Source organism: Hordeum vulgare, chromosome 1H (genome assembly GCF_904849725.1).
Source record: "Hordeum vulgare subsp. vulgare chromosome 1H, MorexV3_pseudomolecules_assembly, whole genome shotgun sequence".
Classification (NCBI taxonomy): domain Eukaryota; kingdom Viridiplantae; phylum Streptophyta; class Magnoliopsida; order Poales; family Poaceae; genus Hordeum; species Hordeum vulgare.
Window position 1 is genome coordinate 155,404,134 of NC_058518.1, and position 72,089 is coordinate 155,476,222.

Consider the following 72,089-nt stretch of genomic DNA (forward strand, 5'->3'; position numbering starts at 1 on the left):
ATCAAAGTCGACTCTACCAAAACGATACCCACGATCTCATCGAAAGACAGGGACAACTTCGCCTCTATCATGATTGCTATAGTTCCAATCATAAGTGCATATGCTCCAAGTACGAAAAGTGTGTTAGCGTATGCCTCTCCTCATTGCATATGATAAGTATCAATTGTGTTATATGTCGGGGAACGTTTCATGGGATATAAAAAATGTCTTACGCACACGCAAGACCTATCCATGGTGATGATCACCTACGAAAGGGGAGAGTGAATCTACATACCCTTGTAGATCTCTAAGCGGAAGCGCATATAACACGATTGATGTAGTGGAACATTTTCGTGATCAAAATCGCAGCCCGTCCCGCGATCTCATCACGATACGTCCCGCGATCCCATCACGATCCATCGTGATCTAGTACCGAATGGACAACACCTCTGCGTTCAGCACACGTACAACTCGATGAAGATCACCGCCTTCTTGATCTAGCAAGAGGGGCGGAGAGCTAGACGAGTTCTCCAGCACCACGGCGTGGTGGTGGTGAACTAATCCAGCAGGGCTTTGCCATGCTTCTGCGGAACTAATCTAGAGGAGTAAACGATCTAGAGGGAGAGAGGGTTGTGCCTTTTCTTACTAGGGTTAAGGCTGCCTCTAATTCCTCTAGTATATATAGGAGGGACGGAGGGGAGGAGGCATCCTCAAGCCGTCAGGGTTTGCCTGAAATTGGAGGTGGAGGAGTCCTACTCCAATCCTGCTAGGAGTAGGATTCCTTCTCTCCACTTGGAAACCCTTTCCACCATTTCCACCTTTGGGTTTTCCCCACCCTAACAGCATGGGACTTAGTGGGTGGTTCGGCCAGCCCACTAGGGGCTAGTTTTACTCCTCTCACATCCCTTGAGGTCCTTTGGGTTGATACACCCCTCCTGATGGCCCCCGGTACCCTCCCGACACTCCCGGTACACCACCGAAGTACCTGAAACTTTTCCGGTGGCCAAAACATGACTTCCTATATATCAATCTTTACCTCTGGACCATTACATGGATCCTCGTGACGTCCAGGATCTCACCCGGCACTCCGAAGAACCTTCAGTCACCAACAAACATAACTCAATACTACCGAAACGTCACCGAACATTAAGTGTGCATACCCTGCGGGTTCGAGAACTATGTAGACATGACCTGAGACACTCTCTGGTCAATATCCAATAGCGGGACCTGGATGCCCATATTGGATCCTACATATTCTACGAAGATCTTTATCGGTTGAACCTCTATGTCAAGGATTCAGTTAATCATGTACGTTGTTCTCTTTGTCCATCAGTATGTTACTTGCCCGAGATTCGATCGTCGGTATCTCCATACCTAGTTCAATCTCGTTACCAGCAAGTCTCTTTATTTGTTCCCTAATACAAGATCTTGTAACTAACTCCTTTATCACATTGCTTGCTTTGTGATGTTGTATTACCGAGTGGGCCCCGAGATACCTCTCCGCCGCACGATGACAAATCCCATTCTTGATTCACGCAACCCAATAGACACCTTCGGAGATACCTGTAGAGCACCTTTATAGTCACCCAGTTACGTAGTGACGTTTCATACACACAAGGTATTCCTCCAGTGTCTGGGAGTTGCATGATCTCAATGTCATAGGAACACATACATTGACATGCAGAAAACAACATCAATAAACTGACATGATCATATGCTACGTTCATAGTCTGGGTCTTGTCCATCACATCATTCTCCTAATGATGTCATATCGTTATCAAGTGACAACACTTGTCTATGGCTAGGAAACCTTGACCATCTTTGATCAACGAGCCAGTCAACTAGAGGCTTACTAGGGACAATGTTTTTTCTATGTATCCACACATGCATTTGTGTTTCCATTCAATACAATTCTAGCATGGATAATAAACGATTATCATGAACAAGGAAATATAATAATAACCAATTTATTATTGCCTCTAGGGCATATTTGCAACATTATATTCAATTACCTAGGGACAAATCTTTCTCTTGTGTTATAAAAAGCTTTCTACTAAACAATTAATTTTTATTATCTTGCAAATTATGCATAGTTTTATTCAAGTTAAGTACTCCTAGTTTTATTCTTGCAAACTTATCCTTACACCTACAAAATAGTTTCATAGTTGTTCTAGGTAAAGCAAATGTTTAGTATGCGTAGAGTTGTAGGGGTGGTTGATAGAATTTGAAGGGAATATTAATTCTACTTTTACCTCCTCGTTGGGTTCGACACTCCACTCAAGGAAAAAGCTTATAGGTAGAATATTACCTATTGCGGTTTTAATATGGCCAGCAATATTGTTAATTAGTAGTAGCGCTGGACGACAACAAGCGCTACGGATAAATTATACCAGTAGCGTGCTCCACCATACCGAGCTCTACTAATATTGAAGGCACACCATACACCTAGGGGCTAGCTACCGTAGCAGCGCTGGCCCATGACCAGCGCTACTCCTAATCGTATGAGCAGTAATGCTTGCCAATGGAGAGTGTTTCTACTGTGGCTAGCCCACACACACCACTCCCTTGCCCAACTTAGGAGTAGCGCTTGTCCCCAACACGCGCTACTGCTAAGTCATACCATAATCTCTTCTTCCCCACGCCCCTCTCACTCTATCCTCACTCTCTACCTCTTCACTCTTGGTCGCACTCCCTACGCCCACACTCGTCGGCCAGACCCCGCACGTGCGACCGCCCTCCCACGTGCGGCCACCCTCCCCTCATGGTCGCCCTCTCCCACATCACGACCCTTCTCCTAGTGGCCTCCCTATCCTACATCCCGACCCTCCCCACACAGCCGCCCTCCACCACATCCCGACCCTCTCGGCGCGCTTCCCCATCCCGACCGTCTACCATCGCCGTAGGTAGCCTCCCGTCTGCCACAGATAGCCCCGAATAGATTTGCTTGTAGAATGTAGTTTTTTTCTCGTAGAATGTAGTTTTTTTGTATCGATTTGCTTATAGATGAGAAATTTTAAGGTATTGAATATCCTAGGACTTCCGTAATAAATTTGTAGTAAAAATATTAGGTCTAGAATTTTTTAGTAAAAAAATATGTCTAGAACGTTTTAGTAAAAAAAATCAGGTCTATTTGGACATGTGTGTATGTTATTGTAGGGAACACCTCCGAGTGGCCTACGTTTTAACGGAATGTTGATTCATTTCCATTCCTGCAAATTTCAGGCGCTTGATGTGTCTTATTTTTAGAAAAGGTCATGCCAAATTTTTAGAAAGTTGGAAATATCGAGCGCATTTGATTTGGCAAAATATAGTCCATTTAGAGGTTTTCATTATGATTTTAACATTTTCATTATCATTTTCCACTTGGATGAGTAATGCCTATAAGGTTGACTTTTAGTATGTCGGAGCTCCTTGTGTGACTTTCAGTATGTTCTTAAAGGAGGCACACCGACTTTTGTCATGGGTGTCGCTTCCTCTTCTTTTATTCTTGCGATATATACCTTAGAACAATACACAAGAATAAAAGAAGAGCTGTGACCATCACCGATAGTCAAAATATTAGTGTGAGGGAGAGAAAAAGAGGAGGTAGTGACTAGCACCAACGGTCGAAATACCATAGGAAGAATCCCGACTTGTCATGGTGGCCGCTTCCTCCTTCGTTCCCGTGTGCCAGAGATTTTGGTAATGCACGTGTGAACGAAGGGAGGAGCGGTTATCATCAATGGTCAAAATAATAGTGTGAGAGAGTGTCCACCAACATACACCATCATATTAGTGTGAGAGAGTGTGCACCATATACACCATGAGATATGAGAGTTTTTCAAGGAAGCCTTGACATACTGAAACTCAACTCATGCTGATTTTTCATATACATCAATAGTTGTTGTTGATTTTTAGTCTTTGAATCATGAACACGAGAAATGTCGTCTGACTGCAGGGGATCCCTGAGTGTGATCATTGCGGTGAAGATCGGGGTTTGTGTGACCGCCAGCCTCACCCCTGAAACGACACGTTCTTCACCATCAAGCTTGACAAGAGTTGCATGCTTTTACGGTACGCAACGATGGCCACTATTTTTGCTTCTTTGCTTTGTGTTTCTTTACTTCAACTTGCAATTTCTGTTTTTTACAATCCGACTACTGCATCCCCTGCCATGCAAGACCGTATGTCTTGAAGAAGCTCGGTTTCCAAGAAATGGAGAATATGGAGAGGAGGAGAGATCACCTATGTACTAAACATGGTTTCACATTTGTAGTTACACTATACAATGCAATTAATCACTCGCATTTTGATTGCTCAATTTGGGAAGGTCTAGGCAAGGCATATGGATTTCAGGAGGATATGGAAATAACCTTCGATATCCGTCCTGAAGATGATATTGAAGGTAATATCGACATTTGGGTGGATGTCGATATGCTTCCACTTTTACCTCAATGTGAGTTTGACAACCATATTTGTTAAGTGATTTTCATTATTTATTTAAAACTAGTTGGTGTTTATCCCTAATTAACTTGTTTATTTTTAATTGATAGCTTATTTCCTGTCTTTGAATGAAACACACAAGATAGTAGACATGACACACTACAATTATATATCACATCTAACTTCAGAGGAGAAGGATTTTCTTGTCACCTTTGTTAATGGTTGCTTATCTACTAGGGATGACACGAATTATGGAGGTAGCCCAAATTAAACATTATACATGCCACTAGTGCATAGGTCGAGAGCTGGTGACAGTCGCGCAAATATCTTGGTAAGAGTTACTAACTACACTACTATTACGTAAAGTACTCCCTCCCTTCCTTTATATATGGTGTATTTATTTTCTAAAAAGTCAAATGAGTGCATGTTTGACATCACTTTTAGGAAAATATATTTATATTCACAATACAAAATTTATATCATTGGATACATCATGAAAAGTAGTTTCATATTTTATCTATTAGGTATTGTAGATATTGTTATTTTATTCTATAATCTTCCTCAAACATTGAAATGGCTGACTTGCACGGAAATCAATACACCGTATATAATGGAATGGAGGGAGTACATTGATAATTATGCTACTATTATGTAAATTGCATTGCTAACTACGCTAATATTATGTTCTTTAACAGAAAGTGCCAAATGATGTTTTGCCTTCATTGATGCATGGTGAAGGTGAGATGGTAATTAGAAGCCGTCCGTGTGTCCTTTTTTTTAAATACTCGACTGAGCGCAAAGCACAAGGAAAACTTCAAATTGAAACATGGAGAGAAATAAAGAAGGATTGCAAGCCACAAGTTGGAGTCCGTTGGATCTCTTTACTTCATCATGGAAACTTAGGTGTTTTTCTTTTTTTATAATTTTACCTAGGAGAGAGGACTAGGTCCTATGACAAATATTAAATTGGCATGATTGATTACAATGATGATTATCATGGTGTTTTTTTGTTTTATGACATTTTAACTTGGTATGATTAAGATGATAATGAGTTATTAGATGATTAAGAGGATGATGAGTTCTTATATGATAAAGAGGATGATGAGTTGTTAGATGATTAAGAGGACGACAACATATATGATATAAATTAGAATAAAGTGGATGGATGCAAGTGGCCAAGTTGAATTAGAGGAAAATATGATGTTGTAATTCGTAACATCATATTTTCTCTCTAACCCAACTTGATCACTTGCACCCATCCACTTTTATCTAAATGTTGTTCTTGAAAAATTATCATTATTGTTGTATATTAATATGTATAACCATGTGAAAATACAAAATAAATATAAAAAATAAATATACGGGATTAGTAGTGGCGCTGGTTAAAAACAGTGCTATTGGTGAAGTCACATATCATTAGCGTGTATAGGCTCACAACGCTACTGATATGTTACTTTACCAGTATCACTCATCATGAAACATGCTACCGCTAAAAAATTGCTATAGAGTCATAGTAGTAGCACGCTTGCCAGCACTACTGGTAGCTAAATGTCCCTCGCTACTAGTAGGGTTTTCCTAGTAGTGCTCTTACTTATCAAAAAGGCTACAAATGATCCCATATACTTGTGGGTTACAATAGGCGCTTGGCCTACTCTCTTTGGTCCATGTCCTCGTCATCATTGCCACCTGCTTTAGTGTGAGGCCATTGCAACTATGATGGTCCAGTAGAGAACGATCCACCCACAATAGGATGTCAGAAAGAAAACAGGGAATCATGTTACCATTGAGCAAGTGGATATTGTTGTTGGCCTCATGGAGGTCCGCACAAATCCCTCCAACCTACTAACGTAGCTGATGAAACTCTACCTTAGGCACATAATCACTACTATGACCATCGTCTTGTTTAGGGTCATACTGGGGTGTATTTCCCCACTCGTCCCAATTGTGAGCACAACCCTTGTCTATGACATCCCACTCAGGTGCTGGCTCAGGCTGAACATCATTCCCGACACATTGTGCGTGCATGTACTCGCTTAGCTCCTCAATAGAGAGGGTCCACATCTGATTTGAGGGAACAAAAAAGCTTGTAGAAGGGGCAAGTGAATGGGCACTATGTTGGAGCCACACATGGGGCACTCGTAAGCATAGTCCCCAAGCTTCTTGTCGGCCCCAACAAACTCATAGGTAGTAATAACCTTACAATTGGGTTCAATGGGTCCGGGAACATGCCCGACTTCCTTTGTTTCGGTTAAAGTGCTCAGCGAGGTGAGTCACAAAGGTGACCAATAAGAAATTAAGAATATTTCCAGACGGTTGATTGTGTTGCCACCGGAAGTGAAGCATAAGAAAAGCTCCGAAGTTCGGCTTGGGAGTTGAGTTAGGGTGGAGAGTTATGGGAATAACAGACATGCCATTTCTAGACATGCCCCCAATATGCTGCATACAAAAGATTGTGTTCCCTACGAAAGTCATGAAATAGCTAATCGCGGGGTTTGGATGCTCAATACCTTCTCACCATCAAACTCGTGCTCGTCCTTGACACAAATGAGGTTCCATAAGCTGGACGCCTCGGCGGCAGACATTCACATGTTGTTGAGAAACCCATGGTTCATGAACCCAAAGTAGTTTCACTACTCCTCGACCGTCATCGTACATGACACTCCTCCGAGTGTAAAGAATAACCTTGGTTGTGCCCTTTAGTCATCGGGGGTATCCTCGAATATGGCAGGGAAATCGATGGTGATGTATCGGTACATCGGATAATGGAAGTTGCTAAAAACTCGCAGCCAGACAGGGTTGGTCATCCAAGAGAAGTTCACGTGAAGCCCTTGCTCGTGCAAAAAACATTGTATTTCCACTTGGTGGATGATACGTCTCCAACGTATCTATAATTTTTGATGGTTCCATGCTATTATCTTGTCAAACTTTGGATGTTTTGTATGCATGTTATATCTTTTTTGGGACTAACTTATTAACTCAGTGCCTAGTGCCAGTTCCTGTTTTTTTCCGTGTTTTTGACCTTTTTCAGAGGATAATATCCAACGGAGTCCAAATGGAATAAAACCTCCGAAAATATTTTTTCCGGAATAGAAGATACGCAGGAAGCTTGAGAACCAAGGCAAAGGCTCCTGGGGGAGGCCACAAGCCCCCTAGCCGCGGCCTGGGGGGCGCCTAGGAGGCTTGTGGGCCCCCCTGGGGCTCCTTTGCCCTACTTCTTCCGCTTATAAATCCCCAAAAAATCTGAAACCACGGGAGAGAGCCACAAAAATACTTTTCCACCGTCGCAAGCTTCTATCTCCGCAAGATCCCATCCGGGGCATGTTCTCGTGCCCTGCCGGAGGGGGGATTCGGACACACAGGGCTTCTTCATCATCACCATTGCCTCTCTGATGATGCGTGAGTAGTTCACCACACACCTTCGGGTCCATAGCTAGTATCTAGATGTCTTCTTCTCTCTCTTGGATCTTCAATACAAAGTTCTCCATGATCTTCATGGAGATCTATCCGATGTAATCCTCTTTTGTGGTGTGTTTGTCGAGATCCGATGAATTGTGGATTTATGATCAGATTATCTATGAATCTTATTTGAGTTTCTTCTGATCTCTTATATGCATGATTTCATATCCTTGTAATTCTCTTCGAGTTGTGGGTTTTGTTTGGCCAACTTGATCTATAATTCTTGCAATGGGAGAAGTGCCTGGTTTTGGGTTCATATCGTGCGGTGACCTCACCGAGTGACAGAAGGGGTAGCGAGGCACGCATCATGTTGTTGCCATCAAGGGTAAAACGATGGGGTTTATATCTACTGCATGAATTTATCCCTCTACATCATGTCATCTTGCTTAAGGCGTTACTCTGTTTGTTATGAACTCAATACACTAGATGCATGCTCGATAGTGGTCACACCGCGATCTGAATCGCCGCGAGTACGACTCCATCAACCGCGTTCTAGCAACGCTTCCGCTTAGCGATCTTCAAAGGTATGAAGATGCACTCACCCCTCTCTCGTTGCTGGTCTCTCCATAGGAAGATATGAATATGCGTAGGATTTTTTTTGAATTTATGCTACGTTACCCAACAATGATTACCTTGCTAGTTTGCTTGAAGTATTATTGTTTTCATGTTAATAGCAAACTATTGTTTTGAATCTTACGGATCTGAACATTCATGTCACATGAAATAAGTTGCAAAGGACAATTATGCTAGGTAGCATTCCACATCAAAAATTCAGTCTTTATCACTTCCCTACTCAAGGACGAGCAGGAGTTAAGCTTGGCGATGCTTGATACGTCTCCAACGTATCTACAGTTTTTGATGGTTTCATGCTATTATCTTGTCAAACTTTGGATGTTTTGCATGCCTTATATATATATATATATTTTGGGACTAACTTATTGACTCAGTGCCAAGTGCCAGTTCCTGTTTTTTCCATGTTTTTGACCACTTTCAGAGGAGATTTTGAAACGGGTCCAAATGGAAGAAAATCCCCGAAAAGATTTTTTTCGTAATGGAAGAAGATCGGGGAGCTTGGGAGCCAAGGCAAGGGAGCCTCAGGGGCCCCACAAGCCCCCACCCCACGGCCAGGGGGGAGGCCGTAGCCCACCGGCCTGTGGGCCCCCTTGGCGCCCTCTGACCTAGGGGTTGCACCTATATATTCCCTAAAAATCCCAAAAAATCAGGAGATCATCGAAGTTACTTTTTCGCCGCCGAAGGTTCTATTTCCGCAAGATCCCATCTGGGGCACGTTCTGGCGCCCTGCCGGAGGGGGGATTCGGACACGGAGGGCTTCTTCATCAACACCATGACCTCTCTGATGATGCGTGAGTAGGTCACCATAGACCTACGGGTCCATAGTTAGTATCTAGATGGCTTCTTCTCTCTCTTGGATCTTCAATACAAAGTTCTCCATGATCTTCATGGAGATCTATCCGATGTAATCTTCTTTTGCGGTGTGTTTGTCGAGATCTGATGAATTGTGGATTTATGATCAGATTATCTATGAATCTTATTTGAGTTACTTCTTATCTCTCTTATGCATGATTTCATATCCTTGTAATTCTCTTCGAGTTGTGGGTTTTGTCTGGCCAACTAGATCTATGATTCTTGCAATGGGAGAAGTGCTTGGTTTTGGGTTCATACCGTGCGGTGACCTCACCCAGTGATAGAAGGGGTAGCGAGACAAACATCGTGTTATTGCCATCAAGGGGTAGCGAGATACGCATCTCTCTTTGGTTTGATATTATCCCTCTACATCATGTCATCTTGCTTAAGGCGTTACTCTGTTCGTCATGAACTCAATACACTAGATGCATGCTGGATAGCGGTCGATGTGTGGAGTAATAGTAATAGATGTAGAAAGTATCGGTCTACTTGTCTCGGACGTGATGCCTATATGTATGATCATTGCCATAGATATTGTCATGACTTTGCGCGGTTCTATCAATTGCTCGAGAGTAATTCGTTCACCCACCGTAATATGTGCTATCATGAGAGAAGCCTCTAGTGAACACTATGGCCCCCGGGTCTACTTCACATCATATTTTCAGCCCTACACTTTTACTTCGTTGCACTTTCCGCCTTGAGATCTCACCTTGCAGTTAATCGTGAAGGGATTGACAACCCCTTTGTAGCGTTGGGTGCAAGTTTGCTGTTTTTGCGCAGGTACTTTGGAGACTTGGCTTGATACTCCTACTGGATTGATACCTTGGTTCTCAAACTGAGGGAAATACTTACTGCTACTATGCTGCATCACCCTTTCCTCTTCAAGGGAAAAGCAACGCAAGCTCAAGAGGTAGCAAGAAGAATTTCTCGCGCCGTTGCCGGGGAGCATCAAGTCAAGAATAGTCTTCCTCCAACGTGCCAATTTCTGGCACCGGGGATTATTCTAAGTGAAGCTTATCCAAGTAACTGTCGCAAACTCATCTCTTGCATTTACTTTTTTGCCTCTCGTTTTCCTCTCCCCCACTTCTGAAAAACAAAAATTACAAAAAATATTTGCCTTTTTCGTTTGCCCTTTTCTTTCGCTTGCTTTCTGTTCCCTTGTGTGCTTGTCTATTTGCTGAAGTCACCATGACTGAAAACACCAAACTTTGTGACTTCTCGAATACTAATAATAATGATTTTATTAGTACTCCGATTGCTCCCGCCACTAGTGCGGAATCATATGAAATCAATGCTGCTTTGGTGAATCTTGTTATGAAAGAGCAATTCTCCGGCCTTACTAGTGAAGATGCCGCATCCATCTTAGTACGTTCATTGAGTTATGCGAACTTGGTTTTCATGTTTGCCCAAAAATAGTATTGATTCTTGGAACAAGTGCAAAGATGCTTATATATCCAAGTATTTTCCACAGGCTAAGATTATCTCTTTTCATAATGATATCATGAATTTTAAGCAACTAGATCATGAACATGTTGCACAATCTTGGGAGAGAATGAAATTGATGATTAGAAATTGTCCCAATCATGGCTTGAGTCTTTGGATGATTATACAAATCTTCTATGCTGGTTTGAATTTTGCTTCTAGAAATATCCTTGACTCCGCCTCCGGTGGAACTTTCTTGGTAATCACATTAGGAGAAGCCACAAAAATCCTAGACAATATCATGACAAACTATTCTCAGTGGCACACTGAAAGGTCACCTACTAGTAAAAAAGTGCACGCTATAGAAGAAATTAACTCTTTGAGTGCTAAGATGGATGAGTTAATGAAATTGTTTGCTAGTAAAGGTGCTCCTTTAGATCCTAATGATATGCCCTTGTCTTCCTTGATTGAGAGTAGCAATGAGAGCTTGGATGTTAATTTTGTTGGTAGAAATAATTTTGGCCACAACAATGCTTTTAGAGGTAACTATATTCCTAGGCCTTTTCCTAGTAATCCCTCTAATAACTTTCGCAATTACTACAACAATGCTCATGAAAATTACAATAAATTACCCTCTGATCTAGAGATTAATATTAAGGAGTTTATCAACTCACAAAAGATTTTCAATGCATCCATATAAGAAAAACTGCTCAACATTGACGATTTGGCTAGGAGCATTGATAGAATGTCTCTTGATATTGATGCTTTGAAATTGAGAGGTGCTCCTCCCAAGATCAATATGGATGAAACTTTGAAAGCCTTGCGTGTTTCCATGAATGAGAGTAAAGAAAGAACCGCCCAAATTCGTGCTACACATGAATGGCTTAGAAAGGCGTGTTCTCGTGATGAGAATCACGAAGATCTTAAAGTGCTTGGTGTGACTCCCATTGAATACTTGTTTTCTAATGTCAATCCTAATGATGATGGGGCTGGATATGAATCCACTTTGGTTGAAAAACGCCCTAGTGATTCGGAGTCTATCTATCTTGATGCTAAAAGCATTGAAAGTGGAGTAGAGGATACCAAAACTTTGAGTAGTAATGAAACTATTACTTTGGATTTCAAGGAACTCAATTATGATAGTTGCTCTTTGATTGAATGCATTTCCTTGATGCAATCCATGCTAAACTCTCCACACGCTTATATCCAAAACTAGGCCTTTACCGATCATATCGTCGATGCTATGATGAAATATCGTGAAGGGAAACTTGAATTGGAAGTTTCTATTCCTAGAAAACTTCATGATGAGTGGGAACCTACTATCAAAATCAAGATAAAAAACTATGAATGCAATGCTTTGTGTGATTTGGGTGCTAGTGTTTCCGCGATTCCAAAGTCTTTATGTGATGTTCTAGGCTTCAATGAGATTGATGAGTGCTCTCTTAATTTGCATCTTGCGGATTCTACTGTTAAGAAACCCATGGGAAGGATCAATGATGTTCTTATAATTGCAAATAGGTACTATGTTCCCGTGGATTTCATTGTGCTTGATATTGATTGCAATCCAAAATGTCCTATCATTCTTGGTAGACCTTTCCTAAGGACTATTGGTGCTATCATCGATATGAAGGAAGGGAATATTAGATTTCAATTTCCATTAAAGAAGGGCATGGAAAATTTTCCTAGAAATAAAATATGATTGCCTTATGAATCCATGATGAGGGCTACTTATGGTTTGAGTACCAAAGACGATGATACGTGATTCTATCGCCTTATGCCTAGCTAAGGGCGTTAAACAATAGCGCTTGTTGGGAGGCAACCCAATGAATTTATCTTTGCCTTTTGCTTTCTGTTTTGATGCGTCCACACCATCACAATTCTGTTATGATTGTGTTTTTTATGTTTCTTTTTGTGTTTGTGCCAAGTAAATCCTTTATGACTAGTTTTGGTGATGGTTGTTTGATCATGCTGAAAAAGACATAAACTTTGCGCTCACGAAATTATTTTTCATTTTTATCCAGAAAGAGATTTTGAGTTGATTCTTTTTTGCCTCTGGTTGATATGCTAATTTCCCAAATTGTCGTAATTGTTCAGAATTTTTGAGATACGAGAAGTATACGAAGTATACAGATTGCTACAGACTGGTTGGTTTTTGACAGCTTCTGTTTTTGCTGTGTTGATTTCTTATTTTGATGAAACTATGGATAGTATCGGGGGTACTAGCCATGGAAAAGTGATAATACAGTAATATAACACCAATATAAATATAAATCAAGTTTGCTACAGTACCTAAAGAGGTGGTAGTTTGTTTTCTTGTGCTAATGATATCACGAGTTTCTGTTTAAGTTTTGTGTTGTGAAGTTTTCAAGTTTTGGGTGATGTTCTCATGGACAATGGGATGAAGAGTGGAAAGAGCTCAAGCTTGGGGATGCCCAAGGCATCCCAAGCCAAATTCAAGGACACCAAAAAGCCTAAGCTTGGGGATGCCCCGGGAAGGCATCCCCTCTTTCGTCTTCAATCCATCGGTAACATTACTTGGAGCTATATTTTTATTCACCACATGATATGTGTTTTGCTTGGAGCGTCGTGTATTATAGGAGTATTTTCTTTTTGTTGTGTCACAATCATCCTCGCTGCACACCTTTTGAGAGAGACATGCACTCATCGTGAATTTGCTAAAATACTCATTGAGCTTCGCTTATATCTTTTGAGTTAGGCAATTTAGCTCGCATGTACTTCACTTATATCTTTTGAGCTAGATAACTTTGCTCTAAGTGCTTCACTTAGATCTTTTAGAGCACGGCGGTGTCATATTTTGGAGAAATTAAAACTCTTGATCTTCACTTATATCTTTTTGAGAGTGCTCTATTTGAGTAACTTGGTAGTTGGCTTGTGTTATGAAAGTAGTCCTAAAGATGATAGGCATCCAAAGAGGATATAATGAAACTTCCATATTCATGTGCATTGATTAGAAAGAGAAGTTTGATTCCTCTCAATTAGTTTTGAGGCATGGATTTGGTAATATTAGAGTCATGTTAGTAGGGTGTTGTGAATCTAGAAATACTTGTGTTGAAGTTAGTGATTCCCGTAACATGCACGTATGGTGAACCGCTATGTTAAGAAGTCGGAGCATAATTGATTTATTGATTGTCATCCTTTGTGTTGCGGTCGGGATCGCACGATGGTTAACACCTACCAACCCTTCCCCTAGGAGTATGTGATTAGCACTTTGTTTCGATTACTAATAAAAACTTTCGCAATAAGTATGTGAGTTCTTCATGACTAATGTGAGTCCATGGTATAGATGCACTTTCACCTTCCACCATTGCTAGCCTCTCTAATGCCGCGCAACTTTCGCCGGTACACAAAACCACCATAGACCTTCCTCAAAAGAGCCACCATACCTACCTATCATGGCCTTTTCATAGCCATTCTGAGATATATTTCCATGCAACTCCCACCGTTCCGTCTCATGACTTGTGCCATCACTTCCATATTGCCATTGCATGATCGTAATATAGCTAGCGAGATGTTTCAACGTCATACACCAAGCTAGATCGTTGCACATCCCGGTACACTGTCGGAGGCATTTCCTATAGAGTCATCATCGTTCTAAGCATTGAGCTGTGAGTAAATAGAAGTGTGATGATCATCATTATTAGAGCATTGTCCCATGTGAGGAAATAAAAAAAAGAGGCCAAAGTTGCCCACAAAAAAAAGGTATGGAAAGAGGCCAAAGAGCCCAAAAAATGGGGAGAGAAAAAGAGAGAAGGGACAATGCTACTATCTTTTTCCACAGTTGTGCTTCATAATAGCACCACGTTCTTCATGATTGAGAGTATCTTCTTTTCTCACCACCATATATTCCAATGATGGGCTTCCTCAAAATTTCCCTAGGTCTTCTTGAGCAAGCAAGTTGGATGCACACCCACTAGTTCTCCTTTTGAGCTTTCACACACTTATAGCTCTAAGTGCATCTGTTGCATGGTAATCTCTACTCATTCACATTGATATCTATTGATGGCCATCTCCATAGACCTTTGATACGCCGAGTTGATGTGACCATCTCCTCCTTTTTGCCTCACAACCTCCACCATACTCTATTCCACCTATAATGCTATATCCATGGCTCACGCTCATGTAGTGCGTGAGAGTTGAAAAAGGTTTGAGAAAGTAAGAGTGTGAAAACTATTACTTGGCCAATACCGGGGTTGTGCATGATTTAAATTCGTTGTATGGGGATGATGGAGCATAGAGAGACTATATGATTTTGTAGAGATAACTTTCTTTGGCCTTGTTATTTCAAAAGTTCATGATTACCTTGCTAGTTTGCTTGAAGTATTATTGCTTTCATGTCAATAGCAAACTATTGTTTTGAATCTTACGGATCTGAACATTCATGTCACATGAAATAAGTTACAAAGGACAAATATGCTAGGTAGCATTCCACATCAAAAATTCATTCTTTATCACTTACCTACTCGAGGACGAGCAAGAGTTAAGCTTGGGGATGCTTGATACGTCTCCAACGTATCTATAATTTTTGATGGTTTGATGCTATTATCTTGTCAAACTTTGGATGTTTTGTATGCATTTTATATATTTTTTGGGACTAACTTATTAAGTCAGTGCCAAGTGCCAGTTCCTGTTTTGTCCGTGTTTTTGACCTTTTTCAGAGGAGAATATCAAACGGAGTACAAACGGAATAAAACCTCCGAAAAGATTTTTTCCGGAATAGAAGATACGTAGGAAGCTTGAGAACCGAGGCAAAGGCTCCCGGGGGAGGCCACAAGCCCCATAGCCACGGTTTGGGGGGGGGGCGCCTAGCGGGTTTGTGCCCCCCCCGTGGCTCCTTTGCCCTACTTTTTCCGCCTATAAATCCCCAAAAAATCTAAAACCACGAGAGAGAGCCACGAAAATACTTTTTCGCCGCCACAAGCTTCTGTCTCTGCAAGATCCTATCTGGGGCACGTTCTTGTGCCCCGTCGGAGGGGGGACTCGGACATGGAGGGCTTCTTCATCATCACCATTGCCTCTCCAATGATGCGTGAGTAGTTCACCACAGACCTTCGGGTCCATAGCTAGTAGCTAGATGGCTTCTTCTCTCTCTTGGATCTTCAATACAAAGTTCTCCATGATCTTCATGGAGATCTATCCGATGTAATCCTCTTTTGTGGTGTGTTTGTCGAGATCTGATGAATTGTGCATTTATGATCAGATTATCTATGAATCTTATTTGAGTTTCTTCTCATCTCTTATATGCATGATTTCATATCCTTGTAATTCTCTTCGAGTTGTGGGTTTTGTTTGGCCAACTTGATCTATAATTCTTGCAATGGGAGAAATGCTTGGTTTTGGGTTCATACCATGCGATGACCTCACCCAGTGACAGAAGGGGTAGCGAGGCATGCATCGTGTTGTTTCCATCAAGGGTAAAAAAGATGGGGTTTATATCTATTGCATGAATTTATCCCTCTACATCATGTCATCTTGCTTAAGGCGTTACTCTGTTTGTTATGAACTCAATACACTAGATGCATGCTCGATAGTGGTCGATGTGTGGAGTAATAGTAGTAGATGCAGAAAGTATCGGTCTACTTGTCTCGGACGTGATGCCTATATGTATGATCATTGCCTTAGATATCGTCATGACTTTGCGCGGTTCTATCAATTGCTCGACTGTAATTCGTTCACCCACCGTAATATTTTCTATCATGAGAGAAGCCTCTAGTGAATACTATGGCCCCCGGGTCTACTTCACATCATATTTTCAGCCCTACACTTTGACTTTATTGCACTTTCCGCCTTCAAATATCACCTTGCAGTTAACCGTGAAAGGATCGACAACCCCTTTGTAGCGTTGGGTGCAAGTTTGCTGTTTTTGCGCAGGTACATTGGAGACTTGGCTTGATACTCCTACTGGATTGATACCTTTGTTCTCAAACTGAGGGAAATACTTAATGCCACTGTGCTGCATCCCCCTTTCCTCTTCAAGGTAAAAACCAACGCAAGCTCAAGAGGTAGCAGTGGACACAATCTTTTGAATGCTCACCCGCACATAGTCCTCATTCAAATAAGTGTGGAGGCTCTCTCCTTCACTTCACAACCGCTTGGAGTGTGAGACAATGGATTTGTTCTACATCATAATCGCCGATGTCATCATGACCTACAAAAAAACTACATTTCACATGGGCAATAAGTTCTAATACAACCTAGGATCTATCTTCACCAATTACACTGAATCCTAACATTTAGATCGAATAGAAAAATTAAATTATTAGCATCTCATCTATCAAAATAATTAGAACAAAAGAAGCATGAAATCGCAAAAATAGACCGTGGGTCAGAGGAGAAACTCACCGATGATGAAGATGCACTAATCAAACGATTGAATCTGCGAAGAAATGAGGGGTTTGGAGGAATTTTGTTAGGATTCAAGAGAGGGAGGGAGAGAGAGAGAGAGAGAGAGGGAGTGAGAGGTGTTGGAGGCACAAGGAGGAAGAAGAATTTTCCCCCTCTTGTGTTCGCGTCATCAATAATGGATCTACATGCCATATGAGCGCCCATAGGAGCACTTTTATGGAACACTGTCATGTGTTCAAATTACACAATCTAGGATTTGAGTACGTGGGATGACCATCCATACAAGGGATGTTGCTCCTATGGAAGGCCATCGTTTGCTTTGGAGGGTCAAAGCATTTTGAGGAAGAGCTCCATATGAGCTCCCATATGAGTGTAAATGCTCATATGAAATGTCGTGATTTATGAGAAAGAGTGTTGAACCCAACGAGGAGCAGAAGGAGATGATTAGCAGTATTCAGCAAGGTATTCTGTGCAAGTGTTATGAGTAACAATGGTAGATAGTTTTGTAGCAACATAATTCGTAACAAGTGACAAGTAATAATAGTAACAAGTATGCAGCAAGATAGCCAAACCTTTTTTGTAGCAAAGGAGAGGCCAAAAAGTACTCCTATATGAGGCAAATGCCCCCGAGGACACATTGGAATTTCCATCTATTTATGTTCATCATGTTGAATTGATTCACGTTTGTTACATTGATAATTTGATATGCGGATGGACCGGTGCTCAAGCGATGTTCTTACTTGAACGAGCAACCCACTTATGATTACCCTCTCTTGCAAGCATCCGGAACTACGAAAGAAGAGTTAAGATATATGAGATGTGTGGCCGATTTGGGTCCAAATCGGCCCCTCATGAAGAAATGCATAAACTAGGGTTTATGCTTCTGATACTCTCGCAACCCATCATCTACTTGTTATCCACAATTCCTTGCCTTAGGCCCATAACATGCTGCAGCATCGTCTAGCCGATGTTCACACAACACCACTAAGAGAAGCAACACCATACACATCATGAAGATATCGAACGAATACCAACTTCACATGATTACTTATAACAAGACTTCAACCATGTCCTGAGAAACAATAGTCACTACTCACATCTCGTCAACATGTTCAAGATCATATGTATAATAATATTAATTAAGGATCTAAACATAATATCTTCCACCAAGTAAACCAACAAGCATCAACTACGAGATGTAATCAACACTACTAGTAACCATAGGTACCAATCCGAGGTTTTGAGAAAAAGATAAAATACAAAATATGAACTAGAGTTTGATATGAGATGGTGCCGGTGAATATGTTGATGAATATTGGTCCTTCCATGAAGGAGGAAGCGTTGGTTATGACCATGACTTCGCTTTCCCCCTCCCGGACGGAGGTTTCCCCGACAGAATCATTCTGCCGGAGAGCAGAAGGGCATCTGCCCAGGTTTCCACCTTGAGAAAGCGACACTTCATCCCGAAAGTATCCTTATGAATTTTCCTAGGTCAAAACACACCATATAGGAGAAGAGGGGGTTGGAAGACCTCGCGGGGCCCCACAAGGCAACATGGCTCGCCTAGGGGGTGGGCGCACCCTATGGTAGATTTTTGGCCAAATAATTCTTAAATATTCCATAATAATTCTCCGTAAAGTTTCAGGTCATTTGGACTCAAGTGGTTTTTCATCATTTTTCTTGGTTTTCAGGTCTAGAATTTGAGTTTCTAGTAATTTCCCTCTTTGTGATGTACCTTGCATATTCAAAGATAAAAGGCATAATAATTGTATCATAATGATAAATAATGGACACCAATATCGTAAATATCAATAAGAATTCAAGATGCAAAATGGACGTATCAACTCCCTTAAGCATACACCTCGTTTGTCCTTAATGAAAAGCCAAACTCGATAGTGATGACCACATAATTTGAGAGGGAGGTGTTGATAAAAATATAATATGGACATGAGAGCATCATGAATATTAACATCGCAACAAGTTTTTCATCATATAGCTTCTCATAATATTAACCTTGCAGCAATTTTTTCATCATATAGCTTCTCATAAAAAAGTAGCAATCTATTCATAATTGTTGAAGTAGGAAGCATAAACTTTATGGGCAAACAACAAACTATGTTCTTAACCATTGAGACAATCATAATTCATCATATTTCACAGGAGAGTCTATGTAAGAGCTTTTATATTAGCAAGTTCATATACTCAACTATCATTTAGTCTTCTATGAGTGCTGCCACTCATTGCATATTTTCAGAGCTAATCTTTTGACCGGACACATAGGAAGATAGGTGCTTCATTGTTTAGCCACCCAACTTATTTACCTTAAGGATAATGTCAACAATAATGGTTCATGATGTCCTACATTCAACTCTCTCTCTCTCTCTCTCTCTCTCTATATATATATATATATATATATATATATATATATATATGGATCTATCCCCAACACATGATTCTTGCCAACTTAGAGAGTCAAGAGGTTGGAGTAGGGATAAAATTTATTTACTCTTGCATGAAAGTAAACTGATGAAGATACAAGATAGGCCCTCGCTTTTAGATTGAATGTGCAAAATCTTAGTGCAAAGAAACATCACTTTATATTACCCTTATGATAACAAACTTTATTATGTACTCTTTTGCTTTTATTTCTTTGTCATCACAAGATTGTACAAAGCTTATTTCCATTGAAATAAAAGATCATACATGTTTAGGAGGAATTTTTATTGCTTTTTGCATCGATGACAACTTACTTGAAGAATCTTGCTCAATCAATAGGTAGATATGGTCGACTTTTATGGTAAGAATCTGGGTTTCATGGTTATGGATGCACAAGTAGTATCTCTACGTGGTGCAAAATTTTTTGGGTAGCAAAATATCTAAAGCACGCACCACATGTTAGAGGATCCATGACAAAATAACTTCTAGGTGAATGTAAACTATCATGATAATTATGCTTTCTTCCATGTCCAACATCAACATTTGCTCATTATATAATATTTGGTGAGGGATTACACTCATGAAAGATGTCCAAGATAGCGTATTGATATGTGGATCTTCTCTCCTCTATCACAATCTTCATATACTTTAACAATGACTAATGATATGTTTGTTTGTTCCCAATAACTTTTTCTACTAATTCTTTTTTGTGTGAAGTCATTTCTCTTCATGGTATGGACATGTGATCTTTTTTATTTCTTTTATTTCATTGCTATAATGATAGATGCATGAGATTGAAGCACGCAAACTCAACTAATCTTTATTATATAACTCTCACACTAGGTTACAAGGACATATAGATGTCAAAGCAAAAAAATCTAAGCAAAGCAAATCTGAAATTTTATTTATCTAAATCACGACATAACTAAGGATCAAACTAGGATAGATGGTAGTAATACAAGTGATGGTGATACAATACCGGTGCACCCCCCAAGCTTGGAATAAGCTAAGGGCGGTGCCCATTGTTGAGGGAACAATCCTGGCAATAGTACCAGGGGTACGAATATTGGGGCGGAGCTTAGCTACAACGTAACTGTAACACTCAGATGTGTGAGTTTAGGTCCCACTCAGGAGTGATAAAGACCCTACGTCTCGAGCCCAGAGGCTTAGTGTTGCTTATGGGGGGTGTGAATACACAGGGTGCTTAACCCTTGTCGAGGAGCTCGGGTGTGGCTTATATAGAGTGCGCCACGACCATCCGAGTGCCATTACTAGGGGATTAAATGAGAGTAACTAAAGGTGTTAGCGGAAACTGCTGTCTTAACTAGGGGCATTACATGTAACGTTCGTCTTGACAACACTTCATCTGAGATGTAAATCCCCTTAGCCGTTGCGGCTCTTTCGTCGTCAAGCCTTGCCCGGGTCCGAGTGCTGGTGCGCGTTGATACGTCCCCAACGTATCTATAATTTTTGATGGTTTCATGCTATTATCTTGTCAAACTTTGGATGTTTTGCATGTCTTTTATATATTTTTTGGGACTAACTTATTGACTCAGTGCCAAGTGTCAGTTCCTGTTTTTTCCATGTTTTTGACCCCTTCCAGAGGAGATTTTGAAACGGAGTCCAAACGGAAGAAAATCCCCAAAAAGATTCTTTTCATAACGGAAGAAAATCGAGGAGCTTGGGTGCCAAGGCAGGGGAGCCTCAGGGGCCCCACAAGCCCCCACCCCGCGGCCAGGGTGGAGGCCGCGACCCACACGCTTATGGCCCCCCTGGGCGCCCTCTGACCTAGGGGTTGCGCCTATATATTCCCTAAAAATCCCAAAAAATCAGGAGATCACCGAAATTACTTTTACGCCGCCGAAAGCTTCTGTCTCCGCAATATCCCATCTGGGGCACGTTCTGGTGCCCTGCCAGAGGGGGTATTCACACACAGAGGACTTCTTCATCAACACCATGACCTCTCCGATGATGGGTGAATAGTTCAGCATAGACCTACGTTTTCATAGTTAGTATCTAGATGGCTTCTTCTCTCTCTTGGATCTTCAATACAAAGTTCTCCATGATCTTCATGGAGATCTATCCGATGTAATCTTCTTTTGCGGTGTGTTTGTCGAGATCCGATGAATTGTAGATTTATGATCAGATTATCTATGAATCTTATTTGAGTTTCTTCTGATCTCTCTTATGCATGATTTCATATCCTTGCAATTCTCTTCGAGTTGTGGGTTTTGTCTGGCCAACGAGATCTATGATTCTTGCAATGGGAGAAGTGCTTGGTTTTGGGTTCATACCGTGTGGTGACCTCGCCCAGTGACACAAGGGGCAGCGAGGCACGCATCGTGTTGTTGCCATCAAGGGTAAAAAGATGGGGTTTTCATCATTGGTTTGAGACTACCCCTCTACATCATGTCATCTTGCTTAAGGCATTACTCTGTTCGTCATGAACTCAATACACTAGATGCATGCTGGATAGCGGTCGATGTGTGGAGTAATTGTAGTAGATGCAGAAAGTATCGGTCTACTTGTCTCGGACGTGATGCCTATATGTATGATCATTGCCTTAGATATCGTCTTGACTTTGCGCGGTTCTATCAATTGCTCGACAGTAATTTGTTTACCCACCATGATATTTGCTATTTTGAGAGAAGCCTCTAGTGAACACTATGGCCCCCGGGCCTACTCCACACAATATTTTCAGCCTTACACTTTTTACTTCGTTGCACTTTCCGCCTTCAGATCTCACTTTGCAAACAATCTTGAAGGTATTGACAACCCCTTTGAAGCATTGGGTGCAAGCTTGTTTGTGTTTGCGCAGGTACTCTAGACTTCACGAGACCCTCCTTCTGGATCGATACCTTGGTTCTCAAACTGAGGGAAATACTTACTGCTCCTGTGCTGCATCAACCTTTCCTCTTCGAGGGAAAAACTGACGCAAAACAAGAGAAGTAGCAAGAAGAATTCCTAGCGCCAAGGAAGGACTTTTGTTACCGTAGCAGAAGAATTTCTCGCGCCGTTGCCGGGGAGGAAGATCAAGTCAAGAACTCATCCAAGTAGGTGTCGCAAACTCATCTCTTGCATTTACTTTGTTTGCCAGTTGCCTCTTATTTTCCTCTCCACCACTTCACAATTTTCCTTTTTCGTTTGCCTTTTCGCCTGCTCTTTGTTTGCTTGTGTGCCCGCTTGCTTGCTTGTCGAAGTAACCATGAATGAAAACACCAAACTTTGTGACTTCTCGAATACTAATAATAATGATTTTATTAGTGCTCCGATTGCTCCCGCCACTAGTGCGGAGTCATACGAAATCAATGCTGCTTTGCTGAATCTTGTTATGAAAGAGCAATTTTCTGGCCTTCCTAGTGAAGATGCCGCATCCCATCTCAAGACCTTCATTGAGCTTTGCGATATGCAAAATAAGAAAGATGTGGATAATGACGTGATTAAATTGAAGCTTTTTCCTTTCTCGCTGCGAGATCGCGCAAAAACTTGGTTTTCTTGTTTGCCCAAAAATAGTATCGATCCTTGGGATAAGTGCAAAGATGCTTATATATCCAAGTATTTTCCGCTGGCTAATATCATCTCTCTCCGGAATGATATCATGAATTTCAAGAAACTTGATCATGAACATGTTGCACAAGATTGGGAGAGAATGAAATTAATGATTAGAAATTGTCCCGCTCATGGCTTGAGCCTTTGGATGATTATTCAAATCTTTTACGCTCGCTTGAATTTCGCTTCTATAAATATCTTGGACTCCGCCTCAGGTGGAACGTTCATGGAAATCACGTTAGGAGAAGACAAAAAGCTCTTAGACAACATCATGACGAACTACTCTTAGTGGCACACTGAAAGGTCACCTACTAGTAAGAAGGTACACGCTATAGAGGAAATTAACTCGTTGAGTGCTAGTAGAAGTGCTCCTTTGGATCCTAATGATATGCCTTTGTCTTCTTTGATTGAGAGTAGCAACGCTAGCTTGGACGTTAATTTTGTTGGTAGGAATAACTTTGACAACAACAATGCTTTTAGAGGAAATTATGTTCCTAGGCCTTTTCCTAGTAACTCCTCTAATAATTTTGGCAACTCCTACAACAATACTCATGGAAATTACAATAGATTACCCTCTGATCTAGAGAGTAATATCAAAGAGTTCATCAACTCTCATAAGATTTTCAATGCGTCCATAGAGGAAAAGCTACTCAAAATTGACGATTTGACTAAGAGCATTGATAGAATGTCTAGTGATGTTGATGCTTTGAAAGTTAGATGTGCTCCTCCCAAAATCAACATGGATGAAACTTTGAAAGCTATGCGTGTTTCCATGATTGAGAGCCAAGAAAGAACCGCCAAAATTTGTGCTATACATGAATGGCTTAAAAAGGCGTGTTCTCGTGATGAGAATCAAGAAGATCTTATCCCATTGAATCTTTGTTTTCTTGTGTCAAACCTAATGATTATGGGGCTGTATATGAATCCACTTTGGTTGAAAAGTGCCCCAATGATTCAGAGTCCATCTATCTTGATGCTAAAAGCAGTGAAAGTGGGGTAGAAGATGTTAAAACTTTGAGTAGTAATGAAATTACTACCGTGGATTTCAAGGAATTCAATTCTGATAGTTTCTCCTGGATCGAATGCATTTCTTTGATTCAATCCATGTTAAACTCTCCACACGCTTATGGACAAAACAAGGCCTTTACCGATCATATCGTCGAAGCTATGATAAAATCTCTTGATGAGAAACTTGAATTGGAAGTCTTTATCCCTAGAAATCTTCATGATGAGTGGGAACCTACCATCAAAATCAAAATCAAAAACTATGAGTGCAATGCTTTGTGTGATTTGGGTGCTAGTGTTTCTGCGATTCCAAAGTCTTTATGTGATGTTCTGGGTTTTAATGAGATTGAAGGGTGTTCTCTTAATTTGCATCTTGCTGATTCTACTATCAAGAAACTCATGGGAAGGATCAATGATGTTCTTATTGTTGCAAATAGGAACTATGTACCCGTGGATTTCATTGTGCTTGACATTGATTGCAATCCTACTTGCCCTATTATTCTTGGTAGACCTTTCCTAAGGACTATCGGTGCTATCATCGATATGAAGGAAGGGAATATTAGATTTCAATTTCCTTTGAGGAAGGGCATGGAACACTTTCCTAGAAAGAAAATAAGATTGCCTTATGAATCCATGACGAGGGCCACTTATGGTATGAGCACCAAACACGACGATACGTGATTCTATCGCTTTTATGCCTAACTAAGGGCGTTAAACAATAGCGTTTGTTGGGAGGGAACCCAATGAATTTATCTTTTTTCTTTCTGTTTTGTTGCGTCCACACCATCACAATTCTGTTGTGATTGTGTTTTTTGTGTTTCTTTTTGTGTTTGAGCCAAGCAAAACCTTTATGACTAGTCTTGGTAATGGTTGTTTGATCCTGCTGGAAAAAGACAGAACTTTTCGCTCACGAGATGATTTTTCATTTTTATTCAGAAAGAGATTTGAGTTGATTCTTTTTGCTTCTGGTTGATATGCTTTTTGGGCAGGCCATCGTAAGTTTTCAGATTTTTTGAGGTACCAGAAGTATACAAAGTATACAGATTGCTATAGATTGGTCTGTTTTTGACAGATTCTGTTTTTGTTGAGTTGGTTGCTTGTTTTGATGAAACTATGGTTAGTATCGGGGGGGGGGGGGGTACTAGCCATGGAAAAGTGAGAATACAGTAGTCCAACACCAATATAGATGGAATTCAAGTTTGCTACAGTACCAAAAGAAGTGGTAGTTTGTTTTCTTGTACTAATGTTATCACGAGTTTCTGTTTAAGTTTTGTGTTGTGAAGTTTCAAGTTTTGGGTGATGTTCTCATGGACCATGAGATAAGGAGTGGAAAGAGCTCAAGCTTGGGGATGCCCAAGGCATACCAAGCCAAATTCAAGGACACCCAAAAAGCCTAAGCTTGGGGATGCCCCGGGAAGGCATCCCCTCTTTCGTCTTCAATCCATCGGTAACATTACTTGGAGCTATATTTTTATTCACCACATGATAGTTGGGTTATCCTATGAAAGTTGTCCCAAATGTGATAGGTACCCAAAGAGGATGCAAAACCTCCATCTTCATGTGCATTGAGTAGAAAGAGAAGTTTCGATTCCTCTCAGTTAGTTTTGAGACGTGGATTCGGTAATATTGAGAGCTATGTTAGTAGGGTGTTGTGAATCTAGAGATGCTTGTGTTGTAGTTAGTGATTCCCGTAGCATGCATGTATGGTGAACCGCTATGTTAGGAAGTCGGAGCATAATTGATCTATTGATTGTCATCCTTTGTGTTGAGGTCGGGATCGCGCGATGGTTAACACCTACCAACCCTTCCCCTAGGAGCATGCATTTAGCACTATGTTTCGATTACTAATAAAAACTTTCGCAACAAGTATGTGAGTTCTTCATGACTAATGTGAGTCCATGGTATATATGCCCTTCCACCTTCCACCATTTCTAGCCTCTTTAGTGCCGCACAATTCTTGCCGGTACACAAACCCACCATATGCCTTCCTCAAAACAACCACCATACCTACCTACTATGGCATTTTCATAGCCATTCCGAGATATATTGCCATGCAACTCCCACCGTTCCGTCTCATGACTTGTGCCGCCACTCTCATATTGCCATTGCATGATCATAAGATAGCTAGCGAGATGTTTTCAACGTCATACGCCATGCTAGATCGTTGCACATCCCGGTATACTGCCGGAGGCATTTCCTTTAGAGTCATCATCATTTTGAGCTGTGAGTAAATAAAAGTGTGATGATCATTATTATTAGAGCATTGTCCCATGTGAGGAAATAAAAAAAAAGAGGACAAAGAGCCCAAAAATAAAAAAGGGAGTAAAAAGAGGCCTAAGAGCCCAAAATGAAAAAAGAAAGAAAAAGAGAGAAGGGACAATGCTACTATCTTTTTTCCACACTTGTGCTACATAAAAGCACCATGTTCTTCATGATTGAGAGCTTCTTGCTTCATCACCACCATATGCTAGTGGGAATCTTCATTATATAACTTGGCTTGTATATTCCAATGATGGGCTTCCTCAAAATTGCCCTAGGTCTTCGTGAGCAAGCAAGTTGGATGCACACCCACTAGTTTTCCATTGGAGATTTCACATACTTATAGCTCTAGTGCATCTCTTGTATGGCAATCCCTACTCATTCACATTGATATCTATTAATGGGCATCTCCATAGCCCTTTGATATGCGAGTCAATATGAGCATCTCCTCCTTTTATCTCACAACCACCACCACGCTCTATTCCACCTATAGTGCTATATCCATGGCTCACGCTCATGTATTGCGTGATAGTTATAAAAAGTTTGAGAAAGTAAGACTGCGAAAACAATTACTTGGACAATACCGGGGTTTTGCATGATTTACATTAGTTGTGTGAGGATGATGGAGCATAGCGAGAATATATGATTTTGTAGGGATAACTTTCCTTGGCCTTGTCATTTTGAAAGTTCATGATTGTTGGAAATATGCCCTAGAGGCAATAATAAAATGGTTATTATCATATTTCCTTGTTCATGATAATCGTCTATTCTTCATGCTATAATTGTATTAATAGGAAACAGTAATACATGTGTGAATAAATAGATCACAATGTGTCCCTAGCAAGCCTCTAGTTGGCTAGCTCGTTGATCAATAAATGATCATGGTTTCCTGATCATGGGCATTAGATGTCATTGATAACGGGATCACATCATTGGGAGAATGACGTGATGGACAAAATCTTAACCCTAAGCATAGCACTAGATCGTATTGTTCGTATGCTAAAGCTTTTCTAATGTCAAGTGTCTTTTCCTTCGACCGTGAGATTGTGCAACTCCCGGATACCGCAGGAGTGCTTTGGGTGTATCAAACGTCACAACGTAACTAGGTGACTATAAAGGTGCACTACGGGTACCTCTGAAAGTGTCTGTTGGGTTGGTACGAATCGAGATCGGGATTTGTCACTCCGCGTGACGGAGAGGTATCTCTGGGCCCACTCGGTAGAACATCATCATGAGCTAAATGTGACTAAGAAGTTAGTCACACGATGACGTGCTACGGGACGAGTAAAGAGACTTACCGGTAACGAGATTGAACAAGGTATAGGTATACCGACGATCGAATCTCGGGCAAGTTCTATACCGACAAACAAAGGGAATTGTATACGGGATTGATTGAATCCTTGACATCGTGGTTCATCCGATGAGATCATCGTGGAGCAAGTGGGAGCCACCATGGCTATCCAGACCCCGCTGATGGTTACTGGCCGGAGAGGTGTCTCGGTCATGTCTGCATGTCTCCCGAACCCGTAGGGTCTACACACTTAAGGTTCGATGACGCTAGGGTTATAGGGAATTGTTATACGAGGTTACCAAAAGTTGTTCGGAGTCCTGGATGATATCCCGGACGTCACGAGGAGCTCCGGAATGGTCCTGAGGTAAAGATTGATATATATGATGGATGGTTTTGGACACCGGAAATGTTTCGGGCGTCACCGGTAATGTACCGGGACCACCGGGACCACCGGTAATGGTCCCGAGGGTCCACCTGGAGGGGCCACCAGCCCCAAGAGGTAGCATGGGCCAAAATAGGGAGGGCAACCAGCCCAAATTGGGCTGGTGCGCCTCCCACAAGGAGGCCCAAGGCGCAGGAGGTGGAGAGGGGGGGGGCAACCCTAGGCGCTGGTGGGCCTAAGGCCCACCTAGGGGTGCGCCACCCCCTCCCCTGGCCCTGGCCGCCGCACCTCTCATCTGGGGGGAGGGCTTCCGCACCACCTAGGGTGGGAACCCAAGGGGTGGCACCCCTCTCCCCTCCTCCTATATATAGTGGGGGTTTTGGGGCTGTTTTGCACACAGTTTTCCCTCTCCCTCGGCGCAGCCCTGCCCCCCTTCTTCCTCCTCTCCCACGGTGCTTGGCAAAGCCCTGTCGGGAGACCTCGTCTCTCCATCGACACCACACCGTCGTGCTGCCGGATATCTTCCCCAACCTCTCCCTCCTCCTTGCTGGATCAAGGTGCGGGAGACGTCACCGGGTTGCACGTGTGTTGAACGCGGAGGTGCTGTGGTTCGGCACTAGATCGGAATCACACCACGATCTGAAATGCCGCGAGTACGACTCCATCAACCGCGTTCTAGCAACGCTTCCGCTTAGTGATCTTCAAAGGTATGAAGATGCACTCACCCCTCTCTCGTTGCTGGTCTCTCCATAGGAAGATCTGAATATGCGTAGGAAATTTTTTGAATTTGTGTTACGTTACCCAACAGTGGCATCCGAGCCAGGTTTTCTATGCGTAGATTCTATGCACGAGTAGAACACAAAAGGTTGTGGGAGATGATTGGTCAATTGCTTGCCGCTACTAGTCTTATTCTTTTCAGGTGGTATTGTGGGATGAAGCGTCCCGGACCGACATTACACGTATGCTTACGTGAGACTGGTTCCACCGACAGACATGCACACCGTGCATAAATGTGGCTGGCGGGTGTCTGTCTCTCCTACTCTAGTCGGATTGGATTTGATCAAAAGGGTCCTTATGAAGGGTAAATAGCTTTGGCATATCATCGTTGTGGCTGTCACGTAGGTAAGAAAGCGTTCTTGCTAGAAACCCAAATCAGCCACGTAAAACTTGCAACAACAATTTGAGGACGTTTAACTTGTTTTTGCAGGGTTTGACATGTGATGTGATATGGCCAAAGTTGTGATGTTGCATGTATGATGTATGAGATGATCATGTTATTGTAATAGGTTTCACGACTTGCATGTCGATGAGTATGACAACCGGCAGGAGCCATAGGAGTTGTCTTAATTTATTGTATGAGATGCAACGCCATGTGCTTACTACTTTTATTTCATTGCTAACGGTTAGCTATAGTAGTAGTGATAGTAGTAGTTTGCGTGACGACTTCACGGAGACACGATGATGGAGATCATGATGATGGAGATCATGGTGTCGTGCCGGTGACAATGATGATCATGCGATGCCTGAAGATGGAGATTGAAAGAGCAAAGATGATAATGGCCATATCATGTCACTATATGATTGCATTGTGATGTTTATCATGTTTTTCATCTTATTGCTTAGAATGACGGTAGCATAATAAGATGATCCCTCTTAAAATTTCGAGATCGTATTCCCCTAAGTGTGCACCGTTGCAAAGGATCGTTTTCTCGAAGCACCACATGATGATCGGGTGTGATAGATTCTAACGTTCGCATACAACGGGTGTAAGCCAGATTTACACACGCGAAACACCTAGGTTGACTCGACGAGCTTAGCATGTACAAACATGACCTCGAATACAAGAGACCGAAAGGTCGAACATGAGTCGTATGGTTGAATACGATCAGCATGAAGTTGCTCACCATGGTAACTAGTCCGTCTCACGTGATGATCGGACACGGGTTAGTCAACATGGATCATGTATCACTTAGATGACTAGAGGGATGTCGATTTAAGTGGGAGTTCATACTTAATTTGATTAAATGAATTTAATTGTCACGAACTTAGTCTAAAAGTTCTCTTTATAAATATTGTAGATGGCCAACGTCAACCTCAACTTCAACGCATTCCTAGAGAAAAACAAGCTGAAAGATGATGGTAGCAACTATGAGGACTGGGTTCGCAACTTGAAGCTCATCCTTGAAGTAGCTAAAAAGGCTTATGTCCTTGATGCGCTGCTAGGTGACCCTCCCGCTCCCGCAGCAGCCCAAGACATTCTAAACGTATGGCAAACGCGGAGTGATGACTACTCTCTGGTTAGGTGTGGCATGTTATACAGTTTGGAAACGGGGCTCCAAAGGCGTTTTGAGCAACACGGTGCATATGAGATGTTCCAAGAGCTGAAGCTAGTTTTTCAAGATCATGCCCGTGTCAAGAGATATGAAGGCTCCGACAAGTTCTTTAGCTGTAAGATGGAGGAGAACAGTTCTGTCAGTGAGCACATCCTCAAAATGTCTGGGTTACACGGTCGTCTGACTTCACTTGGAGTCGAACTTCCGGATGATGCTATAATTGATAGAATCCTCCAGTCTCTTCCCACCAAGCTACAAAGGTTTTGTGCTGAACTACAACATGCAAGGGATGGAGAAGACCATTCCCGAGTTGTACTCGATGCTCAAGTCTACAGAAGTAGAAATCAAGAAAGGGCATCAAGTGTTGATGGTCAACAAGACCACTAGTTTCAAGAAGGGCAAGGGTAAGAAGAACTTCAAGAAAGACGGCAAAGCCGTTGCCGCGCCCGGTAAGCCAGATGCCGGGAAGAAGAAATAGAATGGACCCAAGCCTGAGACTGAGTGCTTCTATTGCAAGGGAAAAGGTCACTGGAAGCGGAACTGCCCCAAATACTTAGCGGACATGAAGGCTGGCAACGTTAAAGGTATATGTGATATACATGTTATTGATGTGTACCTTACCAGCGCTCGTAGTAGCTCCTGGTTATTTGATACCGGTGTTGTTGCTCACATTTGCAACTCAAAGCAGGAACTGCGGAATAAGCGGATACTGGCCAAGGACGAGGTGACGATGCGCGTCGGGAATGGCTCCAAGGTCGATGTGATCATCGTCGGCACGCTACCTCTATATCTACCGTCGGGATTAGTTTTAAACCTTAATAATTGTTATTTAGTACCAGCTTTGAGGATGAATATTGTATCGAGGTCTTGCTTAATGCGAGACGGCTACTCATTTAAGTCAGAGAATAATGGTTGTTCTAGTTATATGAGTGATATGTTTTATGGTCATGCACCACTTGTGAATGGTTTATTCTTGATGAATCTCGATCGTGATGTTACACATATTCATAGTGTAAGTACCAAAAGATGTAAAGTCGATAATGATAGTCCCACATACTTGTGGCACTGCCGCCTTGGTCATATCGGTGTTAAGCGCATGAAGAAGCTCCATACTGATGGACTATTAGAGTCTCTTGACTTTGAATCATTTGACACATGCGAACCGTGCCTCATGGGCAAGATGACTAAGACTCCATTCTCAGGAATAATGGAGAGGGCAACCGACTTATTGGAAATGATACATACTGATGTGTGTGGTCCAATGAACGTTGAAGCTCGCGGTGGCTATCGTTATGTTCTCACTCTCACCGATGATTTGAGTAGGTATGGGTATATCTACTTGATGAAGCACAAATCTGAGACGTTTGAAAAGTTCAAGGAATTTCAGAGTGAGGTCGAGAATCAACGTGACAGAAAAATTAAGTGTCTACGATCTGATCGTGGAGGAGAATATTTGAGTCACGAGTTTGGCACACACCTAAGGAAGTGTGGAATCGTTTCACAACTGACGCCGCCTCGCACACCGCAACGCAACGGAGTGTCTGAACGTCGTAATCACACTTTATTAGATATGGTACGATCTATGATGTCTCTTAACAACTTATCGCTATCATTTTGGGGATACGCATTAGAAACTGCAGCATTCACTTTAAATAGTGCACCGTCTAAATCCGTTGAGACGACACGGTATGAACTATGGTTTGGCAAGAAGCCCAAGTTGTTGTTTCTTAAAGTTTGGTGCTGCGATGCTTATGTGAAGAAACTTCAACCAGAAAAGCTCGAACCCAAAGCGGAGAAATGCGTATTCATAGGATACCCTAAGGAAACTATTGGGTATACTTTCTATCTTAGATCCGAAGGTAAAACCTTTGTTGCCAAGAACGGATCCTTTCTAGAGAAAGAGTTTCTCTCGAAATAAGTAAGTGGGAGGAAGGTAGAACTTGATTAGGTAATTACACCCCCTCTCGAACAGGAAAGTAGCGCAACACGGGAAATTGTTCCTGTGGCGCCTGCACCAACTTAAGAGGAAGTTAATGATAATGATCATGAAGCTTCGGATCAAGTTACTACTGAACTGCGAAGGTCCACAAGGGCACGCTCCGCACCAGAGTGGTACGGCAACCCTGTGATGGAAATCATGTTGTTAGACAATGGTGAACCTTTGAACTATGAAGAAGCGATGGCGGGCCCAGATTCCAACAAATGGCTTGAAGCCATGAAATCCGAGATAGGATCCATGTATGAGAACAAAGTATGGACTTTGGTGGACTTGCCTGATGATCGGCGAGCCATAGAAAATAAATGGATCTTCAAGAAGAAGACTGATGCAAACGGTAATGTAACCGTTTATAAAGCTCGACTTGTCGCAAAGGGTTTTCGAAAAATTCAAGGAATTGACTACGAAGAGACTTTCTCTCCCGTAGTGAAGCTGAAATCAGTCCGAATCATGTTAGCAATTGCCGCCTTTTATGATTATGAAATTTGGCAAATGGACGTCAAAACAGCGTTCCTTAACGGGAACCTTAAGGAAGAGTTGTATATGATGCAACCAGAAGGTTTTGTCGACCCTAAGGGTGCTAACAAAGTGTACAAGCTCCAGCGCTCCATCTATGGGCTGGTGCAAGCATCTCGGAGTTGAAACATTCGCTTTAATGAGGTGATTAAAGAGTTTGGGTTCATACAGGTTTATGGAGAAGCCTGTCTGTACAAGAAAGTGAGTGGGAGCTCTGTAGCTTTCCTCATATTGTATGTGGATGACATATTATTGATGGGGAATAATATAGAGATGTTGGAGAGCATAAAGGCCTATTTTAACAAGAGTTTTTCAATGAAGGACCTTGGAGAAGCTGCATACATATTAGGCATCAAGATCTATAGAGATAGATCGAGGTGCCTCATAGGTCTTTCGCAAAGTACATACCTTGACAAGATATTGAAGAAGTTCAATATGGAAAACTCAAAGAAAGGGTTCTTGCCAGTTTTGCAAGGTATGAGATTGAGTAAGACCCAGTCACCAACCACGGCAGCAGAGAGAGAGAAGATGAGTACTGTCCCATACGCTTCAGCCGTAGGCTCTCTAATGTATGCCATGCTGTGTACCAGACCTGATATAAACCTTTCCATAAGTTTGGTAGGGAGGTACCAAAGTGATCCCGATATGGAACACTGGACAACGGTCAAGAATATACTTAAGTACCTAAAGAGGACTAAGGAGATGTTTCTAGTTTATGAAGGTGACGAAGAGCTCGTCGTAAAGGGTTACGTCGACGCTAGCTTCGACACAGATCCTGATGACTCTAAGTCACAGACCCGATACATATATGTTTTGAATGGTGGGGCAGTGAGCTGGTGCAGCAGCAACCAAGAAGTCGTGGCAGCATCTACATGTGAAGCGGAGTACAGAGCTGCTTCAGAAGTGTCTCATGAAGGAATTTGGATGAAGGAGCTCATCACCGACCTTGGAGTGGTTCCAAGCGCGTCGGGTCCAATGACGTTCTTCTGTGATACCACTGGGGCCATTGCCATAGCCTAGGAGCCCAGGTTTCATCGGAAGACCAAGCACATCAAACGTCACTACAACTCCATCCACGACCATGTCCAGAGTGGAGTAATAGAGATTTGTAAAGTACATACAAATCTGAATGTCGCAGACCCGTTGACTAAAACTCTTCCTCGAGCAAAACATGATCAATACCATAATGCTATGGGTGTTCGATACATCACAATGTAACTAGATTATTGACTCTAGTGCAAGTGGGAGACTGTTGGAAATATGCCCTAGAGGCAATAATAAAATGGTTATTATCATATTTCCGTGTTCATGATAATCGTCTATTGTTCATGCTATAATTGTATTAACAGGAAACAGTAATACATGTGTGAATAAATAGATCACAATGTGTCCCTAGCAAACTCTAGTTGGCTAGCTCGTTGATCAATAGATGATCATCGTTTCCTGATCATGGGAATTAGATGTCATTGATAACGGGATCACATCATTGGGAGAATGATGTGATGGACAAAACCTAACCCTAAGCATAGCACTAGATCGTATTGTTCGCATGCTAAAGCTTTTCTAATGTCAAGTGTATTTTCCTTCGACCGTGAGATTGTGCAACTCCCGGATACCGTAGGAGTGCTTTGGGTGTATCAAACGTCACAACGTAACTAGGTGACTATAAAGGTGCACTACGGGTACTCTGAAAGTGTCTGTTGGGTTGGTACGAATCGACATCGGGATTTGTCATTCCGCGTGACGGAGAGGTATCTCTGGGCCCAGTCGGTAGAACATGATCATGAGCTCACTTTGACTAAAAAGTTAGTCACACGATGACGTGCTACGGAACGAGTTAAGAGACTTACCAGTAACGAGATTGAACAAGGTATGGTATACCGACGATCGAATCTCGGGCAAGTTCTATACCGACAGACAAAGGGAATTGTATACGGGATTGATTGAATCCTTGACATCGTGGTTCATCCGATGAGATCATCGTGGAGCAAGTGAGAGCCACCATGGGTATCCAGACCCCGCTGATGGTTATTGGCCAGAGAGGTGTCTCGGTCATGTCTGCCTGTCTCCCGAACCCGTAGGGTCTACACACTTAAGGTTCAATGACGCTAGGGTTATAGGGAATTGTTATACGAGGTTATTGAAAGTTGTTCGGAGTCCCATATGAGATCCTGGACATCACGAGGAGCTCCGGAATGGCCCGGAGGTAAAGATTGATATATAGGATGGATGGTTTTGGACATCGGAAATGTTTCGGGCATCACCGGTAATGTACCGGGACCACTGGGACCACCGGTAATGGTCCCGGGGATCCACCGGGAGGGGCCACCAGCCCCAAGAGGTAGCATGGGCCAAAAGAGGGAGGGCAACCAGGCCAAAGTGGGCTGGTGCGCCTCCCACAAAGAGGCCCAAGGCGCAGGAGGTGGAGAGGGGGGGGGAACCCTAGGCGCTGGTGGGCCTAAGGCCCACCTAGGGGTGCGCCACCCCCTCCCCCTGCCCTGGCCGCCGCACCTCCCATCTGGGGGGGGGGGGCTGCGGCACCACCTAGGGAGGGAACCCTAGGGGTGGCACCCCCCTCCCCTCCTCCTATATATAGTGCGGGTTTTGGGGCTGTTTTGCACATAGTTTTCCCTCTTCCTCAGTGCAGCCCTGCCCCCCTTTTTCCTCCTCTCCCACGGTGCTTGGCGAAGCCCTGCCGGGAGACCTCGTCTCTCCATCGACACCACGCCGTCGTGCTGTCGTAGATCTTCCCCAACCTCTCCCTCCTCCTTGCTAGATCAAGGTGCAGGAGACGTCACCGGGCTGCACGTGTGTTGAACGCGGAGGTGTCGTGGTTCGGCACTAGATCGGAATCACAGCGCGATCTAAATCGCCGCGAGTACGACTCCATCAACCGCGTTCTAGAAACGCTTCCGCTTAGCGATCTTCAAAGGTATGAAGATGCACTCACCCCTCTCTCGTTGCTGGTCTCTCCATAGGAAGATATGAATATGCGTAGGATTTTTTTTGAATTTATGCTACGTTACCCAACAATGATTACCTTGCTAGTTTGCTTGAAGTATTATTGTTTTCATGTTAATAGCAAACTATTGTTTTGAATCTTACGGATCTGAACATTCATGTCACATGAAATAAGTTGCAAAGGACAACTATGCTAGGTAGCATTCCACATCAAAAATTCAGTCTATATCACTTCCCTACTCGAGGACGAGCAGGAGTTAAGCTTGGGGATGCTTGATACGTCTCCAACGTATCTACAATTTTTGATGGTTTCATGCTATTATCTTGTCAAACTTTGGATGTTTTGCATGCCTTATATATATATATATTTTTTTTTTGGGACTAACTTATTGACTCAGTGCCAAGTGCCAGTTCCTGTTTTTTCCATGTTTTTGACCCCTTTCAGAGGAGATTTTGAAACGGAGTCCAAATGGAAGAAAATCCCCGAAAAGATTTTTTTCGTAATGGAAGAAGATCGGGGAGCTTGGGAGCCAAGGCAGGGGAGCCTCAGGGGCCCCACAAGCCCCCACCCCACGGCCAGGGGGGAGGCCACAGCCCACCGGCCTGTGGGCCCCCTTGGCGCCCTCTGACCTAGGGGTTGCACCTATATATTCCCTAAAAATCCCAAAAAATCAGGAGATCATCGAAGTTACTTTTTCGCCGCTGAAGGTTCTATTTCCGCAAGATCCCATCTGGGGCACGTTCTGGTGCCCTGCCGGAGGGGGGATTCGGACACGGAGGGCGTCTTCATCAACACCATGACCTCTCTGATGATGCGTGAGTAGGTCACCATAGACCTACGGGTCCATAGTTAGTATCTAGATGGCTTCTTCTCTCTCTTGGATCTTCAATACAAAGTTCTCCATGATATTCATGGAGATCTATCCGATGTAATCTTCTTTTGCGGTGTGTTTGTCGAGATCCGATGAATTGTGGATTTATGATCAGATTATCTATGAATCTTATTTGAGTTACTTCTTATCTCTCTTATGCATGATTTCATATCCTTGTAATTCTCTTCGAGTTGTGGGTTTTGTCTGGCCAACTAGATCTATGATTCTTGCAATGGGAGAAGTGCTTGGTTTTGGGTTCATACCGTGCGGTGACCTCACCCAGTGATAGAAGGGGTAGCGAGACACACATCGTGTTGTTGCCATCAAGGGGTAGCGAGACACGCATCTCTCTTTGGTTTGATATTATCCCTCTACATCATGTCATCTTGCTTAAGGCGTTACTCTGTTCGTCATGAACTCAATACACTAGATGCATGCTGGATAGCGGTCGATGTGTGGAGTAATAGTAATATATGTAGAAAGTGTCGGTCTACTTGTCTCGGACGTGATGCCTATATGTATGATCATTGCCTTAGATATTGTCATGACTTTGCGCGGTTCTATCAATTGCTCGACAGTAATTTGTTTACCCACCGTGATATTTGCTATTTTGAGAGAAGCCTCTAGTGAACACTATGGCACCCGGGTCTACTCCACACCATATTTTCAGCCTTACACTTTTTACTTCGTTGCACTTTCCGCCTTCAGATCTCACTTTGCAAAAAATCTTGAAGGGATTGTCAACCCCTTTGAAGCATTGGGTGCAAGCTTGTTTGTGTTTGCGCACGTACTCTGGACTTGACGAGACCCTCCTTCTGGATCGATACATTGGTTCTCAAACTGAGGGAATTACTTACTGCTCCTGTGCTGCATCACCCTTTCCTCTTCAAGGGAAAAACCGATGCAAAACAAGAGAAGTAGCAAGAAGAATTCCTAGCGCCAAGGAAGGACTTTTGTTACCGTAGCACGCGTGTGATTGACAGGAGGCTAGATGAGTGACTCCATATGTCCGAGTGAAACCTGAGTGACTCCATACGTCCAAGTGAAACCTGAATGTGGGGCCGTAGGTGGGACCTGGATGGCAGGTCCATGACCCTACCCTTAGTAGGTAACCCCATCAATAGCCCCTGAATCGGTTGAGGTTTAACTAGTCGATTGAAAGACACTGCATGGGGTCTCCACCATCTCGGAGACGTCCAGAAACCAGCTCAGTGCTGTTCCGCTTGGATCCAAAATAAACCACCACAGATTCAGGACTAGAAGATTCTGAATGATTGGACTGACACTGGGGTCCACATTCAGTAACATTTGATTATCTCTCGGAGAAACACATTGACTACTCAAGTACACGCAAGCCAAGGGCTCCGAGTGATGAAGTGGAATCTAGGACTGATCCAACTCGCGTCCGAGTGGAACTCCCTTGATCATGTCTACATGTATCCGAGTAATTCTAGTCTTGAGAGCGACACAACAATCGGCGGACTGAAACACCTCGTTTTTGGAGGTTGGATGCGGAATCCAATCGTTTTGAAATGCCGTGGGATTTTCGCAAATTTCAAATCATGGGCAACGCACATGGTGAGAGGAAACGACGACATCGTGGTAGTGGGGATAGTGGCGCGACACCTCAATTTTCGTCCCTGGAATTCCGCCATGTGCAGCAGGTGCACTATTTGCGGGAATTTGCAGATCTCCTCTTGACTACTGATTAACAGCTGAAGATCTCGTGCCTGAGATTAGAAAAGGATTATTTGGAGAGAGAGAGAGAGTGTGTAATCACAGATCTGGTTTTCTCCTCCCTCGCCCTCTCCGCTACTCCACCCAAGTGTTCTCCTGCTGAGCCTCCCGCCACTTCTTGTTCCAACCACACTCCGCCACGCACGATGAAGAGGAGTGCGACCATGAAGGTCGAACACGTGAAGAAGGTCTCGTGTGCGCTAGAGCGCCACCGACGGAGTGCATACAGGGGGATTGGCTGCCATCCCGTGTCACCAAGAGTCGCCCACAGTAACTGGAGATCTAGGGGCTCATGGCCGCCGGGGGATGGCGACTACTAGATGAGGGCGAGCATGATATCTTGCCACTAGGAGACGATAGGGTCCCCCTTGTCAGCCACGTCGAGCGAGGTTTCTCCATGCCCCCACCCCTTTTTCTGCACATTTCTTGACTTCTATGGCGCTCAACTCCAGCATCTCCCCCAATGCCATCTCGTGTTTGGCTGCTTTTGTTTCCTCATGTGAGAACCTCCTGAGCTGCCATCCCCACTAGGGGTTGTTCAAGTATCTTTTTACTTGCCGAGTGATGCGGTGTAGAAATCCTCTCGGTCAGGGGAGAAGACGAACGTAGTTCAGCTCTGCGTGGGCCTAGGAATTCATATTAGAGGGAATAGTAGCTTCCCACAAATGTCATTCCCTGACTCGGTCAAGGGCTAGCAAGATTCCTGGTTCTATTTCCAGGACATCCTTGTCGGCGATGGCTAGTCGAGCCTCCCGCCGTACTCGGAGCAGCAAGTGCAGTCGTCCCCTTCCCTGGCTGTGTCGAAGAAACAGAGGGTAGACATTGATATCTTAGTGATTGCTCTTGTTGCATTGGTGTGGACGGGCATCAACGGGATGGACCAGTAGGAGGTCTTCTTCCAACGGAGGATCCATCCTCTCCACGACATGGCCTGTCTCATGTGGATGTACGAGGGGCCGAGTGATCCAACATGCGTTCATATGGAGGAGGTCTAGCTGGAGGATCTAGATGCCAAACTCAAGGCCATCACCCCAGTGTGCGACAAACCTAGGGGTACTAGACTGGTGACCCCTTTCTCTACAGAGAATCCTCCGAATGATGTAATTTGTAGTTATATCTTCCCGAGTGATTTTACTGCCGTCATCGTTGTGTTATTCGACTAGGACTAGATTTTTTCACTCGGCAGGTCTTCACGACGTTGATGAGCTGGTGCCAGCAGTTGAATGCGCGCCAATCAATGTGGTGAGTGACACTGAGCGCCTTGAAGTTTCAGGAGGCGACGACGACGTTGATGGCGATATAGAGTGTCACGAGGGCGACGACGACTCGGAGGACGGGGACAAGGCAGAGTCTTCCCCATCTGAGGATGTTCCAGTCGAAACCCGCTCCATGGCTTGCCAAGACCCTGGGGCCTGTGCTGGTGGCGCCAAATTTCCGAGTGTCGCTAAGCTGACTATGTCAACCTTTCTGACCGCAGTTCCAAGCGAGGGCAGAGGGAGCCCGTGGCGTCGGTGGAGAAGGCCTCCAAGCAGCCCAAGACGATGGCTACCAATCCCTGGAAGGCCGCCATACTGCACCTTAAGGTGGACGTGCATCTGGCCTCAACATAAGTTCTTTTTCCAAGTGAAATTTCCATTCCAACTGTTGGTTTTTTATTGTTGGTTGAATGACATAACTTCCCGAATGTTTTTTGTGCATAGTTGATACCTCAACCGCTTCACTTGATCCCAAGGCATGAAAGGAGGGCCAGACCAATGCTAACGTTGTGTCTTGAAAAGGTAGCATCTGAACCTGTTCATATTCCATTCGTAAGTCTTGATTCCTCTTGCCATTAATGATTGAGTGATCTTCAATATTTGTAGGGCCACATGACGTGATTGAGATTGATCCGCCTAACCCATAAATCATCGAAGATGTCGTGATGCAGGACGGTGCTCCCACCCGAGTGACCAGGTCCTCTCCTGCTAATGCATCAACTCCAATTTAGGGCACCACTCCAAAGTCTAGGGCCTCACTCGGAGCAGGCTCGTATGTCCTTCTACCAACTCATCCAATGGCCAATTTTTTTGAATTACAACATGTCTCGGAGGACCAGGTGGGTGCGCACAAGGAGGCCTTGATCTAGCTGGAGTTGATGACCGACCGGCAGAAGGAGGCATATGACGCCAGTGAAGCTCTAGGGAAGAACATTTAAGTATTCTTGTAAGCACCGGCCTCAGTCGGTAGTTTTAATATGTGCATGTTTTTTGTTTTGTTTCCCAAGTGGGTTTGCTCGGGGCACAACCACTAGGTGTTATTTTCCAGTGGGGCATGCTGAGTGCACACACTTGGTGTAGTCCTCGAGACTTCTGTCAACTGAAGGAGTCGGCGGTAGTCTGACTTTCTATATTGACTTTACATAAACTATCGGGGTACAAGACCCTTTGTCCATCTCTTTATCCCTCCAGTGGTGGCGTGTTGAGCGCACCCGCTGGATGTATTCCCCGAGAGTGTCCATGACTGAAGCAGTGGACGGTATCCTTAGACTTTCTATTGCTGAAGTTTCACTAATGTCTTTTCCGTGTTTCCTGTTGGTAGAATGTGTATGAGCTTGGGTGCCGCTATAATGCCATGGAGAAGGAGGTGTACGATCTACTCCTCAGCCTTGACGCCTAGAAGATAAAGAGCGCGCGTTTGGAGCAGGAGAAGCGCTCACTTGGAGGTAAGCACATTCCAACGAACTACCTTAGCATTTGTTATTTCTCCCTGTCCGACAGGAACAACTTTGTCAGATGTCCGTAGCGAAAATCATCAACTTAATGAGAGGCTTAGGACTTGTATTTCTTTAGACACCATGAACGCAACCCTCGGGAAGAAGGACATGGAACTGGCATGCACTTGGAAGGAAGCTAATCGGAATATCAAGGGAGCTGATGACAAATTGAAGTCAGTTGAGAAGCTGGAGGAGGAGAAGAAGACCTTGGAGGCTGCCATGAAGAAGTCCAAAGAGGAGCTCACTAAGGTGAAGAAGCATTACACTGAGTGGGAATCCAAGTTCAAACATGTCTCGTCGAAGAAGCTAAAACTTGAGAAGTTTGTTGAGGAGTTCGACAATGAGGGAGTGAGAAGCTTAAAGGTAAGTCACCGAACTGAGTGATTCTAGCATTTCTTTGACATTTTGTCCACCTCTGATTTCTTTCTTCATCTAATGTTGTCCATAATTACACGCTGGTGTGAGGGAAGAGACCAAGAGAATTGAGAAGGAGCTGGATCTGTCTCGCGAACTTCTCAAGGATAACTCAGCAATGGCCTTTCTCCGTCTAGAAGAGCGCATCGAGAAGGTGGCTTTGCTCACACGTCTCGGAAAGTTTCGTTGTTTTTTCACGGTAGATGTCCTCATGAAAGGATTTAGGTGCGAAGCCATCGCAACTAGCTGGCGACCTGAAGAGGGTAGATTGGAATCGAGAGACGCGAGTTTACCAAGGTTCGATCCCTCCGATGGAGGTAAAAGCTTATGCCCTTCTTTTGGTATTTATTGATGATCAACTCAATTACAAGGGTTTTGAATCGCTAACCTAACTCTCGAGTCTTTCTTACTTGTCCTTTCTACCTCAAGGGCTCCTCTCTCTCTCTCTATATATATATATAGATAAAGTCCTGGTGACATTGCAACCCGTATCTTATTCTACTTCCTACTAACTTGGGCGAGGGATAATATCCTCGTTTCCCTTGGTGAGCCGGCCTACCATGCGATGGGCCTTGAGCTGGCCTCTTGGTGAGCCACCCCTTGGGCCTTTGTGTCAATGGCCTCCTGCCCAAGTTATAGCCAAGGTGGGTTATCCCCTTGACGGGTTAACCCATGGGGTATATCCCCAACATTAGCACCCAGTTTAATTTGGATCTATCCATGTTAAACTTCATCCCAAAAAATACTCACGAAAACAACTCAAAGGTGAAGATTAGAATGAGTCAGCATTTGAGTTGGTAATCTCCTGTTTCTGAGGGGAACATTTGCCGGGGTCAATATTTTGTCGGGTTATATGGTTTGTTCAAGACTTGGTACTTTTATCGACCGTTGTTGTCATGACGCCATCCTATCTATTGCTGACGCCGACCAGTCGTCATGGCGAATATTTTTCAAACAGTGTCGAAATCCTTGTCACGAGCGAAAATCAAGGCGTTTTGTTTGCCGCAAATTACTTCCTCCACCCCATTTTTACTGCTCCTCTTGGGATCTCAACCTATTATGAATAGACTGTATAGTCTCCACTTTAACCTCGACTCCTTCCTCTCTCCTTTAGCATCTCTCTCGAATTCCGCTGGTACCGCACTTTCTCACGTTACTTCGCCCGTGCACAATCACCACCGGTGTTCATCGTTGTCAACGTCGGAGATCTTCCGAACGCGGCCGTGTGCAATTTTCTTCTGGTACAAATCCTTGTAAGTTCCTAATTACCATTTTAGGTCACTGCCAAACTTCATCATTTGTTGGAAGTACATCACATGTGTTCTAGGGTATAGTTGCATATCTATCATCTTTGATGGGTGCTTTTTGTGCGATTTCACCACAGCGGCTATCTAGCAGTCTTTGTAAATCCATTGCAGATTCATTTGCTATTTAAAGCATATTTTGATGTGAAGGCTTTGTTTTGGTAGTTCTGCTATTTAAAGCATATTTTTCTTATTTTCATGGATCGTGTAGATCCATTTGCTCAGTCGCTTAGATAGGCAATCTGTTTATTGCTTTGCCAATTTCACTAAGTTTTGATAGAATCTTTGAACTTCCCTTGATCTGATATTAATATGGCTGAAATGCTTAGTTTACCCCCATTAGCCGGCTCACTCGAAGACGAACCTTGGTTTGACTATATGATCTGTAAACAAATCAGAGGCACGAAATCCTTCGTTTCAATGCCGCCTCTTCTTTAACTACGGACGACCTTGGCCAGTTTATTGCCTAAAACCGGCTTAAAACCCGACTCATCATACTCTTTCTCCTTATTTGTTGTAGTTCTATGGTTGCAAACTCACCATGCATCCCAAGACTTGCAAAATTTGTGGTTAGGTCAGATCCCAAGAATCTGTTCTCACCTTGGAAAACCTTGTAATGGAAAGCCTTTTGCCGGCTCAAAACATAATCAGCTGGCGAGCGCCTCACGAAGAAATCTCCCCAAAACCCGAGCAAGGGGAGATAATTTGTTTCACTCACCATGTGAAGAGGGGATTTCAGCCACACGACTTAAAAATTCTTCACATCTATCCTTCACTTTTTAAAACTCGGTCCTCAGGATATTGGTCCCAACTTAATGACCAGTATTTATTAGTGCCACGTACTCTGCAAAGTATACCTTCATATTAAGTCGTTTGTTACTCTCTTTCGAGAGTTCTTCTATATTAATCGTCAAATTGAAACTAAATATGGCCTCGTTGTGGAACTTGGTGGCATTTTTATTGAAAATAAGAAGGATAGTCCTTTCCCTGAGACAAAGCTAGCGAGTCAAAAACAACATAATGACAAGTTTCCTCCCCATGAGTTCAAAGTTTTGAAGTCATGCTTGTTTTGCCTTCCTATGCAAGTTAATTCTTGCTATAATAAATTGTTTTCTTGCAAAATCCCTATGCATAGGAAGTGTGTTAAAATTAAATGTCCTTGCCATGTGATTCATGAGGCTCTCTTGCATGTTTCAATTACTAATTTTTACGTGAGCATCATTGAAATCACCAAGCCTAGCTAAAAGGCAATAAAGAAAAGCACTTGTTGGGAGACAACCCAATATTTAACCTTTCTGTCTTTGAGTGTTCACATGATGAAGCTATTGTATTAATCATGTCTTATTACTTTTATTTCAATAAAGTGCCAAGTAAAGCCTTTGGGATAGTGTGGATACTTGCTTGTTTGATTCTGTGCAAAAACAGAAACTTTAACGTCGAGTGCAGAATTTCTCTGATTTCACTAGAGCATCAAAAAATTCAGAAATGTTTACACTGTATTGGTATGAAAATTCTCTATGTTTTCCTAGTTTTTCAGAATTTTTAGAGTCATGGAAGTATGGTTTTAATACGGGTCTTCACATACTGTTCTATTTTTGACAAATTTTGTTTTTCACGCATAGTTTGTTTGTTTTAGTGTTCCCATAGCTTCTATTTAGTGATACATATTATGGGCATGATAGAATATATTAGTAATCATGTGAGAACAACTATGAATCTCGTCTTGACAGTACCTAAGTGAATAATCTATATTTATCATACTAACCCATCTCACGAAGTTCCGTTAAGTTTTTACGATTGAAGTTTTCAAGTTTTGGGTGAGATACCCATATGAGCATAATAAGGAGTAGAAATAACCTAATATTGGTGATTCCCAAGGCAACCCCAAGGTAATATCCAAGGAAGACTCAAGCGTCTAAGCATGGGGATGCCCTGGAAGGTATCCCCTCTTTCATCTCCAACATTATCGGTATATCTTACTTGGAGCTATATTTTTATTCATCACATGATATGTGCTTTGCTTGGAGCGTCATTTTATTACGTTTTATATGTTATATGTTATTTATAATCTTGTTTTTCAATAAATTTTATCAGGAATTGCCTTTAGAATGCTTGAATTGCATGTTTGATGTGTGATGTACAAAAACCCAAACTGTTGATGTAGTATTTGAATTATCATATTTTATTGGACCATGAAAAGTTTGTGCAATTTTCACACAATACTTCCATACAAATTGTTTATGACTTAATAAATTGTAAGAATTTTTTGATATAGATAAGTATACGTTTTAAATAAATTTCTACGGAATGTTTTGCGTGGACAGATTGCTGTCATAGTTTTGATATGTACTTGTCCTATAGTTTCCATACCATATATTGGTAGATATAAATTGTGGAAATTATAGTATACTGTACCTAATGTTTGAAATTTTTTATGCAACTTGTCTTGGCAGTACATAAATAGTTTATTTACTTTTATGTGTACCAACCTATCTCACGAGTTCTTTTTAAATTTTGTGTGGATGAAGTTTTTGAAACTTAGGTGAAACTATGATATGAGAGGAATTAAGGAGACAAAAAAGCTCATTCTTGGGGATGCCCAAGGCACCCCAAGTAAATATTTCAACAAATCACAAGCATCTAAGCTTGGGGATGCTACGCATCCCACCTCTCTTCATCAACAACTATCGGTTAGCCTATGTTGAGCCCAAATTTTTTATTTGTCCACATGATATGTGATATTCTAAGTGTATTTTGTTTGAAATAAAATATCATATCTTAAAATCTTTATTGATATAGAGTCCTCACATATCTACTTAATTACTTAACTACTCGCTTGATCTTCACTCATATCTTTTGAGAGTCTATTGATTGAATTGCTCTAGTACTTCGCTTATATTTGTCTGGGAGCTTGTAATTAGCAATGGAAATTTCCATTACATGAAATTGGTCCCAAAGTGATAGATATCCAGGGGAGATATAATATTTTTTTATGAATATCATTGGATGTTAAACTCGAATCTTTGCAATAGTTTTGTGATATGAAGATGGCGATATGTGAGTTATGTTGATGAGTAATTATGCTTTAGTAAGAATGTTGGTGTTAAGGTTTGTGATTCCCTATGAATGCATATGAAGTTAATAATTATTCTATGAAATTACATCCTATTTGTGTTGCATTATTCGGTGTTAGTTATGTTTAATGTTTGCCTATGATGGTTTTCATCTTTGGATGGGCGCTTCTCAATCTATTCGCTAGCCTTCACTTCTACAAAGCGGGAATACTGCTTGTGCATGCAAATCCTAAACCCAAAGTTGTGACAAATGAGTCCACTGTACCTACCTATATGAGGTATTTCATTGTCGTTCTAAGTAAATTTGATTGTGCCAACACTAATGTTCAAAATAGACTTCTGTTTTATGTGCCCGTACCGCTTAGGAAGCAGCGAGGGGTGGCTGGTATCTTCCATATTAAATAGGTTATTCTCAAGATGAGTGTTTATTCACTTGTCATTGCACGAGAGTATGGAGGTAATAGGGATGCCCAGTCCAAAAATGCAAAGAAAACTTATTTTATGTTGTCAAATAATAAATTCCTTGGAAAGTGTTGGTATGGACGGTAACCGTGGATGCGGCTAAAAGTGGAGTGTGAAATAATGGTGGAAAAAGTAATAAACTTTATTTTTAGTTTGGGAACCGCCTATGATTTGTTTACCATGGGAGATATTGGATCTTAGTCATTTTCGTTGATAGGAAAAGCATGCCACCCAAAATAATTTTATCTCGCAATTTAAGCTTTGAGCTCTCGCACCTCTACAAATCTTTGCTTCCCTCCGCAAAGGGCCTATCTATTTAACTTTATGCAATTTTTATTTTGAATTCCAGTCTCCATATTCTCTTATAAAGCACCAACTAAGGAACACTATTATCATACTTGAGCATTGGACGTAGCTAACATTTGGGTGTGTTGCATTAATGGATCAATGATGGAGCATGATGGGCTAGGGATAGCGTTCTTTAGCTTTGATATTTTGAAAGATTTGTTTGCTTGTTGAAATGCTTGAGTATTAAAGTTCTCATGTCAAATTATAGACTATTGCTTTGAGTCATCTACAAGTCCATATGTCCATGATATAAAGAGAAGAATATGATGAATATGATAGGTAACATTCCACATAAAAAATTCTATTTTCAGTTGCCACTCTATAATGATAAGTTTTATGAGAAAGACTTGATGTTATGATGCTAGGAAAAGTGATTGAAATTTTCATTGATCAAACTTGTGCCCTATGCTAGCATTCATACTTCATAAATTATATCTTTTATATCATTTACCTACTCAATGATGAGTAGGAATTAAGCTTCGGGATGCTGATACGTCTCCAACATATCAATAATTTATGAAGTATTCATGGCATGTTCGCCCTTGTTTACAATACTTTTATATGGTTTTTCTGCACTTTATTCTATTTATTTAGGACAAACTAGACTAACACTATTTTTAGTATAACTAGAGTGGTGTTGTTTTTTGTGTAGAATTTTTATTGTTTTTCTCGGAATTGGTCGAAACTTTTTGACGATTTTTTAAGAGGAAAAGAGAAGTACCGGAGTAAAGAACCACCAGAGGGCCCCCTGGTGCCCACTAGACACCAGGCCATGCCAGCCCTGCCTGTGCTGGGCTGATTTCTAGTGGGCACCTTGTGGACCATCTTGGCGTGATTCCAACGCCCAAAAATCCTATAAATATAGAAACCTCTAGAAATTATCCTAGACGAGAAGTTTCGCCGCCACAAACCTGTGTAGCCACGAAAAACCAATCGGAAGCCCATTTCAGCACCCTGTTGGAGGGGGAACTCATATCCGGTTGCCATCTTCATCATCCGAGTGGAGGCCGTGACGAGGAGGGAGTAGTCCACCCTCAGGGCTGAGGGTTTGTACCAGTAGCTATGTGTTTAATCTCTCTCTCTCTCTCTCTTGTGTTCTTGAGATGTCATGATCTTGCTTTATCACGTGCCTTGTTAATATAATTGGATCATATGGTGTTTGTCCCATGATATTATTGTGATGAATTGAATCTTTCATTTCAAGATCTCGTTAGGTTGGATTGAACATTCAGGTTTGAGAGCACATAATATATGCCTTGAATGCATATACCCATAGTGACATTGGGGTATTCAAGTGATTCATTTGATATATGTTGTGGTGTCAACTCGTGGATTCCCAAGGTGACAGTGGGGTAATCTAGGCATAGGGGTTGATTGTACGTTTCCATACTATGTTCTTCAGTAAAAATCTTGGTGTGCTCCTTGAAGTTCTTTGTGTTTGATCGAGTATTATGAATCTGAATTTGTTATGGTGTTATTTTAGTAGGAACTCTTGATAGATCGATTGGAAAGGATAACTTGTTATATTAGTACAACTCTTGGAATGATTGATAGTAAAGAATAACTTTGAGGTGGTTTTGTACCCTACAAACAATCTCTTCTGATGTTCTCCGCTAGATATGAACTTTGAAGTGATTCCTCATCGCACATTGAGGGATTATTATATGATCTAACTATGTTAGCATTGTTGAGAGATTGCACTAGCGAAAGTACGGACCCTAGGCCCCATTTTCAAGCATTGCAACAATGTTATGCTCGTTGTTCTACACTTTCTACCTTGCTGGTTTTATATTTTTCATATTACAAAAATCCATATCTACTATCATTACTACACGTGTATCATCATGTTTTCACTGTACTAGGGCCCCTATACAAATTACCATCGTCTTTGGTGTATTGGGGACACAAGAGATTTTTTTCTTATTTGGTTGCAGGGTTGTTTGAGAGAGACCACCTTCATACTATGCCTCCCACGGATTGATAAGCCTTAGGTCATCCACTTGAGGAAAATTTGCTTCTGTCCGACAAAAGCCTGCGCTTGGAGGCTGAACACGAGTCTACAAGAACAAGTTGTGTAGTAGACAACAAGCTCTTTTCTCGCGCCGTTGCCACGGAGGTGAGTGCTAGAAGGTATATATTTAGACCTTGCAACTAAATCTTTTAGTTTCTTGTTTTTCACTATTTTGGTTTATAAAAATAAAATTACAAATCATTTAATTGAGGTGATCTCATATTGTTCATCTCTGTCATGTATTTCTTGAAAATGATGGAAAGGAAAATTGTGCTCAATTGCTAGAGGAATAAATTATGAAACTGCTTAATGTGAATTCCTTGAATGATGAGCGTGGTAGTAATATTGTTAGTATGAATTCTCTAAATATCAAAAATGCTTATGATGGTTGCACTAATTGTGATTTTTTTCTTATAAGCATGTCAATTTTTGTGGAGTGAAAAGACTTTGTGAAGACATGCCTTATAGGGATGATAGATTTTGTAAGAAGCGTAAACATGATAGAACCATTTTTTTTGCTCAAAGTAACACATGAAATTACTACAAAATTATGTTCTCTTTATCCTATTACTTGCGAACTTTGCAATAAAGTTGGTTGCTACGGCAACAAAAGTCCTTCCCCGGCAATGGTGCCAGAGATCCTTCTGTCGTCTCTTGAGCTTGCGTTGCTTTTTCCCTTGAAGAGGAAAGGGTGATGCAACACAGGAGCAGTAAGTATTTCCCTCAGTTTGAGAACCAAGGTATCAATCCAGTAGGAGAATCTCGTCAAGTCCAGAGTACCTGCGCAAACACAAAAGAGCTTGCACCCAACGCTTTAAAGGGGTTGTCAATCCCTTCAAGATTGATTGGAAAGTGAGATCTGAAGGCGGAAAGTGCTACGAAGAAAAAGTGTAAGGATGAAAATATGGTGTGGAATAGACCCATGGGCCATAGTGTTCACTAGAGGCTTCTTTGAAAATAGCAAATATCACGGTGGTGAACAAATTACTATCGAGCAATTGATAGAACCGCGCAAAGTCATGCCGATATCTAAGGCAATGATCATACATATAGGCATCACGCCCGAGACAAGTAGACCGATACTTTCTGCATCTACTACTATTACTCCACACATCAACCGCTATCCATCATGCATCTAGTGTATTGAGTTCATGACGAACAGAGTAACGCCTTAAGCAAGATGACATGATGTAGAGGGATAAACTCAAACCAATGATGAAAACCACATCTTTTTACCCTTGATGGCAACAACACAATGCGTGCCTTGCTACCCCTTCTGTCATTGGGTGAGGTCACCGCACGGTATGAACCCAAAACCAAGCACTTCTCCCATTGCAAGAATCATAGATCTAGTTGGCCAAACAAAACCCACAACTCGAAGAGAATTACAAGGATATGAAATCATGCATAAGAGAGATCAGAAGAAACTCAAATAAGATTCATAGATAATCTGATAATAAATCCACAATTTATCGGATCTCGACAAACACACCACAAAAGAAGATTACATCGGATAGATCTCCATGAAGATCATGGAGACCTTTGTATTGAAGATCCAAGAGAGAGAAGAATCCATCTAGCTACTAGCTATGGACCCATAGGTCTATGGTGAACTACTCACGCATCATCAGAGAGGTCATGATGTTGATGAAGAAGCCCTCCTCCGGCAGGGCACCAGAACGTGCCCCAGATGGGATCTTGCGGAGACAGAAGCTTATGGCGGCGGAAAAGTACTTTTGATGATCTCCTGATTTTTTCTGGGATTTTAGGGAATTTAAAGGCGAAAGTCCTAGGGCAGAGATGGCCCAGGGAGCCCACAAGCCAGGGAGGCGCAACCCCCCTGCCCGTGGATAGGGGGCTTGTGGGGTCCCTGCAGCCCACATGCCCTGATTCTCCAACTTCCCGATCTTTTTCTGTTTCAGAAAAAATCTTTTTGGCAGTTTCATTCCATTTGGACTCCGTTCAAAATCCTCCTCTGAAAGGGGTCAAAAACATGGAAAAAACAGGAACTGGCACTGAGTTAATAAGTTAGTCCCAAAAAATATATAAAAGGCATGCAAAACATCCAAAGTTTGACAAGATAATAGCATGAAACCATCAAAAATTATAGATACGTTGGAGACATATCGTTGGTCACCTTAATTTCAAATGCATGCTTTTTTGGGATCGAATCATGTCGAAATATCGCAATAGCTTGATCACCGTTGAACTTTATAATGAACTTTGATTATTTTTGGGGTGTGAAGAATTATCACATAAAAATGGTTGGTTTGAAGCATTTATATTCATTGACTATGCTCAAACTAATTTGAAAGAAATCCATATGTTTTGCATGGTAAATTGCAATGAAACTACTTATATTGCCAATTATAGAAAGATTTGAAAACCAATAGAATATAAAAGGAATACTAATGAAAGGGTAAATATTTCTACTTTCCCTCCTATTGTCTCTCTTGATGAAATAGGTGACAAGAAGGAGCTCTCTATTCAACCAATCTCATAAATAATAAGCTCAAAAAAATGAAATGAAACCACACATAATGTGGTGAAGAAGAATAAAAGAAGGAAAGGTACAGGTAAAAGGGTATCTGTCCTAAATGATGTTGCTCCTATTATTGTTGTGCCTCAAGATGATGAATCAAAAATAAATGTGCAAGATGATACACTTGATGATTTTGTTATGCCTATTGCTTGTTGTGATGATTATGACTAGGAATATAATGATAACTCTTATAATTTGGAAATTGTTTTGGCACAAACTTTGGAAATTATGAAGATAGTAATTGTTATACTATCGGTGCTATTCATACTATTAATGATGAGAGTGAATATGCTTATGACATGCCAAGCCACAAGCTTTGGGATGCTATGTTTGATGAGAATGATATGTTCGGGAAATTATTTGCTGCAATTAATGTTTGTCCCAAGCTTGGGGATGCTATGCTTAATGAAGATGATCTTTTTAGTCCCCCTACTTTGAATGATCAAATTTTTTATGATGATTGCATTCCTCCTATTTATGATGATTGCAATATTTATGAAAGTGGGTTTGAAAGAGTGTAAAATTTAGATAATAATTATCCCACTATTTTGGATTGTGTTGAATCTTATTATAATGATAAAAGTGGATTTGTAGAACTCATGACTTTATTTAGTAATGATTTCACTATTTTGGAAGAGATTCCAATTGACTATGATGAGAATAGAGTTGCTATTTATGATGATTATTGCGACGATACTTATGCTATAAAAAGTAGTGCTAATTATAGTATTCGAGTTTCATATGATACTCCCACTTTTATGAATGAGAAGAAAGTTTCTTATGTGGAGAGTAATAAAAAATATATGCTTGTGCATCATGAAAATAATGTTGTATGTGATAGTTATATTTTTGAATTCCTTTATGATTCTAGACAAAATTATTATGATGGAGGAACATATTCTTGTAGGAATTGCAATATTATAAAAATTTCCACCCTATGTGTTCAAAGTTTTGAAGTCATGCTTGTTCTGCCTTCCTATGCAAGTTTATTCTTACTATAATAAATTGTTTTCTTGCACAACCCCTATGCATAGGAAGTGAGTTCGACTTAAATGTGCTTGCCATGTGACTCATGATGCTCTGTTGCATGTTTCAGTTACTACTTTTTATGTGTGGATCATTGAAATCATGATGCCTAGCTAAAAGACAATAAATAAAAGCGCTTGTTGGTAGACAACACAATATTTACGCTTTCTGTTTTCGAGTGTTCACATGATTAATCTACTGTATTAATCATATTTTATAGCTTTTATTTCAATAAAGTACCAAGTAAATCCATTGTGATAGTGTGGATACTTGCTTGTTTGATTCTATGCAAAAACAGAATCCTTTACGTCGAGTGCAGAATTTCTATGATTTCACTGGCGCGTTAAACAATTCTGAAATGGTTACACAATATTGGTATGCAAATTCTCAGCGTTCTCCTAGTTTTTTAGAATTTTTAGAGTCAGGGAAGTATAGTTTTAATACAGATCTTCACAGACTATTCTATTTTTGACTGATTCTATTTTTTCACGCGTAGTTTGCTTCTTTTAGTGTTTCATAGCTTATATTTAGTGATATAAATTATTGAAATGAGGGAATACAGTAGGAATCATGTGATAACAACTATTAATCTTGTCTTGATAGTACCTAAGTGAATAATGTATATTTATCATACTAACCCATCTCACGAAGCTCCGTTAAGTTTTGTGTGATTGAAGTTTTCGAGTTTTGCGTTGGATGCCAATGTGAGGATAATAAGGAGTAGCAAGAACCTAATATTGGGGATTCCCAAGGCACCCCAAGGTAATATCCAAGGAAGACTCAAGCGTCTAACTTCTGGATGCCCAGAAGGCATCCCCTCTTTTATCTCCAACATTAACGTTATATCTTCCTTGGAGCTATATTTTCTTTCATCGAATGATATGTGGTTTGCTTGGAGAATCATTTTATTTTGTTTTTCTGTGTTATATGTTATTTATAATCTTGTTTTTAAATAAGAAGGTCCAAGAATTGTCTTTAGATTGCTTGAATTGCATGTGCGATGTGTGCTGTACAAAAACAGAAACTTCCGCCATAGTATTTGAATTATTATATTTTACTGGAACGTGGAAAGTTTCTGAAATTTTCACACGGTACTTTCATGCAATTTTTTATCACTTCCTAAATTTTAAGTATATTTTGAGATATATAAGTACACGTTTTAAATAAATTTCTATAGAATGTTTTGTTATCTACTTATCCTATAGTTTCCATAGCTTATATTGGTAGATATAAATGGTGGAGGTGATAGAATACAGTACCTAATGTTTGAAAAATGTATGCAACTTGTGTTGGCAGTACATAAAGAGTTTATTACTTTTATATGTACTAATCTATCTCACGAGTTCTTTTCAAGTTTTGTGTGGATGAAGTTTTTGAGACTTAGGTGAAACCATGATATGAGACAATTAAGGTGACACAAAACTTCAATATTAGGCATTCCCATGGCACCCCAAGTAAATATTTCAAGAAAGATCAAGCATCTAAGCTTGGGGATGCTACACATCCCACCTCTATACACTATCGGTTGGCCTATGTTGTGCCCAAATTTTTTATTTGTCCACACGATATGTGCTATTCTTGGAGTGTATTTTGTTTTATTTGATATTTGTAATAAGATATCAGATCTGAAAATCTTAATCGAGAGAGAGTCATCACATAGCTACTTAATTGTTGCAATTATGCCCTAGAGGCAATGATAAATAAGTTATTATTAAAATTCTTGTATCAAGATAATCGTTTATTATCCATGCTATAATTCTGTTGAATGAAGACTTAAATACATGCGTGGATACATAGACAAAAGACTGTCCCTAGCAAGCCTCTAGTTGGCTAGCCAGTTGATCAAGGATAGTCAGGGTCTTCTGACTATGTACAAGGTGTTGGTGCTTGATAGCTGGATCACATCATTGGGTGAATCATGTGATGGACTAGACCCAAACTAATAGAGATAGCATGTTGATCGTGTCATTTTGTTGCTACTGTTTTCTGCGTGTCAAGTATTTATTCCTATGACTATGAACTCACTGACACTGGAGGAATGCTTTGTGTGTATCAAACGTCACAACGTAACTGGGTGACTATAAAGATGCTCTACAGGTATCGCCGAAGGTGTCCGTTGAGTTAGTATGGATCAAGACTGGGATTTGTCACTCCGTGTGACGAAGAGGTATCTCGGGGCCCACTCGGTAATACAACATCACACACAAGCCTTGCAAGCAATGTGACTTAGTGTAAGTCACGGGATCTTGTATTACGGAACGAGTAAAGAGACTTGCCGGTAAACGAGATTGAAATAGGTATGCGGATACTGACGATCGAATCTCTTGCAAGTAACATACCGAAGGACAAAGGGAATGATATACAGGATTATATGAATCCTTGGCACTGAGGTTCAAATGATAAGATCTTCGTAGAATATGTAGGATCCAATATGGGAATCCAGGTCCCGCTATTGGATATTGACCGAGGAGTCCCTCTGGTCATGTCTACATAGTTCTCGAACCCGCGGGGTCTGCACACTTAAGGTTCGGCATTATTTTATGCGTATTTGAGTTATATGGTTGGTTACCGAATGTTCTTCGGAGTCCCGGATGAGATCACGGATGCCACGAGGGTTTCCGAAATGGTCCGGAGACGAAGATTGATATATAGGATGACCTCATTTGATTACAGGAAAGTTTTCGGCATTACCGGGAATGTACCAGGAGTGACGAATGGGTTCCGGATGTTCACCGGGGGGAGCGGGCGCAACCCACCTCGGGGAAGCCCATAGGACTTAGGGGTGCCGCACCAGCCCTTAGTGGGCTAGTGGGCAAGCCCAAGAAGGACCCTGCGCAGGATAAGAGAAAATCAAAGAGAAAAGAAAAAAAGGGGAAGTGGGAAGGAAGGGAAGGACTCCGCCTTCCAATCCTAGTTGGACTAGGATTGGAGGAGGAATCCTCCTCCCCCCTTGGGCCGACCCCATTGGGGATCCTTGAGCCTCAAGACAGGCCCCTCCCCTCCCTCCTATATATACAGAGGTATTAGGGCTGATTTGAGACAACTTTGCCACGGCACCCCAACCACATACCTCCATGGTTTTTCCTCTAGATCGCGTTTCTACGGAGCTCGGGCGGAGCCCTGCTGAGATTAGATCACCACCAACCTCCGGAGCACCGTCACGCTGCCGGAGAACTCATCTACATCTCCGTCTCTCTTGCTGGATCAAGAAGGCCGAGATCATCGTCGAGCTGTACGTGTGCTGAATGCGGAGGTGCCGTCCGTTCGGCACTAGATCGGAGCGGATCGTGGGACGAATCGCGGGATGGTTCGTGGGATGGTTCGCGGGGTGGATCGAGGGACGTGAGGATGTTCCACTAAAATTGCATGTGATGTTAATCCTTTTATGCACCTTATTTTGCTTAGAACGACGGTAGCATTATGAGGTGATCTCTCACTAAAATTTCAAGACGAAGTTGTGTTCTCCCCGATTGTGCACCGTTGCTACAGTTCGTCGTTCCGAGACACCACGTGATGATCGGGTGTGATAGACTCAACGTTCACATACAACGGGTGCAAAATAGTTGCACACGCGGAACACTCGGGTTAAGCTTGACGAGCCTAGCATGTGCAGACATGTCCTCGGAACACATGAGACATGTCCATATGGATGCTTACCACTGGTACTATCGTCAATTCACGTGATGATCGGACTTGAGCTAGTGGAATTGGATCATGAACCACTCGAATGACTAGAGAGATGTACTTTTTGAGTGGGAGTTTAGCAAGTAATTTGATTAAGTTAAACTCTAATTATCTTGAACATAGTCTAAGTCCACTTTGAATATATTTGTGTTGTAGATCAATGGCTCACATGATAGTCACCCTGAATTTTAATACATTCCTAGAGAAAGCTAAGTTGAAAGATGATGGAAGCAACTTTGTAGACTGGGCTCGTCATCTTAAGTTGCTCCTGCAAGCTGGGAAGAAGGATTATGTCCTTAATGCTGCGCTAGGAGATGAACCACCCGCTACGGCTGACCAAGATGTTAAGAACGCTTGGTTAACACGTAAGGAGGACTACTCAGTAGTTCAATGTGCAATCTTGTATGGCTTAGAACCAGGACTTCAACGTCGCTTTGAGCGTCATGGAGCATATGAGATGTTCCAGGAGTTGAAGTTTATCTTTCAGAAGAACGCCCGTTTCGAGAGGTATGAGACCTCCGATAAATTCTATGCTTGCAAGATGGAGGAGAATTCGTCTGTCAGTGAACATGTGCTCAAAATGTCTGGGTACTCAAACCGTCTAGTTGAGCTGGGGATTGAACTCCCGCAAGAGGCTATCACTGACAGAATTCTTCAATCACTGTCGCCAAGCTATAAGGGCTTTGGGTTGACCTATAACATGCAAGGGATGAACAAGTCACCCGACGAGTTATTCGCGGTGCTGATAGTCGCAAAGTCAGAACTCTGTAAAGAGCATCAAGTGTTGATGGTGAATAAGACCACTAGTTTCAAGAGAAACGACAAAGGAAAGAAGGGTAATTCGAAGAAGAGCGGCAAGCTTATTGCCAATCCGATGAAGAAACCCAAAGATGGACCTAAGCCTGAAACGGAGTGCTATTATTGCAAGGGTATGGGTCACTGGAAGCGCAACTGCCCCAAGTATCTAGCTGATAAGAAGGCGACCAAAGAAAAATCAGGTATATTTGAGATACATGTTATTGATGTGTACTTAACCAGTTCTCGTAGTAGTGCCACGCTATTCGATACCGATTCTATTGCTCATATTTGCAACTCGAAACAGGAACTGCGGAATAAGCGAAGGCTGGCGAAGGATGAAGTGACGATGCGCGTGGGAAATGGTTCCAAGGTTGATGCAATCGCCGTCGGCACAGTTTCACTTCAATTACCATCAGGATTAGTTATGAATTTAAATAATTGTTATTTAGTGCCTGCGTTAAGCATGAACATTATATCTGGATCTTGTTTATTGCGAGACGGTTAATAGTTTAAGTTAGAGAATAATGGTTGTTGTATTTCTATGAGTAATATCTTTTATGGTCATGCACCCAATGTGAGAGGATTGTTCATATTGAATCTTGATAGTGATAATACACATATACATAACATTGAGACCAAAAGAGTTAGAGTTAACAATGATAGCGCCATGTTTTTATGGCACTGCCGCTTAGGTCATATTGGTGTAAAGCGCATGAAGAAACTCCATACCGATGGACTTTTGGAGTCACTTGACACGTGCGAACCATGCCTCATGGGCAAGATGACTAAAACTCCATTCTCCAGAATAATGGAGCGTGCAAGTGACTTGTTGGAAATCATACATACCGATGTGTGTGGTCCGATGAGTGTGGAGGCACGCGGCGGATATCGTTATTTTCTCACCTTCGCTGATGATTTGAGTAGATATGGTTATGTCTACTTGATGAAACACAAGTCTAAAACATTTGAAAAGTTCAAGCAATTTCAGAGTGAAGTTGAAAATCATCGTAACAAGAAGATCAGGTTCCTACAATCTGATCGTGGGGGTGAATATATGAGTTTCGAGTTTGGTGCTCACTTAAGACAATGCGGAATTGTTTCACAGTTGACACCGCCTGGAACACCACAACGTAATGGTGTGTCCGAACATCGTAATTGTACTTTATTAGAGATGGTGCGATCTATGATGTCTCTTACCGATTTGCCGTTATCGTTTTGGGGTTATGCATTAGAAACAGCTGCATTCACTTTAAATAGGGCGCCATCAAAATCCGTTGAGACGACACCATACGAACTGTGGTATGGAAAAAGACCAAAGTTGTCATTTCTTAAAGTTTGGGGATGTGATGCTGATGTCAAAAAGCTTTAGCCTGAAAAGCTGGAACCCAAAGCGGAAAAGTTCGTCTTCATAGGTTACCCAAAAGAGACAGTTGGGTATACTTTCTATCTCAAATCCGAGGGCAAAGTGTTTGTTGCTAAGAACGGAGCTTTTCTTGAGAAGGAGTTTCTCTTGAGAGAATTGAGCGGGAGGAAGATAGAACTTGATGAGGTTGTCGAACCTCTCATCCCCCTTGATGATGGTGCAGGACAAGGGGAAACCCCTGTCATTGCGACGCCGGTTGAGGAGGAAGTTAATGATGATGATCATGAAACTCCAGATCAAGTTCCTGTCGAACCTCGCAGGTCGACGAGACCGCGTACTACTCCAGAGTGGTACGGTAATCCCGTCTTATCAATTATGTTGTTGGAGAACAATGAGCCTGTGAATTATGAAGAAGCAATGGTGGGCCCAGATTCCAACAAATGGCTGGAGGCCATGAAGTCCGAGATAGGATCTATGTATGAAAACAAAGTGTGGACTTTGGAAGTACTACTTGAAGGTCTCAAGGCTATTCAGAACAAATGGATCTTTAAGAAGAAGAAGGACGTTGACGGTAATGTGATCGTTTATAAAGCTTGACTTGTGGCAAAGGGTTTTTCACAAGTTCGAGGGATTGACTACGATGAGACATTCTCACCCGTTGCGATGCTTAAGTCCGTCTGAATCATGTCAGCAATAGCTGCATTTTTCAATTATGAAATCTGTTAGATGGATGTCAAAACGGCGTTCCTTAACGGTTTCCTTAAGGAAGAGTTGTATATGATGCAACCCGAAGGTTTTGTCGATCCTAAAAATGCTAACAAAGTATGCAAGCTCCAGCGATCCATTTATGGACTGGTGCAAGCATCTCGGAGTTGGAATAAACGCTTTGATGAGGTGATCAAAGCATTTGGGTTTATACAAGTGGTTGGAGAATCTTGTATTTACAAGAAAGTGAGTGGGAGCTCAGTGGCGTTCCTAATACTATATGTGGATGACATATAACTGATTGGAAACAGCGTGGAGTTTTTGGAGAGCATAAAGGATTACTTGAATAAAAGTTTCTCTATGAAGGACCTAGGAGAAGCTGCTTACATTCTAGGCATAAAGATCTATAGGGATAGATCAAAACGCCTGATAGGACTTTCACAAATCACATACCTTGATAAAGTTTTGAAGAGGTTCAAAATGGAAGGAGTTCTTGCAAGTTTTACAAGGTATTAGATTGAGTAAGACTCAGTGCCCAGCAACTGATAAAGATAGAGAGCATATGAGCACCGTTCCCTATGCTTCAGCCATAGGTTCTATCATGTATGCAATGTTGTGCACTAGACCGGACGTTAGCCTGGCCATAAGTATGGCAGGCAGGTTCCAGAGTAATCCAGGAGTGGATCACTGGACGGCGGTCAAGAATATCCTGAAGTAACTGAAAAGGACTAAGGAGATGTTGCTTGTATATGGAGGTGACAAAGAGCTCGCCGTAAAGGGTTACGTCGATGCAAGCTTTAACACAGATCCGTCGCAGACCGGATACGTATTTATTCTTAATGGGGGTGCGGTAAGCTGGTGCAGTTCCAAGCAAAGCGTCGTAGCTGATTCTACATGTTAAGCGGAGTACATGGCTGCCTCGGAGGCAACTAAGGAGGGTGTCTGGATGAAGCAGTTCATGACGGATCTTGGAGTGGTGCCGAGCGCGCTGAATCCAATAACCCTGTTTTGTGACAACACGGGTGCCATTACCTTAGCAAAGGAACCACGGTTTCACAAGAAGACCAGACACATCAAACGATGCTTCAACCTCATCCGCGACTATGTCGAGGAGGAGGACATTTATATATGCAAAGTGCACACTTATCTGAATGTGGCAGACCCACTGATTAAACCTCTTCCACGGGCAAAGCATGATCAACACCATAACTGTATGGGTGTTAGATTTATTACAATATAATTCACATGGCGATGTGAGGATAGATTATTGACTCTAGTGCAAGTGGGAGACTGTTGGAATTATGCCCTAGAGGCAATGATAAATAAGTTATTATTATAATTCCTGTATCAAGATAATCGTTTATTATCCATGTTATAATTGTATTGAATGAAGACTTAAATACATGTGTGGATACATAGACAAAACATTGTCCCTAGCAAGCCTCTAGTTGGCTAGCCAGTTGATCAAGGATAGTCAGGGTCTTTTGACTATGTACAAGGTGTTGTTGCTTGATAACTGGATCACATCACTGGGTGAATCATGAGATGGACTAGACCCAAACTAATAGACGTAGCATGTTGATCGTGTCATTTTGTTGCTACTGTTTTCTACATGTCAAGTATTTATTCCTATGACCATGAGATCATATAACTCACTGACACCGGAGGAATGCTTTGTGTGTATCAAACATCACAACGTAACTGGGTGACTATAAAGATGCTCTACAGGTATCTCCGAAGGTGTCCGTTGAGTTAGTATGGATCATGACTGGGATTTGTCACTCCGTGTGACGGAGAGGTATCTCGGGGCCCACTCGGTAATACAACATCACACACAAGCCTTGCAAGCAATGTGACTTAGTGTAAGTCATGGGATCTTGTATTACGGAATGAGTAAAGAGACTTGCCGGTAAACGAGATTGAAATAGGTATGCGGATACTGACGATCGAATCTCGGTCAAGTAACATACCGAAGGACAAAGGGAATGATATACGGGATTATATGAATCCTTGGCACTAAGGTTCAAACGATAAGATCTTCGTAGAATATGTAGGATCCAATATGGGCATCCAGGTCTCGCTATTGGATATTGACCGAGGAGTCCCTCGGGTCATGTCTACATAGTTCTCGAACCCGCAGGGTGTGCACACTTAAGGTTCGGCATTGTTTTATGCGTATTTGAGTTATATGGTTGGTTACCGAATGTTGTTCGGAGTCCCAAATGATATCACAGACGTCACGGGGGTTTCCGGAATGGTCCGGAGACGAAGATTGATATATAGGATGACCTCATTTGATTACCGGAAAGTTTTCGGCATTAACGGGAATGTACCGGGAGTGATGAATGGGTTCCCGATGTTCACCGGGGGGGGGGGGGGGGGGGCAGCCCACCCCGGGGAAGCCCATAGGCCTTAGGGGTGCTGCACCAGCCCTTAGTGGGCTGGTGGGCAAGCCCAAGAAGGTCTTTGCGCAGGATAAGAGAAAATCAAAGAGAAAATAAATAAAGGGGAAGTGGGAAGGAAGGGAAGGACTCCACCTTCCAATCCTAGTTGGACTAGGATTGGAGGAGGAATCCTCCTCCCCCCTTAGGCCGACCCCCTTGGGGCTCCTTGAGGCTCAAGGAAAGGCCCTCCCCTCCCTCCTATATATATGGAGGTATTAGGGCTGATTTGAAACAACTTTGCCACGGCAGCCCGACCACATACCTCCACGGTTTTTCCTCTAGATCGCGTTTCTGTGGAGTTCGGGCGGAGCCCTGCTGAGATTAGATCACCACCAACCTCCGGAGCGCCGTCACGCTGCCGGAGAACTCATCTACCTCTCCGGCTCTCTTGCTGGATCAAGAAGGCCGAGATCATCGTCGAGCTGTACGTGTGCTGAATGCAGAGGTGCCGTCCGTTCGACACTAGATCGGAGCGGATCGTGGGACGGATCGCGGGATAGTTCGTGGGAAGGTTCACGGGGCGGACCGAGGGACGTGAGGACGTTCCACTACATCAACCGCGTTTATTAACGCTTCTGCTGTGTGTTCTACAAGGGTACGTAGATCAGAAATCCCCTCTCGTAGATGGAATTCACCATGATAGGTCTTCGTGCGCGTAGGAATTTTTTTGTTTCCCATGCGACATTACCCAACATTAATTACTTAACTACTCGCTTGATCTTCAATTATACCTTTTGAGAGTAGTTTGATTATATTGCTCTAGTACTTCACTTATATTTGTTTGAGAGCTTGTTATTAGCGATGGATATTTTGTTCACATGAAATTTGTTCCAAAGTGATAGATATCTAGGAGAGATATAATAAAAAAAATCATGAAGATCATTGTATGTTAAACTTGATTCTTTGCAATAGTTTTGCGATATTAAGATAGTGATATGTGAGTTATGTTGATGAGTTATTATGCTTTAGTAAGGATATTGGTGTTAAGGTTTCTGATTCCCCATGCATGAACATGAAGTCACTAATTATTCTATGAAATTACATCCTACTTGTGTTGCATTATTCGGTGTTAGTTATGTTTAATGTTTGCTTATGATGGTTCTCGTTCCTTGGTTGGGATCTTCTCAATCTATTTGCTAGCCTTCACTTGTACTAAGCGGCAATACCGCTTGTGTATCCAAATTATAAACCCAAAGTCGTGCCAAATGAGTCCATCATACCTACCTATAGTTTAGTGTCGTTCCAAGAAAATTGTATGTTCCAACTCTAATGTTCAAAATAAACTTCTGTTTTGTGTGCCAGTACCGCTCATGAAGCGACGAGGGGTGGATGGTATCTTCCATGTTAAATAGGTTATTCTCAAGATGAGTGTTTATTCACTTGTCATTGTACGATAGTATGGCAGTAATAGGGATGCCGAGTCCCAAATTGCAAAGAAAATTTATTTTATGTTGTCAAATAATAAATTCCTTGAAAAGAGTTGGTATGGACGGTACATGTGGATGCGGCTAGTCATGGAGTGTGAAACAATGGTGTAAAAAGGAATAAACTTTAGTTTCAATTTGGGAACCGCCTATGATTTGTTTAGCATGGGAGATATTGGAAACTCTTAGTCATTTTCGTTGACAGGAAAGGCATACCACCCAAATTAATTTTATCTCTCAATTCAAGATTTCAGCCGTGGCACCTCTACAAATCTCTACTTACCTACCTTTATGCAATTTTTATTTTGAATTTGAGTCTCCATCTTCTCTTATAAAGCACGAACTAAGGAACATTGTTATCATACTTGAGCGTTGGATGTAGCTGACATTTTGGTGTGTTGCATGAATGTTTGAATGATGGAGCATAATGGGCTAGGGATAGCGTTCTTTAGCATTGCTATTTTGAAAGATTTGGTTGCTTGTTGATATGCTTAAGTATTAAAGTTTTCATACGAAATTATAGACTATTTGTTTGAATCATCTGCAAGTCCGTATGTCCATTCTATAAAGAAAAGAATGTGATGAAAATGATAGGTAACATTCCACATCAAAAATTCCGTTTTCAATTGCCATTCTATCATGACGAGTTTTATGAGAAAGATTGTTGTTATGATGCTAGGAAAAGTAATTGAAATTATCATTGATCAAACTTATGCACTATGCTAGCATTCACACTTCATAAATTATTTCTTTTATCATTTACCTACTTGAGGACGAGTAGGAATTAAGCTTGGGGATGCTCATATGTCTCCAACATATAGATAATTTATGAAGTATTCATTCCATGTTTGCCTATGTTTACAATAATTTGTATGATTTATTTAGAACTAACCCGTATTGACGTTGTTTTCAGCAGAACCGTGGTGTTATTTTTGTGCAGAAATAGAAGTTCACGGAATTGGGCGAAACTTTTTGATGTTTTTTGGAGGAAAAGAGAAGTTGTGGAGAAAAGAACCACCACAAGGGACCCCCTGGTTCTCACTAGACACCAGCCCACGCCAGCCCCCCTCTAGTGGGCTGATGTCTAGTGGGAACCTCGTACCCATCTTGGTGTGATTCCAACGCCTAAAAATCCTATAAATATTGAAACCTCCAAAAATAACCCTAGATGAGAAGTTCCACCGTCGCAAGCCTCTCTAGCCACAAAAAACCAATCGGGAGCTCATTATGGCACCCTCCCGGAGGGGGAAATCATCTCCGGTGGCCATCTTCATCATCCCGGCGGAGGCCATGACGAGGAGGAATACTCCACTCTCGGGGCTGACGGTTTGTACCAGTAGCTATGTGTTTAATCTCTCTCTCTCTCTCTCTCTCTCTCTCGTGTTCCTGAGATGTCATGATCTTGATATATCACGGGCCTTGTTAATATAGTTGGATCATATGGTGTTTATCCCATGCTACTATTTCAATGAATTGAATCTTTCACTTTAATATCTCGTTATATTGGATTTGACATTTAGGTTTTAGAACACATAATATATGTCTTGCATGCGGATACCCGTAGTGACAATGGGGTATTCAAGTGATTCTCTTCATATATGTTGTTGCATCAACTCGTGAATTCCTGAGGTGACAATGGGGTAATCTAGGCATAGGGGTTGATTGGATGTTTTCATACTATGTTCTCCGGTACAAATATTGGTGTGCTCCTTGAAGTTATTTGTATTGGATTGAGTATTTTGAATCTGAATTTTTTATGGTGTTATTTTAGTACGAACTCTGGATAGATCGATCGGAGAGGATAACTTGTTATCTTAGTATGAACTTGTGGAAAGATTGATTGGAAAGAATAACTTAAGGTGGTTTCGTACCCTACAAATAGCTTGTTATTATTTTCTCTACTAGATATGAACTTTGGAGTGATTCTTTATCGCACGTTGAGGGATTGTAATATGATCTAACTATGTTAGCATTGTCGAGAGATTGCACTACAGAAATTACGGACCCTAGGCCTCATTTTCAAGCATTGCAACAATGTTTTGGTCGTTGTTTTACACTTGTTACCTTGCTGTTTTTATATTTTGAATTTACAAAAATCAATATCTACTATCATTATTACACTTGTATCACCATCTCTTCGCTGAACTAGTGCACCTATACAAATTACCATTGTATTTTGTGTCTTCGGGACAGAAGAGACTTTTTATTATTTGGTTGCAGGGTTCTTTGAGGGAGAGCATCTTCATCCTATGTCTCCCATGGATTGATAAACCTTAGGTCATCCACCTGAGGGAAAATTGCTATTGTCCCACAAAACTCTACGCTTGGAGGCCCAACACTAGTATACAAGAACAAGTTGTGTAGTAGACATCAACTAGTCAAGCCGGCCACATCGAGGTAATCTCGATCTCCTCGAGTTCTTTACAAACATATGTTGGGAAGAACACAAGACGAGCCGTCAGAAATATTAAGTTTTCACATCTAGCTGCTTACTTAGAACCCAACATTCTTTTGAAGCGAGATCAACATGCCGCTCAATCAAAACGCATAACCCAGAGTTGCTCCGGGGAGTTCTACGGCGTCTTAGAGCCACCTACTCACAAGCAACTCTATGAGGTGCCACACAATCCAACTGTTGCTCATCCTCATTCCAGTCTTTTTAAATAACCACCTAGTCCATCTAATTCACTTTATTACGAGGAGTCATCTCCTTCATCTAGCGAATCGACTGTAACCCAACTTCCGGCTTTCACCATCAACCGCGGGTAAGCTTATTTATGCCTTCTTTTGTTGACCATGTCACCACTCGTTGTTTCCTCAATTTGATAAACTGGTTTTTATGATTAACACAGCCCAAAATTTTATTAAGAGAAAGGCGGTTGAATCTTCTTCCGCTGTTGGGGAGGAAAATATTCAAAATCCACCTTCAGCTGAAATGGTGACTTACACTGTGCTACGTGCTCAAGTTGAGTTGGACCTGAATGTTGAGCAGATGCATGACATAGAAATGTCTCGTGTCGATGAACCAGATGTCGTGGGAACAATTGGTGATAAGCAAGGCGCCCCTAATGAGCCAGCCTTTCAACCTTCAAGTCCTGCTGCTCCTCCAAGCCCGGTACCTTGTCCTGATAATATTACTCCATCAACTAGCATGGATGAAACATAAGTGGTTGTTACTGGCGGGTCTTATCAAGCTCCTGGTCCTTCAATTATTGTAACCAAAGTTGTGTCCAAGGATGAGTCGACATATGAAGAAAAAGGGAAAGCCAAACTTGAGCTTCAGGTATTTGAAGACCTCGACCTCTAAGGGCATTATTCGCAGTATGTGACCCGGTTGTGGGAGAGCCGGGATTTTGAAGTAAATTTGGTTAACACCATGAAGACCAAATATGAGGTATTTTTTAACCCTTTGCTTATCGCATATACTATTATAGACCCAAAGAGCTAGTTTAGTACAATATGTAATGAACTGGGTCTTGTGAATATCTTTATGAGCCAAATATAGCCCCCAAGGACTAGGTCATTATGAAGCAATAATGAGCCAGTACTTGATTGACTAAGATGTAGATTTCATTGATCCTATCCCCCAAGGGTCGGCTTATCTCCATGAGATAGTTGGGTCTTCAACTTGGAACTTATAATCTGTTTAAACAAGTGAATATCGTAGCCCCCAAGTGTTGGGTCGCATGCCTGCAATGACTTGGGACTTTGTAGAAACTTCGATCGAAGTGGTGTAGCCCCCAAGGGCCGGGTCATTATGATAATAATGAGCATGTACTTCTTTAGATGCCTTGAGGTGTGATATTTGTCTGACCTTGGCCCCAAAAGGTCGTCTTATCCACCTGAGAGAGACATATCTTTGCATGAAAAAACCACCAAGTATAGCCCCTGAGGGTTAGCTTTTGCGTGTTGAAACAGTTGGGTCTTCTTGTTGTATAGCAAAGAAATTAACGCATTAGCCCCCAAGTGCCATATGGATTCCTTGCAACTGCATGGGACTTTGTCGACTTGATCCAATTTTTTTAGAGTTGGCCCCCAAGTGTCGAGTCATCTTTCTTAAGCGGCTTGAAACTTGTACTTATAATTTTGATACTTGTGTAGGAATCATTGGATCAATCTGAGTCTATTGCAGTTATTCTTCAAAAGCAACTTGTAGTTGAGAAGAAACTAAAGGCTGTTGTAGAGTAGAAAATGACCTAGCTTGAAGCAGAGAAGAAACAAGCGTACGATCTTCTCGAGAAAGCCAAAGCTGATTTTGATAAGAAAAAAGCCGCCCTGCTGCAACATGCTGGAAATGTGGGAAAATGGCTTGAACTTGTTACGAAGGATCTCCAGACTTTGACAAAGCAACTCAATGACATGGTTACTGCAATATTTGGTATGATGTGTTAACTTTTTGTCCTTTGCATTCTGGGTCAAATAATTTTCCGACTTATTTTCTTGTTGGTTTGTTCACAGGACGAAAGAATGATAATCTTGTTCGGCCGCCGATTGTGAAGCTAAAGGCCATCTTTACTTATATAGAAGAGCTATTCACACGATCTGTCTTTGCTATTAAGGCGATGAAATTTTTTCAGGATCCTCTGTTGAATATTAAGGACATTCTCAAATAATTCTCAATAGTTCTGCAATGGATTCAGGAATATAAGAGATCGGTGGCTAGTATGCGAGAAAACTTGGCGCTCGCTCATGCCAAAGACTATGTTCCACAATTCGATGTTGAGGCGGCGGATAACGGGTCTCCAGAGCTGAAAGCGGACGACTCTCATTTTACAAAGGAAGATTTTACCAACTGTGTGAAAGAGACCCACCCTCTCGCAACTTGTCTTACAAACGAGCTGGATATTAAGAGGTACTAGTGTGCTTATTTAATGGACGATCAATGCATAAGTTCCCCAAAGGACCAACCTTTTGAGATTATTCCTCCTTGTCGTAAGCGGCTTTTTTGCCTGATGTCGACTCATCTGTTCTTGTTTCCGGTTCTTAAAATTTTCAATCTCTGTACTCAATTAAGTGGGTAGACAAAGACCAACAGTTTGATGAAGACGAGCCAGCTGCTGCAGATCCTGAGGCAACTGGCGCAGAGGGTCAAGACAAACATGCTAAGGTAGAAACTGCACAAGCCGCCGGCCGGAAGTGATTTCAACTACTGTGGATGGAAAAAACTTTGTATTTTTGTGGCTCTCGAGATGAGCCTGTAATAGGGTGTAGTGGATTTGACCCGTTTGTCGTTCCATCGTGCATGCAAAACTTCAACTTTTAATCCACGATTTTATTATCAATATTTCTTTGCATTGCATCTTGATTGTATGATAAGCCACCTTCTTTTGTATGTATGGGATAAGCTGCCAAAATCAAATGGATTCCTCTAATATCTCTATCAGGAAAATAAGTGGTCATCTTGTGAGACAGTATAATAATTTGGTGGCATGTGTATGACACGAAAAATAAATTTGTCCAAAATAAGTGATCATCTTTGTGACACAGTATAATAGCTTGGTATTAAATATATTACTTTGTAAAAGGATGAAATTGCTGCTATAAAAATATGAGATATAATATATTTATGTGCGGGCTTTGTAAGATCAGCAATGTGTATCAATTTTTTGAGACTCAAATTTTACTTCAGTGGAACAAGCATGATAGCAAATGGTCTACCCATTCTTACTGTAAGCCGGCCCTCACATGACCCAATTGATGTTTTAACCTAGATAACTTCGGATTGACTTATCATGAGTACACGAGGTCGGACAAGCATGGAGCGAATAGGCAGGTTTAACTAAGTTTCAAAGAAGGCGACTCAATAGTCTATGGAGTATCCTCGCTTTCTGTATGCCGGCTCTCACGTAACACAAGCGTGTTTTAACGTGGATACGTTCAGGATCCATAAGGATTGACCTATCGAGAGTATGCAGGGTCACTTTATTTGGAGACGCATCGTTCAGATAGGCAGGTTTAATCATAATTTTTCTGTTTGGCTTGTAGCCGGGTAAAGAGGGAAATTAAAACTAGTTAACTCGTTGAGTCCAGAGCCCCAAGTGACCTGTGTTTCAAAGAATAAATACTCAAGCAATTTTGTAGCTGAAACAACAGAGCCCCAATTTCGGGGGTGCCAGCTTTATTATATTTACCACAAAGATGTATACATAGATATGTACAATGTTGTGGATCCAGTCGCTCTAAGTATAGTAAGGCGAAAGATGAGCAATGTTCCAAGCCCTATTTATTTCTTCCTCTCAGGTACGTGACTTCTTATGCTCACGACTGTCAATCAAATTATATGACCCATTGTTGAGGTTCTTTATGATGACAAAATGTCCTTCTCATGGTGGCGAAAGTTTGTACCTGTCTGTTTGGTCTTGAATCAAACGGAGCACTAAGTCGCCTTCCTGGAAAGTTCGGTTGTGAACTCTATGGTTGTGACAGAGATGTAGGTCTTGTTTATATACGGTTGATCATTAGGCGGCAAGGTCACGCTCTTCGTCTAATCCAACAAGGGTGCATTGGCATGCTTGCTCATTGTCTGCCTCAACATAAGCTGTGACACTCGGGGAGTCATGCCTGATATCACTTGGTAAAATAACTTATGCTCTATAAACCAGAAAAACGACGTGTAGCCAGTGGATCTACTAGGAGTAGTCTGGATGCTCCAAAGTACTGAGGGGAGTTATTCGACCCAGCAACCCGGTGTTCCCTCCAAAGGGACCATGAGCTGGGGTTTCATTCCACCTAGAATTTCCTGGGTGGCCCACTCTGCCTGTCCGTTATATTGCAGTTGTGCGACTGATGCATCCCTAGTGGCCTAAGTTTTTCTTTACTTACCACACATATTTTTTTGCATGTGTAATGTACTTTTGTTTCTCTCCAGGATTCTTCACAAAGTATCTTACAATTACTTTGTCATAGATTATGAAAGTGACATTCCCTTCAGCACAATCCAAAGTTGCACCTACGGTGTTCAGAAATGGCCTCCCTAGAATTATGGATTATTTTCATGTGTAGGCATATCAAGCATGATAAAATTGGTAGTGATAACATGTCCATCCTATCCCATGAGTACATCGTTTGCTACTCCTGTCATTTTATATGGACTTGTGAGCCATTTGCAACATTATTCATGTTACGATACATTCCCCTAAATTTAACCTACGCTAAAGAGTTAGAGTCATAACATTGACTGCATCTCCAACATCCCAAAGAGCATTATTTATATTGATATTACATATGGAGCAAGATATTGTCAGTAAACCTGGGTCTCAAAGCATTGTCGGTATCTTGTTTTCAAATGGGTTCTTTGTTATTATAGCCACATATTCTTTCTGATTCATACTTCTTTTATTATCGACAGTTTCTCGCATAAACTTAGCAAAAGTAGGAATCTTCAGTATGTTAGTCACACGGAATGAAACTCTAAGATTTCAAAAACCTTGCAATAAGGATGAATGGAGTTCAACATCTGAAGGTAGTCTAACTGCTTTAGGATAAGGGTGAGTTTTCTTTGATTTACCTTTGTCTTATATTTTTGTTTCTCCTTACCCTTAGCTTGATTTCGCAAAGCATGGCTACTTTCACCTCTTGTTGGGTATGGAGGTTGTTAGAGCATATATCTCCATATGTGGTTTTGGTAATTAATGACAATTCCTATGGACTAATGGTTGCCTTAAGTTACATTTATAGGATTTGTCCATAGGCACTTCTTGAAGTCCATCTGTTGGGTTCAAGGAGTTTATATGATGACCAAGATGGTATTCAAGGTATTATCCAAAGAATGGTCATAGAGACACATGGTTGATCAAGATCTCAGACAAAGAGTAAATCAAGATGATCAACACACAAAGCGTACAAGATGTACCGAGAGGGATCAAGTGATCCCATGGTATGGTAAGCATTCTCCATTACGTGTTTGTGTACTAACCCATGGTCTTCGTGAGAGTTCTATGTGGGGGTTAGGTGTGTTTCCATGGGCTTCCGTCAAAGGGAAGATCTCATACAACCCATGAAGTATGACGTCAAGTTGTGATCGTCATCAAGATTGCAATGTGCAAGTTCAAGTGGAGCAGCACGAAGATATCATGCTTGAAGCTTGCCGTCCGTTGTGGTGGCAATGGACTTGTGAAGCTTTGCTGAAGAGTGGCTCACACATAGTGAGTATGGGGGAGCAATCAACTAGTCTTCATCAAGCCAACACAATCAAGAAAGGTGGTCCATCTTGAGGAAGCCAAGATCATCATCATCTAGCTCAAGAGGACGAGGTGCAAGGTATAGGTTTGCCCTTGATAGGTTTTCTGTTTAGGATAGATTGCTGTACTATCAAGGGGGGCTCTCAAGTGAGTAGCTTGATCGTATCGTTCGTTGAGAGCTCAAACCATTTGCATCCTTGCATCATACTTCTTGTTTCTTGTTTGGTGTTTCTCTTTGTGAGTTTTAGAGCTTATGGTCATCTTCGTGACAAGCTCGAGTTCATCGAAAACGGAGTCCATATGCATCTACTATGATGTTTTCGATTTGGAGTTTTTGCCGGTTCTTCATTCATAGACGACTCACATCTCTATATCATTGGCATTTTCATATCTGCATGGTCTTAAGATTTCTAGTTGCTGTTTGGATAGCTCTTGTCGTCCTGAATCCAACAAGCTTGGGTTTGCTCGATTTGGAGCTCGTATGCGAAAGTTATGGCTGTTTCAGTGGCGAGTGGTAGTACCGCTGGACCTAGCGGTAGTACCGCTAGAGTTGGCGGTAGTACCGCTGGCCCTAGCGGTAGTACCGCTGGCTGGCGGTAGTACCGCCCCTGGTCAGCGGTAGTACCGCTCCAGGAGCTTAGTACCGCCTGCCTAGCGGTTGTTCGTGGACGGACCTTTTTGTGAAGACTTTCTTGGCGGTGGTAGTGCCTTTGCACTACCAGGGGCCCAGCGGTAGTACCGCTGCAACCAGAGGTAGTACCGCTAGCCGGCGGTAGTACCGCCCCTGGTCAGCGGTAGTACCGCTGGAATGCTAGTGGTAGTACCGCTGCAGCCAGCGGTAGTACCGCTCGAGCTCGGGCAGAGAGTGGGGGTAACGGTCTGATTTGTTCCCCCACTATATAAAGGGGGTCTTCTTCCCCCTTGGCCTTATCCATTCGTTGAGCTCTTGTTCTACCTCCATTGTTGACATTCTTAGAGCTTGCTTACTCTCAATCCCTCCAATGATTCTTGCTTGTTCTTAAGGGAAAAGAGAGAGGAGATCTAGATCCACATCTCCACCTATCACTTTCTCCTCTATGTGAGGGGAACCCCTTGGATCTTGATCTTGGAGTTCTTTGTGAGCTCCTTGTTCTTCCTCTCATATCTCTCCATAG